Source organism: Pelecanus crispus, chromosome 1 (genome assembly GCF_030463565.1).
Source record: "Pelecanus crispus isolate bPelCri1 chromosome 1, bPelCri1.pri, whole genome shotgun sequence".
Classification (NCBI taxonomy): Eukaryota; Metazoa; Chordata; class Aves; order Pelecaniformes; family Pelecanidae; genus Pelecanus; species Pelecanus crispus.
In genome coordinates, this window is record NC_134643.1 from 59303103 (window position 1) to 59372708 (window position 69606).

General features: G+C 52.3%; 2 protein-coding genes across 2 annotated transcripts; both read left to right on the plus strand.

Moving 5' to 3' along the window:
- Nucleotides 1-5101: 5101 nt before the first annotated feature.
- Nucleotides 5102-19219, plus strand: CARD10 (caspase recruitment domain family member 10; the record flags this gene model as incomplete). The annotated part of the gene is given in 21 exon segments (XM_075714948.1): nucleotides 5102-5121; nucleotides 5123-5370; nucleotides 5742-5879; nucleotides 6201-6526; nucleotides 8468-8650; nucleotides 8995-9150; nucleotides 9279-9404; nucleotides 9577-9771; nucleotides 9869-10015; nucleotides 10775-10890; nucleotides 11144-11184; nucleotides 11862-11982; nucleotides 12474-12654; nucleotides 13482-13605; nucleotides 13959-14199; nucleotides 14505-14574; nucleotides 14927-15026; nucleotides 15520-15678; nucleotides 17883-18004; nucleotides 18651-18766; nucleotides 19012-19219. Coding segments are annotated over 21 exon segments (3138 nt in total), but the record flags the coding sequence as incomplete, so codon positions are not given.
- Nucleotides 19220-24935: 5716 nt separating this feature from the next.
- On the plus strand, nucleotides 24936-35191 carry MFNG (MFNG O-fucosylpeptide 3-beta-N-acetylglucosaminyltransferase). Its single transcript, XM_009493020.2, has 8 exons — nucleotides 24936-25293; nucleotides 30703-30751; nucleotides 31225-31327; nucleotides 31420-31573; nucleotides 32042-32127; nucleotides 33485-33650; nucleotides 34188-34273; nucleotides 35125-35191. The coding sequence occupies exons 1-8, from the start codon at nucleotides 24946-24948 to the stop codon at nucleotides 35189-35191; spliced, it is 1059 nt and encodes a 352-aa protein (XP_009491295.1). The 5' UTR covers nucleotides 24936-24945.
- Nucleotides 35192-69606: the final 34415 nt, after the last annotated feature.

A 69606-nucleotide genomic window follows, 5' to 3' on the forward strand; every position in this document is an offset into this window, starting at 1 on the left:
ATTTAATGAATTACTTCCCTGCCTCAGACCTTCCTAAAGCTGTTTCCAGAAGGGGGCAAATAATGCAGTGCTGTGGCATACCCAGCCCTGCTCCCTGCAGCACAGGCTCGCTCGCCTCCGAGGGATCTCACCGACCTCTTAGCGCTGTTGGTTGGTCCCACACCGCAAGGTCCTACAGAAGACCCAGCTGCCTGTCACGCTCTGTGGGCTATGTGTGCTAAGCCCTTCTTCTGGCAGTGGAAACAACACGTGGCTCACCATTTGCTGGCCTGTCATAGATTTCCTGTGCAAGCCAGTGTGGCTTGGAAAGTTTTACCAGTGCGACTATTTTGGTTAGGATTTGGAAAAAAAAAACCCAAGCCAACAACCCAACAGAAAAAAAAACCCACCCAAACACCCCAATGTCATTCCTAGGTGTGAAGTGAAGTGTGCCAGCACAAAAGTAGCTGCTAGCAGTAAAGCTATTTTGGAGATGTAATACCTGGCCATGAGCACGTGCAGTCCAGTGGGACCGTGCATCTCAGACGAACTGGGGGTGTCTTGTACAACCGCAGCTTCCCTCCAAAGGGCGAGCTCTTCATCTCTGTGCCTCCATACCCTAGCCAAAAAACGGACAGACCATCTCCTTCCTCTCAGGACTTGTCTGTCTGATCTGTTGGGATCATCTGCCCAGCCCAGAGCCTTCAGGGGTGGTCTGCCTGCTCCTGGGGTTCCTGCTGAGCTCAGAGGAGACCCTCCATGAAAGAGAACGACTGATCGTCCTTGATGTGGGACCTGCTCTGTCTGATGTCTGCATGCTCTGAGTCACAAAGCACCACAGACATTGCCCATGGGGTCAGGGCGGGTGGAGGGAGAGGTTTCCTTGATAGCAGCCTTGAGTTCATCTCTCTCTGGGTGAATGAGAGAAACCAACCCTTGTTTTGGGGCTTTTATCGTGACTGTCAAAATCTTATCTTTTATCACCACATAATATCCTGCTCAGGAAATCTTTTCACTAGAGAGAAACCTGGGTTGTTTGCGAGAGAGTAACTAGCAGGCAAAAATTGACGTGGCTTGGGTCAGAACACTGCCCTGCAGGCAGCCTTGCTTGTACTTGCTTTTGATCACTCAGCTGGATGCCTCTGGCTGGAGGTGAGGGCTGGAGACAGGAGCTGCGCCCTGCTGCTGGTGGTCCTGGGTCAGGACATACCCTTTGGGAGGGACCTGTGCAGCGCTGGGCTTGCAAGGGAGGGCAAGGCAGCACTTGGGACCCCTTGCAGGTAGGATGAGTCAGCAGCAAATTCATACGCTCGGGTTGTCAACCGGTGCCTGTTGGGATGGATGCCATGTGAGAAGAGGTGGTGTTTGCTGAAAGCCCTGCATGCGCATGTGTGCCTGAAGTTTGCTCAATACCTGTGTATATTTTGCAACAAAAAGGCTATGTATCTGCGTGATGCTCTGTGCACGACAAGGATACGGTCTCAGTTCCCAGATGGTGGTTGTGCTTGATCTTGAAAAGAACATAGCAGCACGGGGAAAGGGTCTTGCTAAAGCCTCCCTTCCCTCAAACCACCTTGCTGAAGCTGGTGCAGGAGCCCTGTGGGGACCAGAGGGGATGGATCTGCCATTGGCCCTGCAGGAGAAACAAATGAAGGTGTTCATTTTGGGTGCGGCGGGAATTCTTTAGGGCAGGGGGCCCAGTTCATACCTCAAGATTGTTTCATACTCCCCCCACTTCGGTTTCTTCACTTATCTGAGGCAGGAGAGAAAGGTTTCCATGCAGAGGTGGGGTCTAGAAGCTGCAGTGGTGGGATGCTGAGGGCATCTCCCTTTCAGGAACATGTTGGCAAGGGCAGGAGCAATGTAGGGCTCCTTCATGTTGTGTCCAGAGCCCTGGAGGGATGCACAGCACTACTCTGGGCTACCCTGTGGGCTGACCCGGAGGCTGGAGGGAATCAGGTGAACTCCCATTTCTTACGAGCTTGATATTGCATTGGAAGTCTCTTGCACAGAGCCTGTGCTGTCTACCCTGGCCACTGAGGTCTGGGGTTTGACATGGTTCAGAGTGATGAAATGAGAGTGAAATGGGGTTGCTAGAGAAAATGAAAAACACCTTAGCCTTGGACGGGGAGGCATATGATGTTGGGACTGAACCATGGTGTCCAATTCCATCTCTTCCAGACGCCTCCTAATTCCAGTGGCATGCACAGATTTGGGCAACTGGGTACATGGCAGGGGTGGAGGTTACCCTATGCGGGCTCTTTGGGATGCTGTGTGGAGACACAGATCCACTTCTGGGATTGCTGTGGCCACTCGAACCAGCGGAGGAGGAAGGCTTCCCGGCATCTGCCCCTGGCCTGGGGGGACTCAGTGCTTGGGTCAGGCCGGCTAGTGCAAGCCCCTGCATGCCCTGGGGTAGGGCTCAGTCACGGTGCCCCGGGGGTGCCTCCACGCCCAGCTCCACCCACAGACACTACTGAAGACTGGGGCCCAAAATTAAGCCTGTGGGACCTCTCCTCGGCCTGGATCAGGCTTCTTTCCACCACCCTCATTTTCTCCCCTTGCTTGAACCCCCCCCCTCCATCCAGAACCTACACCTGGGGTGCCCAGGCCACAAATTCTGGAGCCCTTGAACCAAAAAAGCTCCTCCTTATGCACCTCTTCTCTGCAGGCAGAGCTGGGGACGCTGTGCCCTGCCAGGAGAGACACCCCCCTCCCCAACCCCGCCGGGGAGGCCAAGCCGGGCACCCCCTTCCCCCGCCGGTCTGTCGGGAGGTGAAGCCGGGTGCGTTTCGCAAGGGAAGCTGCTGGCGAGCCACATCCTTCCGGAGAGCAGCTCCATCCCGGGGCTGGAGAGCGGGGGGAGAAGGACGGGGCACACGCAGAGAAAAACCCTTCCCCGGCTCGCCCAGGTGAGGAGCAGCCGGAGGGGCTCAGCAACCGGGAGCAGCCGGGGAGGGGGGGCGACCCCCACCCCGCCGGTGAGTGCCACCGCGACCCCCGGGGGCGGGCAGGGCTGGGCTCTCCATTGCCCAGGGGGTTGCCGGTTCCCTCCCAGCCGGCTGGAGGAGGGAGGGAAGGAGGGAGGGAAGGAGGGAGGGAGGGAAGGAAGGTGCAGCGGGGTGGGGAGAGCGCTTCAGACACACCTGCCGGGGCGGCGAGACGGCGGCGCGGAGCGGGGCGCGGAGCGGGGCGCAGCCCGCCCGGCGGCGGGGATGGCGGGTAAGGGGCGAGCCCCCCGGGCGGCAGCGGGGGACCGGCGCTTCTCCCCGGGCCTTGCGGAGCCCTCGGGGGCAGCGCAGCCCCCGCTGTGCCCCGTCTCCCGCGGAGGCTGCCGCCGGGCCTGTCGGCATCCCCCCGGGGCGGCCGGGGGCGTGGGTTTCGCACGGGCGCTGGGGGGTGGTGGTGGGGTGTTTGCTCCCCTTCTCCTCCTCTTGCCCAGCCACCTCCTCAGGGCTGGCCTCCCGCTCGCCATTCCTCGAAGAGCGCCTTCGGGTTGGCCGAAAAGGGAAGCGCTGCCTCTTCCCTGGCCCCCCGGCCTGGAGGGGCCGCGGCGGGCGGGAGGAGGGGTACCCCGGGCGGGAGGGGGGTGGGTACCGGCTCCCAGACCCCTTCGCCCTCTCTGTCTCTCTCTCTCTGCCGAGCCTGCCTGCCGAGAAGCTGGTCGCTGCTTGCACAGCCGGCTTGCGTTTCTTGGAGAAACGATTTGATTTAAAGGCAAAAAACTGCTGCAGAGGAGCGGAGCTCAAAACAGTACAACTTCTGTGGTCTGCTGTTGCGTCCTCCTTCTGCATACTTGTGTCCCTGTGGCAAGCGAGCCTGTCCTAAATGAGAGAGATCAGTTCCTGCAAGAAATGCAGTTTGTTGTCTTTATTCAGCCTAGGACAATCCAGATCTGTATTGGTATTTAGGCTCCTAAGCCCTTTGGTTCTAGAAACCAGACACTTGAGTATCTTCTAGTGAATTCAGCAATTCTCTTTACCTGTTACTCTTCATCCAGCAGACCCTGAGCCTCCCATATTTCTACTTGGAGGATTAACTTCTGCACAGCCCTCTCGGCCATCCTCCTTGCTGTGCTAGTTGGCTGTCTGAAATCGCATGATATCATTCTCACCACAAGAAAGAAAAAAACCAAAACAAAACCCAAAGAAAAGAAAAAAGAGTGGGAGATTTCCTTCCCTCTGCCTTCATGCAATGTGAACCTCTACACTGCCCCTGGGGATGTTTGTATGGCTGGGTAGGAAAGCTGGACTTGACGCTGGCACCACAGCGGCAGGTTAATGGTGCATACTGGGGAGGAGAAATGGCTTCTAGGTCTTGGAAGATCTTTGCTGTGCTTTGCCTTGCCAGCCAAAAGATATGTGCTGGCCTGTGAAGCAGATTTTATTTCTCAAGTGAAAATAGATAATGCTAGTTGAGTTGATACACAGCTGGGAAGAGAGCTCCTTGCACATACCTGTGCCATCGTGGCTTGTAGGGCTTAATGGAACAGGTTCACCTCTGCTCTAAGGGTTTTTGCTCCATTGACTTCAGGGGGTCCCTCTTGCTTCATTTGGTTGACAGAGGGATTGCCTTGTTTCTACGTATTTCCATGGCTCCGCACAGATGTGTGGAAGAGACTGGAAGATATGCTTCTGCGATTCCTCTTTGGCTCCAGTACCTGTAGCCAAGGTGCTCCATGGGATGGTGCCCTTCAATTTGGTCACTGATGCTTGGGACATGCACAGGGCAAATGGATACCCAGGGAAACCCTCCCCTCCAACCTCAGTATGAGAAAGCATGTTCCAAGCTGTGAAAACTCTTGATTCTGAGAGTTGCCTGTTCTCAGGGATGGGGAAAAAGGGAAGATGTGTGATGGTCAGTGGGATTTAAGAGTACTTCAGGGATGAAGATGACATCTTCCCTAGAATTCCTACTGTATATGCTCCTAACTCCTTTATGCACCACTGCCTTCTGCCTCCTGCATATCTAAGGCCCTGGGTGGACACTCAAGATCCTCCTGGACCGACTTGTATGTAAAATGGCTTCTGATGTATCTGAGTCCCATTTGTAAGACTACCAAATCATTTGCAGGAGCATACCTTGACTCACGTTCTCCCATGCGTACTCATGCCTTTTACCCTGTGCTCCTCCATCATTCCTCAGACCTTCTCTTTCCTTTTATCCTCCCAGCCCTGGAGAATGCCCCTCTCCAAGCCTGCAGCCTCTCAGAGCAGGAGGAGGAAGAAGACACCATCTGGGAGAAGATTGAGAGTGCACGGCACCAGCTGACCCGCTCCCTAAACCCCGCGAAGCTCACCCCATACCTGCGCCAATGCCGCGTAATAGACGAGCAGGATGAGGAGGAGGTGCTGAATTCATGTCGATTCCCTTGCAAAAGCAACCAGACAGGTGGGAGAAAGCAAAAACTTGCACTTAGATGGGCCTGGTTTGTGGGGGACAACCTGATTTTGACACGCAGTGGGTGCTACCCAGCACGTGGTGTTGTGGCCTCCTGGTTCCTCCCACTGCAGTGCTACTCTGGCTTTGTTTTTTCTCTGAGATGCTCTGCAGCCAGACCTCCCTCTCATCCTCCATGGGCCCCCTGTGGGCGCACACAGACGAGGGCAGTGCTCCCACCCCATTCCATCCTCCAGCTATTCCTGTTCTTGTGGATGAAAGCAGAACTGGTGGAGATGCTATTTCATAACACAAAGCTGGTCTGTGCTCTTTTCTCTCTGGTTTGCAGGGAATTCATCCTAGCTCTTTATCCCTTCTTCCAGGTTACCTGATAGACATCCTCCGGCGCCGTGGGAAGCGAGGCTATGAAGCCTTCCTGGAGTCTTTAGAATTTTACTACCCAGAGCACTACACCCGGCTAACAGGGAGGGAGCCAGCCCAGCGCTGCTCTATGATCCTGGGTAGGGGCAGGTGCTCTGTCCCCCCTTCAGCAGCTGCTTGCATGGGAAGGGCCAGAAATCTGTGCATGTGCATGTATAAAGGCCTGGTTCATGCTACCTGTGTGTGAGGAACCCCGACAGCTCTGTGCTCTGGATCTGGAAGGGAGGGGACCATACATACATGTGTGATGGACTGTGGTGCCATAAGCCTGGGACAAGAAGGGCTGCAAACTCACAGGAGAGCTTGGCACCTGTTGATGGAAAACAGAGCGTTGGGTTGCTTTTTTTGGGGTTACTCCTGTCTCAGCAGCCAGGACCTGATTCTCCTGTGTCTCCCCCCAGATGAGGAAGGCCCTGAGGGACTAACTCAGTTCCTGATGATGGAGGTGAAGAAGGTGAGGGCTCAGCGGAAGGAGCACCTGCTGAAGGAACACCAGCTCCAGGTGAAAAACCAGGCATTGGAGCAAGAGCAGGCCCGGCTGGAGCAGCAGCTGCAGGAGCTCCGGAAGGTGCAGGAGCGTTGCCAGCGGCTGAGAGAGGAGTGGGACACCAACAGCGTGGAGCTGCTCAGGCTGAAGGACGAGAACTACATGATGGCCATGCGCTACGCACAGCTCTGCGAGGAGAAGAACATGGCCGTGCTGCGGAGCCGGGACCTGCAGCTGGTGGTATGGCCCCAGGGAGTGCGGGGGTTGGTGGCAGGAGGTGGTGGGGGTCTGATGGCCGAGAGGAATGCATGTGGATGTCCGTGCATGGTGGCCCGTGAGCATGAAGGAGCTGATGGGAGGCAGGATGTATGTGGGGGTGCGTACCCTTGCTCTTGATGGGGAGCATGCCCTCTGAGCAGGGCAGAGCGTCCAAGTCATGGGCATGGCATGGGAGACTTGTTGCTGCCCTGGGGCAGCTGGGGATACATCACCAGCTCCTGCTGCAGCTGGAGATAACATCACCTAGAGGAGCCAGAACCAACTCCTCAGAGGAGCTGCCAGGGCAATGCCTTCCCTGGCATCTCTCTGCTCTCTCAGCCTGGCCATTGGTACCATGAGATGCCCTGTCAGCTCCTTAACATGCTTGCTTGCCCTGCGCTGCCTGCTCTGCTGATGGGCACCTGTGCTATGTCCAGGTAGCACAGGCGTGCAGCAGGCAGCTGATTCTGTCAAGCTGTGTGTTTGTATTTACTCCTTCCCTGGGAGAGGGCTTGCATTTTACTCTTCCTAGTGAGGATGGTGGGTGCTCAGCCACCCGCACATGGGGCGCTGGGTACGTGCACGCTGCCTGGAGCTGCCCAGCCTTCCTTGCCACTCATAGGAGTGTTTTGGCCCAGACTCCATCCTCCCCACCACCGCCGCTCCCCACCGCCTCCTCGTCTCTCTCATGACGTTTGGGAGACTCATGCCGCATACCTGAAGGAATTCATGACACTGCACTCCAGCTGCCAAGCTCTCACCTCCAGCAAACACACACCCATTTCCTGCCTGGGCAAGGGCAGCACTACACTGAACCTATTAATAACCCAGTTTCTTTGGTGCTCTGCTGCCTGCTGGCATTCCCCTCACCAGTCTGGGCCTGGACCTCTCACGCAGCCCCGCGACTGCCTTTCATTCCTCATCCAGCTCTGCCAGCCCTGGCATCCTCCCCTACCTTTTTTCCAGTATTCCTGCCAATGCCAGCTCCCCTGGGCCTCCTCTGAGCAGGGAGGCGAATCGCTTGCAGGTGACTGTGGGGTGGAGAAATCCCCCTGGAAGCAGGGTGGGCCACCAGGTCCCAGCCTGCCTTCCCCTCTTGGCTCCAGGGTCCAGAAGTGACCAGTCCATGAAAGTCATTCTAGGTCTTTTGGGCAGATTTAGAGAAGTAATCCCGTTCCCGACATCCTCCTTGGCAATTTTGGCAGTGCTGCTTAGTGCTCAGTGGCTTTCATAGGTTTCCCCTGCCCCATTTGCTCTGAAAGCCTTACCTAGCTGTGAAACTCTGGTTTTCTGATCAACCTCATCAGTCCTTACAGGTCTATGAGGACCTCCCTTACTCCTAAAAGTAATTGACCTCCCTGGTCTCCAGTGACATGTTGGTGGAGGAGTGTGAGAGCAGGCCAGGGTGTGATGATGCATCTGTGGTACCCCACAGCCTCCATCAGCTTGAGCTTCAAACACTTCCCAGGCCAGAGGTGACCTCCCTGCACTGGATAGCTTCCAGTGGATCTTTCTGCTGAAAATTTGTTTCTCAGCTCTTCTAGGAGCCAGGAGGCCTTTGAGATACTCACAGCTGCTGGCCCTGGCAGCGCACCAGAGGTCCCTGGTCCACCCAGGGTCAAGGCCAGCTGCACTGAGGATGCCTCAAGGTAGCAAGAAAGTCGTTGCACCAAGAGAGGATCCTGAGACTGAATGCACTTATGCAAGTGCATCTTCCTCCTTTGCCCTGCAGGGAAAAGCTTTTGTGTGCAGCTGTGCTAACCTTGGCTCAACAGTAGGATAGTTCTTCTCATGGTTGCCCAGCCCTCGCTTTCCTCGCCTCCAGATCCTTTTTCTGCCCAGTGTCCTCTCTGCTTCACTCTCCTGCTAAGGCAGAGGTGCAGGGCTGTGTGTGTCAGGCTATGTTTCTTTCCTGGGTTGCAGGTGGACCAGCTGAAATGCAAAGTGACCAGCCTAGAGGAGGAGTGCAGCCTGTTGCGGAAACAGGCATCTGCACCACCCCAGCGAGAGGCAGAGGAGCGGGGCCACCCTGACGCCGTGTCCGAGCTGTGGGCTGAGAACCAGCGGCTCACGGCATCGCTGCAGGAGCTGCAGGGCATGTTGCAGGTACCTGACGGGCCAGGGCAGGCTCCAAGTCACCTTCTGTCCTCGTGCACCCCCAGTGCTGGTGATATGGGCACTGGGAAGATGGGGGAAATCATTGTCCCTTGCTCAGAGCATATTGCTTGGCTGTGGTGGCTGCCATTGCTTCTGGGTCCAAACAGTGATGGGTCCTTGTTTCCAGCTCTGTGACTCTTGGATGTGCTCACAAGTGTGACTTTGTGCCTTGGAGCGCACAGTAGATTAATGCAGGAGTGATGATGGCAGTCATGCCAGTCTGCTTGTCGCTGCCCTGGTCTGGTGCTCCCTCGGTGCTTGTGGTGCAGTGACGGTACCCTCTCACCTCCTAGACACCCAGCGAAGGCCCAGTGCCAGGCTCTGAGCAGATCCTGCTGGACATCCTGGAGCACGACTGGAAGGAAGCCCAAGATGACCGGCAGGATCTCTGCCAGAAACTCAACTCCCTGCAGAATGAGCTGCAGTGGGCCGAAGAACTGAGGGATAAGGTAGAGCATCCATCACCACCCCTGTCCCTGCACACTGAGCAGGGCCTGGAAGAGAGGGGAGGGAGGGGGCTGGGAAGCCACAGCAGTGTCTTCCAGGAGGGCTAATGCTTGCTGCTTGCTGTTGCCAGTACCTTCAGGAGGTGGAAGATCTGCAGCTGAAATACCGGACGCTGCAGAAAGACTGTGATCTCTACAAGCATCGTATGAACACAGTGCTGCTGCAGCTGGAGGAGATCGAAAAAGAGCGGGACCAGGTGAATTGCTCTGCCCCCAAGTTCTCCATCTCCCAGCAGGACCGGGGCTTTTGTCTGTTCTGGATACCCCCTCCTTCCCCAGTGGATCTTCTCCATCCATGCCAGGGTGGGAGGTAGGGATTAAGTAGTGCAGCTCTCTGCCTTTTCTCACTCTCAGCTGGGCTCCTTGCAGGCAATCCAGAGCCGCGATGGGGTGCAGCTACAATACTCCCAGAGCCTGATTGAGAAGGACCAGTACCGCAAACGTGTGCGGGCTCTGGAGGAGGAGAGGGATGAGCTCCTAAGCAAGCTGAGCCAGGCAGAAGGGCTGAACAGCACACTGGAGGCACAGCTGCAGCGGCGCCAAGGCAGCCGCAGCCTGGGCAAGGTGAGGGTGGCTAGAAAGAAGGGGGAACAGAGAAGGGAGAGGGGTCAGGACTGATTTCTGGGGGACGCAGTGGGATGATGGGTCCCTTCTCTCCCAGATGTGCAGCTCTTCCTACTCCCTCTGCTCCAACCTCAGCAGCACCTGGAGCCTCGTAGACAACCCTTCCAGCTTTACGAGTGGACTTGTGGATGCACTTGGGGTTTCTGCTATCCCATTCCCAGGGGACTCGGCCATTCAGAGCATGGTGAGCGCTTGATCATGAGAGGCTGACCCTCAGCTGAGGGCACTGGGGACCCATGCTGCTCAAGAGTGGCACAGAGACATTGGGCTGGGTTCATTGTGGGGCTGTGACTTGGTGGAAGACTGGGCATGGGGCAGTGTGTAAGGTGGGAGCAGATCCCAGGTGCAAAGCTTTGTTCTCTTGGCCAATGCTGCACCAAAGTGTGCAGCACTCAGCTGGGTGGGAGAGAGGGGTAAGCAAAACTCTCTTCATCCCATATGACACCCTAGAAATCAACAGCCTCATGTAAGATGTTATCCTCCCCCAAAAGCTGTTTTAATCTACGTATGCTGGGGAAGAAATCCTAGCTCTTTTGAATCCTATAGCAGCATCATATTGTTTTTAAGGGAGTCAGGTTCTTTCCTTTGATTCTTTGAACTCTCATCCTAGAGCACCCTAAAATGTGCAGTCCCACAGGTTACTCACACCTCTGGGTGTGCAGTGGCTAGAAGTGAGATATAATGACAAGGTCAGATATTCCTTTCGTCTGCTACTACTGCTGTAGCTTGTACATTGCAAAAAGTTGGGCATGCAGTATCATACATCTCCATCCATGCCCTCTCCTTGGGAAAACAAGGTGCCCCTGAGTGTTTGGAGGTATGTGGGTGATCCCCCTAGAGGCATGTGATACCCTAGGAGCTGTTTGCAACCTAGCCCAAAGGGAGGGGAGAGGTGGTGCTGGGTGTTGGTGTTAGCAGGCATCTCTCTCTTACTCTGCCCAAGGAGGTGACTCCCGACAGTGAGAAGGATATCAACCGCCTTTCCACCTTCCCTTTCCCCCCTTGCATCGGCTCCATCCTCCGGCGGCAGCGGGAAGATAGGTGCATGCCCCACAAAAGGTGATTGCCAGGGGCTGCTTGAGGCTGTGTCTCCTCTGTGGGGGCTGTGGGGGCCACGGAGAGCAGGCTGGCAGGGGAGGGGGGAGCCTAGAGTGGGGTCTGAGAGTGGGAAGGCTGGCTGGGAGCTGCGTGCTGGCTGGGGGCATGCTTCTGGGGAGTGGGGGAAGGCTGTGGGGATGGGGTTGAGAACGGGATGCAGACAGGCTTTGGAAAAGCTGCCGCCTCACAGCTCACCTTTGTGTCTCCTTTGTAGCTTGTCCTGTGGCTCGTTTAGCAGCATTGAAGATGCAACAGGTACCAGGGTGGGGGCTTTTCCCAAAGGGCTTAGCTAAAAAAAAGTGGTGGCTGTGGGGAGAGGGGTTGCACAACTTACCCTCCCTCATGCCTTTGGTTTGTGCAGCTCACTATGAGGGCTCTGCACCTGTACTAGGGTGCTACGGACCCACACATACCCCCGCTGCTATGCCAGGTACATGAGCTGGAAAAGCTGGCTTTTCCTCTGCAGAGCAGGTAGCTATTCACATCAGCTCTGTTTAATTCATGGAGAGCTGCGTTGATGGAGAACTTGATGTGGAGTTGAGGGAGTAAGTAACAGAAGCCTTTGCCCTGGGGTGTTATTGGTTCTGGGTGATGGGTTGTAAATCTTCTGGAGTGGAGCTCCTGGTGCTGGCAGGTCCTTGGTGGGTGCTGGTGGCTGATCTCTGGGCACATCCAGGCAGCCCTGACTGCTGCTGCCTTCTGACCGAAACACTGATGAAAGGAGAAAAAGTCAGCTTGTTCTCGGGAGACATGGGAAACCCTTTCCAGGAAGGTGACTGTTCAAAGCCTCCCTGCAGCCTCAATTTCCCAGTCAGATGCTAGAAAATGTCCAGGAGGGGGGTGACAGACCCTTGCCACCCCAAGAACTTGAGCTCCCTGCAGCGCTCGGAGAGGTGATGTGCCCCCTCTCTCCCTCTTGCTCTCTTTCCTAGGCAGTGGTTTTGCTAGTGCCTCGCTTGGGGCCTTCTCCTCTTCTTCCAGCAGCACCTACGCCAGGGTGAAGTCGGAGATCTGCTTGTCCACGCTTCCCAGCCGCGAGGAGGTCACCAGGAGGTGACTGCTGCTCTCTGAGCTAGGCACTCTGAGCCAGCTGCTTGGGGGGATGTTTCGTGGTGCTGGGGGACCACACTTGGGATACCCTTCCTTTCTGCCTCCCCCCTTGCAGGCTCGTTCTGGCTAGTGGGAGAGGAGAGAAATGAAGATCCTATAGTCCTTGCTTCCTAGCAGGGCTCCAATTTTTTGTGTTGTCCCATTTATTATGGCAGGAGTGGGGATGTTGCCCTGGGCTGGACACACATCTGTCTAGGTAGGGACAGGACTGTGGGAGCCCAGCTTGGCTTTGGTGTTGCGGCTAGTGGGATGGAAGGGGCTGCGGGGGTTTGTAAGCTCTGTGTGCGTGCCCTGGTGATGGCTGTGAATCACGAGTTCTGTACCATGGTGCTCAGTACAATAAACACCCTGTAGCTGGACACAAGGCATGGGGGACAGGTTCTTAGAAAAGGCAGTACACTTCAGTTGCTGGACTTGGCGTTTCTCGTTGCCAGGTCACTGGTGGTACAGCTCACTAGCATGGGTCACCCCAGCAACCCCTCACCCCAGGAGAAGAGGCTCGGAGCAGACATCTCCATCCTTGGAGGGAACAGGACAGGGATTTATGTCCAGTGGGTCAAGCCAGGCTCACGGGTCGAGGATGCAGGACTCAGGGAGGGGTGCCGTCTCATTAAGGTGAGTCCGGGAATGGGCTCACTTTGTGGGTTTACAAGACACCTAGGATGATGCAAGGAGTATGGAGTGATCCCCAGTGCAAGCTGACCTCTACGTAGCTTGAAGTCCACCTCCATTTCTCGTTTCCCAGGACTACTCCCTGCCTAGAGCTTTATGCAGCACAAACACCCATCCAGGTCTCATGGCACTCACGTGTACCTGTGCATGTAAAAATGCTGAGACCTTCTGAAACACGTCCTTCAGCTGTGGGAGGGGAGAAACAAAAAGGAGTCACACAATTAAGACGGCAGTATGGCTATATGTCCCTGGAGTCGTCTGTCACCTTGTAGTATTTCAGAGCAGTTCGCATCCTGCATCTCGCACATGCCCGTTGCAAAGCAATCAATTCTGGAGCAAGATTTCTCAGGCCTTCATGACCCTCCTGAGCTATAGAGAATAATTGCTCTGAAGAAAGCTCCTGGAGGGAGGGAAGGTCATTTGTTTTGGCAAGAATGACACACTTGAAATACAGCTACACTACTTGAATTAATATCCCACCTGTAACTGAAAATAAACCAGCTCTCCCGCCCCCACTCCCACATGCGTTCATGCACGCACATTTGCTTTCATAGCAGCCCGGCATCCGGAATGGGTGGTGGCTGGCAGCAGGTGTTCCAGAGGCAGAGGAGGGAACCAGAGGCAGACTGAGGATGCCTTGTCCTCAGGTAGAGCTTTCCCTGGGCCTGCCTCGCTCTGTAACATCTCTTGTGTAACCCTGATGGGTGAGGGAGCTGGGGGGGAGCCTGCTCTTCCAGCCCTTAGGTCTAACGGCATCGGGTCCTTGCTAGCTGAGGGTGCCATCCTTGAAGGAAGAGGTGCTTTCCCTGGAGAACTGCACGCGGGAGGTCGCCTACCTGAGCCTGCTGCATTGGGATGAGCCCTCTAGTCTCGTCTTTCAGCTGGACCTGGAAGGTAAGGCCCTGGCAGCTGGGTCTCCTTTGAGCCTGAGCTCTCTGCCTCCCTTTCCAGACCCTCCACCCAGCCCTGGAGGTAAATCTCAGTTATTCTCTCTCCTCTCCTGTTTGGTCCTAGGCCACCATGTCTGACACAGGGGTTGGCCGTAGCTCCGGTAGCTTTCCCTGTCTGGTGTGACTTGTGCATCCTCTGAGTTACAGGATGGAGGTACAGACCTTCTGTCTGTTTGCCTCCTCTGCACCCCCCACCCCAATCAGTAGCATCACAGCTGTGCTGGGGACTTGGCTATCTTATCAGTGATGGTTGACTCCTGTGTCCCCACCTGCGGTGATCTATATCTCCTGTTCCAGGATACCAGCCTCTGCGGGAAGCCCTGGAAAAAGGGAAGAAGTTTTCTGGAGACTCGTTCTATGTACGCACCAATCTGTCCCTCCTGGAGCCATCAGATCCTTACGCGCTCTGTGTCAAGTGTCGGGAGATCCTCCATGTCACGGACACCATGCACAAAGGGCGGCTGGAGTGGTATTGCTCCCGTGTTGATCCCTTGACCATGCGGGACCTGGACAAGGGGACAGTGCCCAACTACAACAGGTAACCAGGGTGAGGAGGAAGGCAGGGGGTACCTGGGGTACCTGCCCTATTTATCTGTGGTGAGCAGATGCTAGGAGTCCTGAGGGGTGCAGACTGGCCTCTTGATAGTGTGGGCTGTCCAAGCCTTGTATGGGGGACCATTGTGATAGTGTTTGGGTGCCCTCGAGAGACTGGGAGGTTGAGTGAGGGCTTTGATATGCCTATGCTTCAGCAGGTCTCTGTGGGCTTTGGCAAAGAGGGTCACAGCAGGCTATGGTCCATGGGGGCTCTAGAGTTGCTTGAGTACAACCTCTCTGTCTTTTCAGGGCTCATCAGCTTTTGAAGATCCAGGAGAAGGGCCAGATGCCTGGGCAGCAGAGGGGCCACAGAAATAATGTAAGCCAAAGAAACCAGCAATCAGAGCTCTGTGTGTGTGCCTATGGCCACCCCACTGCCTCAGCATGCAATGTGCCCCATTCTGCTGGGAAACCAACTTGTATAGAGGTGGCAGCTGGGTTAGCAAGCAGAGCAAGCGCTTATAGGCCAGGCAGTGTTACAGCTCTGTGGCTGCTTTCTTACCCCCTCCCCACTTCCCAGACTGAATCTGGTGGGTGGCAGTCCCGGTCCCATGCTTTTTGTACATGCGCTCCGTCCCCTTTGCCAGTGGGTGTTCTGCAGCCAGCTCTGTGTGTGTGTGTGTGTGAAATGGTCTATGCTCTCAGCCTTATTGCCCTCATTTTCTCCTCAGCTAAAGAAACGAGCCTTAGACCAACTGCGCCTGGTGAAATCCAAACCACAGAGGAGCCCAGAACAGCCCCCTCAGCAGCTGTGGCTGGACCCCTGCTCAGGTGACCTGTTACCCCTGTGCCTGCCCCATCACACTTGGAGACCCAGTTGTCCCCTGCGGACACTGAAGGGACATTGGCATCTGGGTTGCTTCAGTCTCTCTGCCCAGGATCCCTCTTACAACTCTGCTAATGGGATTTTGGGGAGCCTGTGCATATTTAAAGCCCCTGCTCCTTTTCCCTGGTTGTCTGGGGCTTTCCTTTGCTTCTGTGGTTGTTGGGGTCATCTAACTTTTTGTGGAGAATAAACTGGTGTGTAACTCAAGGGAGTTCCAGGAAATGGGCAAGCAGGGCTACAGCTAGGGTATCTGCCCGTCAGTGCATGTTGTAACCAGGGTAGGATCTCTCCTGGGACATAGGATGGTTGGTAGGTGCCTCCATGAGTCAGGATGAGGGGAGGATGGTACAGGAAGAATGAGGTGGTCTGTGGGCTGGTCACAGGCTGGTCTCCCATCTTCTCACCTTTGCCTTTCCCTTCTTCATTTGTGTCTTCCAGACCCAGACATGAACCTAAAGCCCTACAGCCTGGTGCGCCCTGTGGTGGTCAAGACACCCCGTCCTGTGGTGCTGTCACCTAACTGCATTGCACCGCGGCTCATCAGGAACCTGCTGGACTTGCCGACCTCTCGCCTGGACTTCCACGTGTGCCCAGCAGGTAGGCAACAATGAGTGGTTGACAGGTCTAGGGCAGTTTTAGGAGCCTGTGGCTGAGTGAGGTAAAGTACGCAAGTCTCTTACTTCTGAGGGCTTCTTTCCCCTTTTACCTCCTGCCACTTCTTAGCCATGCAGCGGGAAGCTAAGTTATTGCTCAAAGAGGTCACTTCTGTGGAGGCCTTGGTCAGCCCCATTCAGGGAAGAGGTGCTCGTAGCCTTGGAAGCATGAGATGTGGTCTCACGGGACTCTTGGAAAGCACATGAGGAGTCTCTTCAGTGGCTAAGGGTGGGGTGTCTCAGTCTTCCCAGACAATACCTGTTGACAGGTCGCCTTTTTGGGTTGAGTGTCTGCAAGGTGTTCGCTCCTATTTTTAACTGTGTCCTATCCTTTGGCCCACAGGGAAGCCATCCCTCCCTTCTGGTCTCCTGGGGCATGGGGATCTTTTCTCTTCCCTTGAGTGGGTGGCGGTGGCATTGCCTTGCTGCCGTGGGTGGTTCTTCCCAGAGATGAAACTCCTGGCTCAGGTGGGATCTGCAGGTTGACTTAATACCAGCTCTTCCTCCACAGGAATGAGAGGATCCAGCCTTAGTGCTGTTGTCCTCTTCCTTGTGCCAGCAGTGTGAGGCTGACACACTGCTGCGGAGACTGCTGGGGACAGGGCTTTTTCCCCATAGGGAATTTTTGCAGAGGACAACTCCTTCTTTCCCCCTTCTTCCTCCCTTCTCCATCTCTCTCCTTTCCCCATGTTTAGAGTTCTCCCTTTGCCAACAGCAGGACTGAAAAATGAGTCGGTGTATTTTTTTGGGGGGGTGGTGATGGAGGTAGTGAAAAATCTCTGGTTTGCTGAAGGACGGCTCTGCGATTTTGGTCGCTGGGCTCCATGTCTGAGTGACTTGGCCATATATCTTGTCCTACTGAGCCCTCTGCAGGGTCCTCCTTACATTGCACGGGGACACGCTTCAAAGCCATTACTACAACTGGGGACTTTACACCGAGGGCAAAAACTCCATTCTCCCCTGCCAGTTTTGCCTGTTGCGAGAGAAGAAAGGTGATCCGTGAGCCCCGAGCCATTTCTCTTTTCTTTGCTGCCTATATTTTCCCTTGGAGAACTCCCCAGTCAGTGCAGAGTTTAGTATAAGCCAGCCCAGCTTCTGCAGGAGCCTGCTGCCCCCAAAGGCAACAGATGCTTTTTTGGGATCCAGCTCTACCTAGGAAGTACCTGTGCCACCAGGCAGAGGTAGCAGAGGATGCCCAGCCAGCCAGGGGCTTGGGAGAGCTGGAACATGCTGTGAGCCCAATTCCAAACGTGCCTTCTCCTAAATATATTCCTTTATTTCTATCTTAGGGGTGAGCAGCTCCTAAAAGCCTTGTTAAGTTCCCTGCTTGTGTTTCAGTGGCAGTGTGGGCAGCTGCCTAGGGCAGCACGGTCAGCAGGGAGAGCCTGGCGCCTGCTTCAGCCACGCCGGGCTGCAAAGCCTGTGGCTCCCAAGTGAGGTGTCTGTGTGTGCGTTGTCTCGTCTTCTGGTGGGAGTTACCAGGGGCACCTGGCAGTCATTGCTTCGACCACGCTGGACCTCTCTGTCCTGCCAGCTCTGCCCGCAGTTCTCTGTCTCAGCATCTCCTCTGCTGCTCTCCTGCCTGGCGTTGGCTTGGCTGCCGGGTGCTGTCCTTCTACCTCCAAGCAGGGGGAGGTGGCTCAGGCTGCCACCAACAAAAGGAGGTTCAACTTGCCCCCCACCTTCCTCCCACTCTCCCACATCAAGTTGCACACTCCTCTTGCTTCCCCAGCCCTGCCGCTCACTGGAGCCATCTATGAGCCCATGCAGCTCACAAACTGTGCAGAAAACCTACCTGGCAAAATAAAGTGATTATTTTTCTGCCATACTCTGTTATGGAGCGGGTGGGGAAGGGGCATAATGGCTGTGAACTGGCTTAGGCTGCTATGGAACTGCAACACAAATGCTGCTCTTGCCGTGTAAGGTGTCTTCAGCTGTGATATCTTGCTTGTTCTGTACACAGAAAGCTGCAGGAGATCCATGCCAACATGTAATGTTGTATAATTAGACTCACTCTCCAGAATCCATAAACAGTGAACTCGATAAGCATCAGCGTGGCAGCAGACGCACGGGATCTGAGGTAGAAAGTGCATGCAAAAGGGAGAAGGGGCTGACGTTTCCCTTTTTATATCTCCTCTTGGCTCGCAGAGAAGCTGGCAGAAGGGGATCCCAGTGCTATCCACACTCAGGAGCACCCTGTATATAGAACTGCCCGCCAGGACCGGAGGGAGAGTGGGCGAATCTGCATGATCCGGGAGGCAATGGAGAAGGTGCTGAGCTGTTTGGTGTGGGGAGAGAGGGCCAGGATGGGGCACCCCCTTCAGATTGGAGGAGAGGAGGGCAGAGCTGAGCCAGGGAAGAGGGATGGCAGTGTGTTGACAGAGAAGGAGCTGCTTGCTTGGAGACTGTGTAATTTGGAGGGTGTTTTAAGTCCAGGTGCTATGAGTTTGTGGAGCAGCAGTTATGGACTTTTCCCTGAGTCTCTGTTGAGCTTGAGTGAAAGAAATGGCAACTGGGGATTCATGGGGGAGGCGGTGAGAAATGCCATATGCAGAAGTGACCTCCCTGCTCTCACATTCCTCATCTTCGCCAAAGCGGCAACGATTCTGCTGAGGGCAGACTGAGAAATGTGGGGCTGTGGTGACAATGGTGAAAAAGGGGTTGTGAAGATGGGCTGTGGCTGAGCGAGGGGTCCGGTGGGCTCCTGGGTTGGATTGGTGGTGATGGAGTGGGTGACCCTGCCCTTTAATTCTCCCCTTCCCTCTTGGCCCTGCCCATAAATCCCACGTTTAATGGAATTACTATTGGAAAAGCAATGATATTTCACAGTATGGGGTTTGATTTAATGTATCTGTCAGGAGCTGGGGTTATTTTTTCTCCATTTAAATCAGTAAATCTATTCAATTTCCCTTCCAGAATAAACACTGCCTGCTAGAGCTGGGAGTTCAGAGTGTGAGGGATCTAATTAAAACTGAAATATACCCCATCATTATCCATGTCGAGGTCACCGAGAAGAACGTTAGAGGACTCAGGTAAGAAAAGACGGAGTGGCATGGATGAACGGTGTCGTGGGAGGAGAGAGAAACCCTTGTCTCTGTTCAGAGGGAGAATCAAGGATCGGGGTGGGAACACTAGCTGTGTGTGCTGGGGTTGGCTGCTGTGAGGGGAAAAAGGGCAGGAAAACTGGCTTTGCGTGCATGTGAGTGAGTTCCTGGTTTTTTTTGCCACCCTGTCTCTCTACGCCAAGAGTAACGCTTGTCCCTGTGTTTTCCCCAAGGAGCTTGCTGGGGAAGGCAGGCCAGCGGGACTCGGAGGTGCTGAAGGTGTGCCGCAGTGCGGAGCAGGCTCTCCACACTCTGCCGTGCTCCTGGGCCTGCGTGGAGTCCCACGCCTGGAGCCACGCCGAGGAGCTGCCCAAGGTGGTTCGGGGATGCATCTTCCAGGAGCAAACCCGCCCGCTGTGGATCGAGGAGGGTGATGACTGAGCTGGGGGTGGCAGAACGGGCACTGCCAGCTACCATCCCCAAGGGATGTTCTCGGAGGTCCCTGCCTCCCCAGGCTCCTCCAGGTAGTGTGTCCTTCCTCCCCAAGGAGATGCCGGCAGCAAAGGCCCCAGGGGTAGCCTTTCTGGTCCCCCTGAGGCTATGAAAAGCTGGGGAGTAACACGTGCTACATCCCCAGTCTGAGCTCTCTGTATTTTATTGGAGAGACGTCTTCCACCATCATGGTGGAAACCATCCTTGTGGGCTGTTCCCCATCACCTTGGGCTGCTCTTGTCTCTGGTAGGTGGTCAGATTGCCAGATGGGGAACGTGAGGAAACTGTGTAAGATCAGGCTGTGTAGGAGCGTATCTCACACACGTTTGAAGCCCTTCTCCCATCACCTCCGTCTCTCTTGCCCTGCGGCACTGTGTGCTCTGGGTCCCCTCTTCCCCTTTCTACCTCGCCTCTGGCCCCATGGCGCAGGGAGCACGGCTTGTGTGCCAATACCCCGCCACGGCTGGAGTGACACTAAGCTTGCAACAGACCCTCGTTTTATAGGAGCTGTACTCTTTATTGCTTGTAAATTATTAATGGAGCCTTTTATTGGCAAACTGCATATAAAGGAGAATTAAATACCATTCATAATGGGAATGGGTGGCAGGCTATGGGCTTGTGTGTTACTGGGGAGGTTCGGGTAATGCACAATGGGGTATTTTTCTCCTGCTCTAGCTGAGGCCCAACTGCCCAGCCCTGCAGGGGAAGGAGGGAGCACTGCTCTTGCTGTTGTAGGGCAGCAAGAGTTGTGGGGAGAGGACAGGTTGAGCGTGCCACAGACCTAGCTCCTCCCATTTCTACTTGCCCCCTGCTTTTCAGTCCCTTGCCTCTCCCTAGTGCTGATTTTGGCCATGTTGCTCTGGGAAAGCCAGGGAAAAGCTCACTTGATATGTCTGGCTGCCTAGAGCTTCACATCCCTCCATGCCCTGGTTATTGTGAAGTGACAAGCCAGCTACCTTGTCCTCCTGGGGGACAATAGCGAGACTGAGCCCAGCTACACTGCCAGGAGAGTGGGGATCTTCTTTGCCCTCCAATGGGGGCTGTTCTCACCCTGACATGGGGCCGAGTACAGGTTCAGACTCTGGCAGAGGGGAGATGGAGGGTTTGGGTAGCAGCAGCCATGCTCACCCACCCTAGCACCTTCCTGACTCCTAACCAATCGCCATTATTAGCCCTGCTATGGGAAAGGGGTGCCAGGATACCCGTGCCATGGAGAGGTGGTGGTTGTGGTGGTAGATGGTCTGTCCTGGGGCATGGAGGAGGAGGAAGGGAGTCTGTGGCTCTGGGAGGCTCTGTGGGGCATGAGGCCAGGCAGAGGGCTGAGCCCACTGCTGCTGGGGTCAATGGGAGAAGATGGGCAATCAGCCTCAGAGAGTCAGGTCCTCTCTGTGTCCTTCTCGCCCCTGCGATTAGGGCACTGCTAGTGCCATGCACTTTCGAAGCTCTGAGCAAAGATTAACTTGCTGATCTTCACGGGTCCCCTGTGAGGTGTTATTTCAGGCTCTAAACCAGTTGCCTGTGTCTTTTATGAGGACGAGAGTGAACAGGGGGAGGAAAGAAAACGAAAAGATTTTAACCTGCAGTCACTCAAATGTAGAGCAAAGTCCCAGCTCTGCCCTCGAGCAATGCAGTTCTGCTCCCGGGATGGGGGAACTGGTGTAACACATGGCTCCAGATGAAAGTTCCCAAATGACATCCACTCCAGGGGATGCAGCCTGAGCATCCCGGTACAGCCAGCCCCCTGGGAGGGTGTTTGCCCTGCAGGCAGGCAAAGTGGGACTCTTGTTGAGCTGATGAGAAGACAAGTCCCAAAGCAAGCTCCCATCCACCCTGGCATGGATTTGGAGATTAGAGCCTACATCTTTGTAGGGAAAAAAGTAGTGCTTGAGTACCCAGGGAAAATATTGCATGTGAGGCAGCCTGATTCAGGGCTTGACAACTCCTCCTGCCCCTGCTGGCACTGGGAACCATCCCCAGCCTTATGGCCTAGGCTGAGTATGGTTAAGAGCAAGCCCCCCCCCCCCCCCCCCCCCATTCTGGGTAGTCAGGTTGTGCTCCCAGCTTGGCACCTGCTAACCCTAACCCCCCAAAATAAACAGACATCCCCAGCACCTCCCTGGGCCATCAGTGTTGTCAGGAGGGAAAGGGACACAAAGGAAGGTTGCTGGGAGGCAGGTTGGCAGTACCCAGCTCTCCGAGCAGCAGGCGGCACTGCCTTGCCTGCTCCCAGGCTTCTTCCAGGCCCTCTCTTTATCCGTCTTGTCTCCCCTGAGGCTTTCAAAATCCAGCTTCAACTCGTTCTGGACACGGGTGAGAAGCAGGGCAGAGGGCTCCAAGGCAAACATTAATGATCCCCCCACTGCCCTGCACACCCCAGCCCACCTTTTTTGTACCTCTGGGGGGGTGGCTGCCTGCTCCGAGGAATGAGTCACGGGTTAGGTAACAGGCAGAATGCAATTAGCAGCCCTGGGCACCAATTACCAGCTGTAACAGCCTTGTGCAAGCCCCTGTAATGAGTCACTGAGAGCAAGATCTCAAGATTTCTCCCTCCAGGGAGGGGATCGGCAAGGCGGCATGTGTGTGTCGCCCTGGGAAGTAGCCAACCCTTTCCACGCTGCCCCGGCAGAGCTGCAGCAGTCTGGGGTCTCTGTTCCATGCACACCCCCGAGGATGGGTCAGCCAGCCCGCCCCGGGGCAGGATTGGGCACCGAATGGCCGCCCCATACCTGGCAACCCAGCAGAAAAAGGTGTCTCAGTGCAAGAAGCAGGCTGTGCTCACCTCTAGCATCGGGCATGCTCTGGTTTGTACATGGTTGGGTCTGACCTGTTCCACTGCCTGGCACCATGCTCTCTACAAGGTAGCTTTCAATCATATTTGTTTGTCTTTTGGGAACATCACTAAGGCTCTTCCACCTGTGTCCCCCTTTCCCTCCCAGATGATCTCTTAGGCCAGGGCTAGGAGGTGCTGCAGGATGCCTGGGAGCCATGGAAGCTGCCTTCACAGCTGCCTGGGGCTGCCAACGTGTGGCTGAAGCACTCAGAGAGGTTAGTTTCTGGTTCAGGAGCAGTGGCTAGCCATGGGAGCAATCCCAGTATTTAGCACAGAGGCAGCAGATCAGTCATACCAGCTTCGCATCCTTGCAGTAATGTGAGGCCTGAAGGTGAATGACTCCCCCACTGCCCCAAATCAGTGTAAGAAAGCATCGCTATTCAAAGGGATCTAAAAATAAAACCTCCAAAGAGATATGGGAGACGCTCTGGAGATATTCTTGCTTCAGGGGAAGGCTAGGAGTCTTGGACACTTGGAGAAATACATGGGAGGAGGGAGGAGAAGTGGATTCAGTAGTTTTTTCCTTACAAAAGAAAAAAGTTGTAGCCAGGGTCAGGGTTGTGGTGAACGTGTGTGCATAAGCACATGGTTTTAGCCCTGCAGGGAGGTCTTCCCTGTGTACCTGGAAAGTGTCAGTGTCCACACAGTGACTCCCACACAGTGGGAATGTGGAACAGAAGGACCCTGATACCCACCCTGACCCCCTTTTCTAAGGTCCCATGATCTGACATGTGCATGGGGGGGCCCTTTGCCACATGGAGCCATGTCTCCCCCCCATTTCCCCCGGGTCCCCATCTTATTACTTTTTATTTTTATTTTTTTTTGGTATTCTGAGATTGGATGCCCACAGCTTGCAGCTCCCTGAGGAGGCGCTCTGATTTCGGCAGCTTATGTAGAACACCACCATGCTGCTGTCCCCACGTTCACTGCCACAGGGAAGCTGGGGTGGGGGTGTGGGTATCACCCCCTTCCTAGGCTGGTTGCCTCTCTGTACCCCCTGGCTGCTCTGTAAAGTGGCCTAGAGGTAGCAGGAAGGGGACCTTCATGGTCACCCACCCTATATCCAACTGAACCAGCAACAGCATGCAGCAGTCTGTGGTGCTGACCCCAAAATTTCCTGTCTGCAGTGGTCTTTGACTTGGGAGGGGCTCTCATGCCTTTTGAAGATCTGTGATATCCCTGTCCCTGAGAAAAGCCTTCTCCATGCAGGACTTGCTCAGCTACCCTCAGTATGCCCTGTGTCATGGCCCCAGACCGCCCTCCTGGCCTCGTTGGCCTTGTTGGGAGCTGGAAGAAGATGTACAGCCATGCCTGGAGGTGGGTGGTGGTGGTAGTAAGGAGCTGGAGGTGCCAGTTTCCTCCTCTGCCTGCAGGACTCTCTGGGAGAGGGGAGAGGACACCCTGCTCTCTTCCTTGCCTGGGAAAGGGGAAAAGGAAGCATCATCTTGGAGAGCACAAGAGCCACAAGGAACAAGTTGCTGAGCTCAGCCCCGCTGTGGGAGCAAGCACCTGGGTGGGATATAAACCCAGCGGTGATGCTGAGCCATGGGCATTGCAAGGGAGGCGGCAGGCTCTCCCTCGCATTCTCTGATGCCGGTGTACCTGTTCCTGTGAGTGTCACTGGCTCTGCACCCACCTGGGCAGGAGGCTGTCCTCAGGAATGCCTGGTAGGGATGTGAGATGGGGGGGTGGTGGTGGCTGGAGGCAGAGGGAAAGGGACCTTCAAGGGTGAGAGGGTCAGGGTCATGATTTGGGGAGATGGGTGTCAGACCCTAGTTTGAGACTCTGGGGCATATCAGGGGGGGCAGCAGGGGACACACAGCCCTGCTTTGGGGAGACAGGGAGGGGTTAAAGGGCAGGGGCAGCAATTCAGAGCAGCACCCACAGGGAAAGTCTGGGGCTGGGGGAATTCCTGGGGAAACATCGTTCTTCCCAAGAACAATATAGGACCCCGTGCCTTAACTTCACCTGAGCCCACACCCCTGCCACCTTCCCCTCCTCCCGCAAGAGTGCAGGGCTGCAGACATCGGGCTGGACTGTCACCGAGGAGAGGGAAAAACAGTCAAGCAACAGGTTTGTCCTCCCAGATCAGCTGCTTGTCACCTCGGAGATGTCCCAGCCTGACCATGCCCTGGTGAGGCAAACCCACCGTCAGACCCAGGGCTCCCCCCCTCCATCCTCTACCCTCCATCCTCTTCCTCCCCCGGGGCTGGCGCCCCGCCCCGTGCCCGGAGGCGGGACCGGGGCCGGGGCTGGCCAGGAGCAAGAGCGATCTGCACGGAGGGAGCAGGTGGAGAGGCAGCCCGGCCGCACGCATGGCACCCGGCCCCTTCCCTCCAGCCCTGCGCCAGCCGCTCGCCTTCGCCCCGCAGCCCCTGGCTTGGATGTGCGGGCTGATGTCTTCTGAGGAACTGATGCTTTCAGTCCAGACTCCCCACCGATGGCTCTGATCTCCTCTGCTGCCCCCTCGACCCCCAGCCTGGGACCCTCGGCCTCTCCGCCGGGAGTGGGGATGCTCGCTTTCCTCCTGGCAGGCTGTGCCAGCCACCTGCCAGTTGGCTCGGAGTATTTTCCCATCACATGTTCCTGCCTCGCTGAGTCGTCGAGCCCTCTTAGTCTGTGAAAATTCCCCCTGCTTTACCAGTATCCTCCGGGGCTGCTGCCTCTTCGGCTTTCTGGTCTTCACCTACCCTATTCCTTGGCCACATCCTATTCAGACCTCACCCTCAGCTTGTCCTGCCCCTTTGGAGGCTTTGAGAAGAGTGGACAGCTTCACGTGGAGGTACGGGCAGAGGTTGTCCTTGTTTGATAGGACACTGGCTGCAGGGGGAACGATTTGGGAGCCATGGGCTGTCGGCTCATCCGTGGTCTCTCTGGAGCTGCAGTCTTCCTTGTCAGTGTGGCTCTCCTCTCCGTGCGGCACCGTGGGGCTCAGGAAACAGCTCGGTATCCAGGGCTCAGGGAGGGGATGTCGGAGAAGCTGGAGCGACCGAGCAAAGTGAGCCCAGAGGATGCCACGGGAGGTGGTGGCAGGGGGCAGAAGGGCCTGCAAGTCCATCCTCCGGAGGGATACAGGACTGAGGGAAGCCTGACCCTTGGGGACATTTTCATAGCCGTGAAGACAACCAAGAGATTTCACCAGAGCAGAATGGAGCTGCTCCTGGACACATGGATATCCCGAACAAGAGAGCAGGTGAGCGTGTGGATTTGGGCTAGAGAGGGGGTGTTTGGTAATGGTGCCATGATGGGGTGTTGGAGGTGGGGGGATAAAGGCCAAAGGAAGGGGAGGCTGGGCACTGCATCCCACCCAGTACTTTGCCTCATTTTTCCCTAATTCTTGCTTCTGTTCATGTTGAAAGGGGAATGCTACCCAGCAAAATGTTGCACTGGTAGCTGGTTCATGGGGAAGGCTAGCAGAGAGGATGAAGAACTTGTATGGGCCCTTCCTATGAAGGCTGGGAGGATGAGTGCTCTTAGCAGGCATCACCTGCCCCTAACCTAAGCCTGACTCTTTCAGCTTGAAGTGGATGGGATTTAATTTCCCTTTTTATCCAGTAACACTGGAGGCTTCAGACTGCCTGGGCCGCACCAGACTGAGAGCACAGACTGTCCTGGGTCTGTACGAAATGGTGGTTTTCTACTTCCTAGTGCCACGAGTTTGCTAGGTTTTGAGCTGAGTGGCTCCCCCTGCCCCTCCATCAGGATGCGCACATGGTGCCCGGGCACCCTTCTCCCTGGGATGGTGTGGTGCAGCGGGCAGAAGAGCGAGACTGCAGGATGCGGGTGCAGGAGGGGTGTCTGCAGCCCTGTTCACTCCCCAGCACATCAGCACATTCCATGCTTTGTTTTCTTGGGCAGATCCCCTCACGTGGATGATCTTGATGTATATTTGACTTTTTTAATATTTTTTTTTTTAGCTGGGGGTCTGATGTTTCCATTCTTTGCTAAAGCAGAGTTTGGAGAGTTTTCTTCCTGCTAGGGAAACTGATGTGGGGCACCACGTTGGTGGTGCCGTGCAGACTGGCTTACTGGTGGGCAGGACTACTCCCGAGAGCCTGGGTACTTCTCTCCCTCCCTCGCAGAGCTCCTCCTCAAGAAAGAAGAAATCCTGTGGCTGCCCCCAAAGGGGCTTTTTTTTGCCTCTGCCCATGTGTGATGGGTGCCTAGAAGACAAATTCAGGGCTCAGCGAGGGAGGGAGATGGGGGCGCAGGTATTGGGTAGGAGAGCGCTTGAAGCAATGCAGTGTTTTCTGGGTAAGGGTGGTTTTCCACTTCATGGTGCTGCAACTGTCTGGTCTGCTGCGGTCGTCACAGGAAGCCGTGTCCTATTTTGAGCACGCTTCCTCTCCTGCCTGTGCGTCCCTCTCAGCATCTGAGATGCCCTGCTTCCTCCTCCAGATGCACTTCTCCTCTCTGCCCAGCCTCAGCCCAGCAGCTCTTTGGAGAAACCAAACCCAACCGCATGGCTGCACTGGCATTAAGACATTGTGACTGGGGCTTTTGGAGTGGGTTTTTAAGGAGCAGCTCACCTTTCCCACCTCATGTGTTTGAGAAACAGATGCCCGGCCATTCTGCTGATGACAGGAATTAGATCCCAGCTCCCCAGATTCATTTGACCCTCTCTGTTTGGCAGGCAAATGATGTGCAAACCTGGGAAGAAGTGTTGAATTTTCCATGCTGCTGCCAGCCTCTAGGAAAGCTTCACACACTGAGCAGGAGAATAGGAAGGAAGGGTAGACCAAGAGTGCCAGTCATTTTTAAACAGTGTTTTTTCATTGTTACCAAGTTTTTTTGCAAGCTCAGTGTTTTCCTTCCCCCCTCCTCAATTTTCCATGTTTTTCTTCTGCTTTTTTTACAAAACGGCTTTGAGGGCAGGGGAGTGGGGGCGAGGATGGAGGTGAAGAGAAGTACATGAAAGTCAAAAGCCTTTTTTTTTTTAAATATACTGGTGCTGGAAGGGTTTTTTGCAGGTAGGGGAAAGGTTAGTTTTGAAAAACTGACAATATAGAAACCTCGCTTAGCAAAAAAAAAAAAGAGCTCTCAATTTGCAAAGGACGTTGAATTGTTGTGTGGCCAGGGATAGGGCACCAGACCTCCTTTTAGTGAGTATTTATGGAGAGGCATAGGCTTTAAGGGCCAATCTTGGAGAGATCCAGGTCTCAGGAGCCTTGATGTGCAGAGACTGCCTCCTCCTAGGGCTGAGCCACCGTCTTGCTGTCTCACTCACCTTTACTCATGGCTGGAGACCAATTCAGTGGGTCCTTCTCTGCAGGTGGCCAGTGGGGAAATTTTAGCAGCTGGCCGTGCTGCTGATGCCAAGCCTGGTTTCAGAGCTGATTACCTGCATGGTGTCCTCCCAGAGGGAGCAAACCAGACCTCATAGGTCAGGCTTAGGTGACTGTAACAGGAGGCAGGAACAGCTGTGGTTTTTATGGCTAGGACAGACTGTACGGGAGCCAAATTAAAAGTACTCTATGCTGGACTCTGTCAGGATAGACAATAAGAGAGAGAGACATTTTCCCTGAAACTGCACTGTTTAAACAGAAGAGAAGATATGCAGCTGGTGTGAGATGAGGAAGGGGAAGTGCGGGGTGGGTGCTCTTCGCTGGAAGTTGGGCCGTGCCTCTTGAGAACTGATCCACGACAAACTTTCCACTGTAGCTTAATGTGGAAGTCATTTCAGTGAAAGGCCTTTTCCTCAGAAAAGGCTTCATCTAAACAGAAGTGTTGGTTTTGATGACTGTTTAGGCTGGACAGCATCTCAGAGTGGCTTACATTCCTGTCCCCGGTAGCTTTGATGGAGATAAGTCTAGGTTTCTGCTCTGAAATTTTGTTTGGTAATGTAAACTAATTCTAGCACCTCCCTTCCTTTCAGAAACCCAAACATCCAACTGATTGAAATGAAACCTTTAAATGACCCATCCTGAACTGGCTTTCACATTTTTTAATGTTGTGAGCACACTATAGATTTTGAATCTCTTCTCCGGGCAGGGGAACAGCTTCCTGCCCAGCCACACCAACAACCCATAACCAATTTTGGAGGCTGTTTCTTCCTGGAGGAGGGATACCCTGGGAAACTGGCAGATGAATATGGTCACGGCTTGTCAGATTCCACATCTTTATTCCCTTTTCCTAGTTTTGCCTTGCTAGGCTACTTTCCCAATTTGGAGTGAGGGGGACTCAAAGTCTAGTGTTTATCAATCGCATGGGCACTTATGCTCATGGAGAACTGCCAGGCAAAGCCATTGGACACCAGTGGCTCCATATCACTGCTGGCACTGCCATCCAGCAGACACCCTTTCCTATCCAGCCACATTCTCCACTCTAGAACAGAGGGATGCCTTCCATGCTGCATCCCTCCTCAAGCCCAGATTGGCTGCCCTGCAACAGCAGTGGCTGCCACCTTGAGCTGCTTTCTGTGCGGATGGGAGCTGGGCTCTGTGATTTCCCCCCACCCCTGGCAGGAGGAACCGTGCTGGGGGTGACGTGGTGCAGGAGGCGAGTGGGAAGCTGTGGTGGAACGGCTGCTCCACAGGCCCACAGGCTAGCTGCCAGAGTGGGCAGCCTGCGAGTGCTGAGGTAGCATGACAGGAGATCCTGCATGGCCCTATAGATGGTCTGGTGGAGAACAGGAGGGTGGATATAGTGGGGAGGCTGCTTCTGTCCACCCTATTTGCCTGCAGGGACACAAGTGACAATGGGTGTTCCTCTGCTTGCATATCCCCAATGGGGACAGTAGGTCTGGCATGGCCAGAGAGACCTTCTGAGTCTCTTCCAGGCTCCATTAGCATGGACAACAGCAACTGGTGTCTTCTTGAGAAAGACCTTTGTAACTGGGTCAAATGCTCTCCAGGCAGGTTTTTAGCTGGGGCCCTCCTCTCTCTCCCATCCCAGCCATCGTGTGAGGCTTTGCTGAGGGACACACAGCAGCAGTGGCTTGGATTCTGGCAGCAGCTGCTCTTCCAGATTTCCCACTCTTGGAGGCATGAGGGATGGAGAGATGAGGATGCAGGCAGTTGCCTGTGCTGTTGTGATCTCTTTCAGGACAGAGCCAGGGCACACACACCAACATCTCTGGGATACTGCAGCCAGGTGTACCATGGAGATCAGAATTTGGGAGAGCCAGAGAAATGAGACTTGCCTAACCCCGACACTCATAGGCCCTTTTTCCAGTTCTTTTGGAGAGTCTGGTGTTCCCTGTGGTGACAATGCTCCTTCATCCCTGGGTTCCCACAGAAACATGTTGGATATCTGCAAAAAAGCATTTCCCACCTTGCATCAAGAGGAAAGTGGGAACCTTAGAATATTTTCACAAGTAGAAAATCTGGGAAAAGATACAGATTCCCATTTTAAGTCAATCAGATATGATGTTTATTAGCTGACTTTATATGTGTAAGCAAGTAATTTCCAGCAACAACATTTCTGTGTTTTTGAAAATGTCAGAAAGTTTCGATGGCTTCAGAACTTTTTTCTTAAGATGAAATATTTGTTGTAGTGGAATTTTCTGGCTCTGACACGCTAGTGAGGGAAATCCCCTGCTGCTGACAAACCCTGCCTTGACTGAAGGTTGTGATACGGTCCCCTGACCCAGAGTGACTCCTTTACCTGAGACTTAGCTAATTGGTTCTTGTCCCGTGATCACCTTGAAAGTGGTTTTAACTAAGAGACTTTACCAGTGGGGTGCGGTAGGAATGTGTGTGTGGCCCGTTGTTGCAGCTCAGCTGTTGGAGGGTAATTCGCCAAGTTGCTGTAGCACATACATTTGAGATCATGAAACCATCCTGCCACCTCTGCTCAAGCCAGGTGGTCTCTGAGGGTCCTTCATTGCCTTCCTTTTGTGTGCAGAACATTTCTCTTGCCATGCATATTTCCCAAATGCTGGGTGGGTGTGGGGAGAAGTAGAGACTCGTCTCCTCATCAGAGCCTTTGGGAGCAATGACAGCTCCTGGAGCTGTTGTCTGCCTGCCTCGTCCCCTTTGTCCCTGCCCAGGTGCTGCGTTTAACCAGCCTGTGGGCAGCTGGTGGAGAGACTGTTTACGGCTCGCGACTCCTTTTTGATTTAATGAAAGCTCATTTTCTGCCTGAGGAAAGCTTTTCTCCAGCAGCCCTGATCCCCGCCTGGCCCTGAAGAGGGGGAGATGTGCCACATAATGGCATCGAGGGGGATTAGAGAGGCATGGGGGTGGAGGAAGAGGAGGAGGAGGCGGGAAGCAGCAGGGGGCTGTGCACACTTAACACACAAACAGATGTTCTCCTTTTAACCCAAGCATCATTCAACCACGGTGCTTTAGTTTTTCTAAAATTGACACCTAAGCCAGGGCTCCCTCACCCCCTCACTCGGGTCATGGGTCCCCTTCTCCCTGTTCACAAGGCGGCTGGGCAGGGGAAATGAAGCCCCACAAGTGCTGATGATGGTGCCATGTGGGAAGGGGGACCACAGCCATCCCTCTGCTCAGCTGGTGCCTGGGAGGGGGGCACGGCAGTAGGGGATGGAGTGGGGTGGCCCCAGCGAGTGAGTCTGGCTGCGGGGAGGAATGGGTGGGTGGCCAGGAGCAGCACCAGCTCCAGCCCTGAGAGTAATCTCCTCTTCTCATTTCCCCAGACCTATGTCTTCACCGATGAAGAAGACGATGCCCTGAAAAGGAGAATGGGTAATGACCTGTCCTGTAACACCACCTTCCCCTCCCTGTCTTCAGCCTCTGAACTGTCACAGCCTTGGGAGGGGATTTGGCACCCACAAAGCCCCCAAGTGATGATTTGTTATGGTTGGCTTACCCCAGGGCACGCAGCCGACTGGAGGCAGGGTGCTGTCTGCCTTAGAGCATCCATGGGTGGAAGCAGCCTGAGAGAGAGCCCTTCAGTCCCCACACCCTGGCTAGCAGTGGGCAGGGTGAAAGTGTGGTTGGCAGGTGTCCTAATCTTGGCCAAGATGTTTGGCTTTCTCCAGGTTTCATCTCCTGGTAGGGGGAAGGATGGAGCCCATGTCACCGTGGGCTCAGATGCTTGTTCGGGGGGCCGCGAGGAAGCTGGCTGTGAACAAACCCTTTCCCTCCCACCCAGAGGTCCTCCCCATGACCGTGTGAAGCAGGCCAGCCCCAAGCCACAGCCTTCTCTCTCCTGGCAGGTGACCATGTGGTCTTCACCAACTGCTCTGCTGAGCACAGCCACCCAGCTCTCTCCTGCAAGATGGCCGCTGAGTTTGACGCCTTCCTGGCCAGCGGCCGGAGGTGAGGCAGGGCAGATGTGGGGGGACCCCTGAGAGCAAGAGGCACCCTCCTTACCGCAAACCTCTTGTGTCTTTGTACCCATCTCCCCCCAGCTGGTTTTGCCATTTGGATGATGACAATTACCTGAACCCTCGGGCCCTCCTGAAGCTCTTGTCCTCCTACTCTGCGACGTGGGATGTTTACCTGGGGAAACCCAGCCTGAACCGACCCATCTGGGCCTCCGAAACGCTGCCAAACAACCAGACGGTACAGCCTGTGGTGGTGGTGGTGGGGCCAATGGGTTGTTTTTAGTGCTCTGGCTCATTGGCTGTAGATGTACCCCAAGGAGAGACAGGTCCAAAGAGCAACAGGCAACAGCTGAAAACTCGCCAGTCTTGTCTGAACATGGTTGTAGGTGTTGACTCAATCAGATCTACCTAGGGAGGGTCCCATGTTGCTGCTACGCCTTTGGGTATCTGTCTGCCAGGAGATAAGCCTGCCTTGGGCAGTCCACCTGCTGCTGTGAGCAGGAACTTGGTGGTTCCAAATATGAGGAGGTGAAAATCTATGCTGTATTGCTGGCAAGTCCTTCTTCTGGGCAGCAGTCAGGGATCTGGGGTGACAATAGGGCTGTGTTTGTCTTGGCATCAAAGCTGGGTTTCCAGCATTCCCATCTCAGGAAGTATGGCATCATCTGAGCCTCTGCCATTGATTTTCTCTGCTGTTTCTCTCCAGAAATCTGTGCGTTTCTGGTTTGCCACAGGAGGAGCTGGGTTCTGCATCAGCCGCAAGCTGGCAAGCAAAATGGTGCCTTGGGCCAGGTAAGCTGTGCAGCTGGTGGGTATGGGAGACTTTGGGGACGAGGAACATGGACGCACATTAATTCCTGGCAGTGTCAGATCTGGATTTGTGTATGTGGTGTTTGCAAGGATGTTTGCAAGGGTGCAGAGTACCATATGTTCCACATCTGCAATCACGTGGGACTGGAGGAAGGATGTAGTGGGTGAGTCTGCCACCTGATTAAAAAGAGGCTAGAGCAGGCACGTCAACACACATGATCATAGGATGACATACTCCCCCCTCCCCAACTCCTTTCAACTCTTGGTTATTCCCCTGCACTCCTTCTCATCCCTTTCAGCTTCCTCTGACTCTTTTCCTAAATCCTTTCCCTGTCTGCCTCTCCTCTCCTCTTAATCTGACTCTTTCCAACCTCCTGTACTTCCCTCCTGAGCTAATTTCCCATTCCCCCATCCCAAACTCTCTTCAGCTTCTTACAGCAGCCACTGTCATTTCCTCAGCTTGGTGCATGGAGGACCGAGGTAGGCCCTGGGGTCCTGTGTTAGCCCAGCCTACAACAAAACGATGTTTTCCAGGATGTCCTAGGTTATATCACAGGCTATATGCACATACACCAATCAGCAATGGCTGTGCCAGCCTTAACCAGATCTGTGTGTACCCAGAAAGACAGATCTGATCCATACCAGGTGGCTGATTTAGCTGAAGCCCGTAATATGTATTTTATGGTAGACCCAGACAGGAGGATGATCTGTGATCTAGGGTAAAATGAAAGTGGCATGGATAGATAACACCTAACTTGACATAAAGTCTGCCACTACTGTGTTAAAATGCTTAAAACACATTTGAACTAGCTGAGGGGTGTTAGAGTAGACAGTGCTTCATGCTGTGTAACTGCTTCCAGTTACAGGAGCCTTAAAATTGGGCCTGTTGTCAAAGGATGGCCAAGTGTGTGGTGTTACATTGCAGTGGAGCCATTGATAGCTTATTCAAGCTGCAAGAGACTGTCCTGTTTCTTCTTCCTCCTGGTCCTGGCCATGCAGTCTCACTGTTTGTCTTATGCTGGCTTGTCTGACCCCTCAGGGGCTCAGTGCATCTCACCTAACAGGTGGAAAAGCGGCTTGGCAAAGTTTGCCAGCTCTCTGCATCAGCCCACTGAGGAGCTGGATAGGTATCAGGGACAGCACTGGACAATTGGTGGGACAGCCTGGCTGGCAGTGGTCAAAGAGCCCAAAACCTTTGCAGGTGGAACTCAGGGATTTCTTGCTTAGTTCCAAGATTTACTCTGGTTTTCAGTTAAGTACTTCATTTATCTCCCACCCAAGTGGATGCCTATATCCCCCCTACCCTTGTCCTAACCTACACAGCCCTACTCTCTTTCAGTGGCAGGAACTTCCTGAGCACTTCAGAGCTCATCCGCCTGCCGGATGACTGCACTGTGGGTTACATCATTGAGTGCAAAGTTGGCGGGCAGCTGCTGCCCAATGCGCTCTTCCACTCCCACCTGGAGAACCTGCAGCTCATCCCCCCCTCTCGGCTCATACAGCAGGTGAGAAGGGGAAATGGAGCAAGAGGGATGTGTGTGAGGAAGGAGAGGTGGAGGAGGGAAGCTGACAGGCACATTGCCCCATTGGTGGCACTGATGTGGGTTGAATCAATTGTCTGCTCTTTTGGAGAGACTTCTTTGAAATAAGGAGCAGAAGTTGTTGGCAGCATGGATGCCAGTCACAGTGCCCCTGGGGTCAGTGGTAGGGAGCCCATGTGTAGTGGGTGATGTGAGGATTGAGGGCATCCTTGCGGGCACGTGGCACAAGGGCAAGCAGAAATGATGATTGATTGGAGAAGGGGCTTTGACAAGGCACCATGTCTGCCTTGCGTGGGGGGACAACAAGGGGCGTAGGGGGCTTGGAGAGGCAAAGGACTAGCGTGGTGGACCAGCATGGGAAGGAAGAGAGGAGAGGTGGAAGGCAGAGGCCAAGCCAGCAGAAAAGGAACCAGAATGGCAGCTTCTGTCGTGCAAACCGAGTTCCTTGCTCCTGAACTCACCTCACCCTCCCTGCTCCTTTCTCACCACCCCTCTTTGCAGGTCACCCTCAGCTACGGTGTCTTTGAGAACAAGCTCAACGTTATTGAACTCAGAGGCCCCTTCTCACCCCAGGAGGATCCCTCAAGGTATGGGGCATGAGTGCTCTGGGTGTTGCTGTGTTGTGAACCCTTAGACAATAGGCTGGGAGGGGGAGACAGCCAAATGGGGTGCAGGAGGTCTAGAGTGAGGGACAGAAGCCTTGCAGTCACAATGGCTTATTGGGTGAGGAGCACACCAGCATTAAGTTGCTTGTGAACACTTACAAACTTTGCAAACCTTTTTGGATGAGTGGGAAGAAAAGAAGTATCAAAACGTTTTATTTGGACAATTCCTGAGCCAAAAGTATTGCCATTTGTTTCACATTTTGAGACTGAACAAGCTAACCTTTTACCTCTGGGACAGAAACAGAAGTGTTCTTTTAAACTCAGGAAAGGAAATTCTGCTTGCTTCTTCATTTTTTGTTTTGCTGAGAAAACTGAAGGGAAAAAAGAAAAAGGTTCACTTCAGGCTGACTGCAAACAAAAATGTTCTTTGATTTACCTTCTCTGCTTTGAGTGAACAAACCTAAAGTTGTTATTTGCAGAGCATGAGTAGGAAGCTCCTGGCTGGAGATAGCAGGGGTGGGAAGCATATAGGTGACGAAAAGAGCATCAACAGAACCATGTAGCTGGTGCAGTGCCCATCTCCCTGCCTGTGATCAGGGTGAGCCATGGGCTTGGGCTGTGTGGGCAGAGCCAGATTCAGGTGTTGGGGGGAGGCTTGGCTGCTTAGCTTTGCTGAGAAAAGGCATCTTGAGGTGAACAACCAGTCCTGGAGCTCTGTAGTGCAGGGTGGGTGCCTGATGTAGCATGGGGCACGAGGGAGAGGTCTGCCATTCTCCAGCTGTGAGCTGGTGTAAAAACTGTCATCTGGTCTTCCTTTGCTCTCTCCCCAGCAGGTTTCGATCACTCCACTGCCATCTCTATCCCGACACCTCCTGGTGCTTGCAGGCTGTTGGCTGGTGATGCCTGAGCCTCAGCTACAGCGGGTCCTGCTGACATCCATTCACCTTATGCCTGTAGGGGATGGGACACTGAAGAAGCTTGGTGCTCCCAACTTTCCCTTTTCTATGGTGGTCTTGGGGCTGTGTGATGGCTTTTTTGGCCTTGCTGAATACCGGTGACACAGGACAAGAGACAAGATCTTTGCCAAAGATGGATAACATGGGCTGGACACATGGATGGGCTTCCCGTCTGTGCTGGGATACATGCAAGGGATGGGAGCAGTATGCCTCCCTGAGCAGATCAAGGACTGGGTGGTGACTGCTGGGCATCTGGGTAGAGATGGGGACCTGCTGCTGGTTCTTGCTGTGGATTCATCTTTCTGGACTAGAAAGGCCCTGGGTATGGGTAACCAGTGCCCAACTGAGGATGGCTGATAGCGTGTTGTGGCTCCAGCCTCTCTGAGCAGGCCTTCTTCCTCCGTATCTGCCTGTGCTTTCCCCACCACCCACTCTTCCCTGCCACAGCCCCTTGGCTGAGTCGCTGCTTAGTCAAGGTCTATAGATATGGAAAATGTGACCATTTCTGTGGTGAATGAATGCTGGAAAAGCATAGTCTTTGCCTGGCAGAGGGAAGATGGGCAGGAAGTACAAAACATTGGGAATCCCCCCATCTGCTGGGGCAAAGGAGAGGGTGTGGGGTGGGGGAGCCAGGAGGAGACACACTGAGATGAGGATGGTTCTCGCACTGAACATTGAAGGCTTGATCTTGTATGGCCCTGCATTATTCCTCTCTTTTTACCTTCTTGATATGGGGTCAGGATAATCTCTTGCTCTAATTACCAACCTGTCGTCTGAGATTAGACTCCAACTCCTACCTGTGAGAGAGGAAACATAAAGGATTAGGACTGGCTGAAAGAGAGGAGAAAGGAAGAGATGGACAAGGAGCGCTCAGGAGCGGATTAGAGGTTACAGCTTTATAATCTTCTCTGTGCCCCCACCAAAAAAATTAAGTCATGAAGGAATGGAAACAGCAAGGCAAAGAGCTTTCTATCTCTGCGTTTCTTTCCTCCAGATGCTAAGAGCAGCTTTCTGCCTTCCTGCTGTCCCTGCTGAGCGCAATGGGGGAAGGAGCAGGCCCAAATAGGTTACAAGCTTTCTGGCACGTTTGTGAAGAGTCCTTTTCTCCGTACAGAGCCTGGCATGAAAGCTGGGCAATTCTGCTTGCTGGGAAATGAACCTTGGCACCATTTTGTCCATGTACACATGGTTAAATGGCTGGGGGAGAGCGTTGCAGGGAAAGCTGGAAGGCAAAGACGCTGTTTTAAATGGCAGGTGGTGCCACAAACAGGTATTTCTCTTTAAAGAGCCTTTCAAAACACACTGCTGGGATCTGTGAAAGATTCCTGTAATCTCCAGATGAAAGGACAAATGCCCTTTCTCCGAAGAGCTGCTTAGCTTTGATGCTGCTGATGTGACTAAGCCTGCTGCTGGTGGGCTGGAAGAGCCAAGGGCAACTATCACTGTGCCTCTACCATTTTGAAAACTGGCCACCCTGTTGTCTCCTCCTCCCCCCTGACCCCCCCCAAAGCACCAGCATCTCCTACACAGCACACACAAAGTTTAAAGGAAAGGCATCAGAAAGACCTTCCACCTCTGCAAAGGGGAATCTAGAAATGAACGAGCACTTTAATTTCTGGAGAAGCAGAAAGCAGGAGCCTGTAGGGCTGTTTTCCAGCCTGGTCATTCTTACCGGCATTTAACCAGCTTGTGAAGCAGCAGAGCACCCTGCTTTCTTCTCTTGCACAACATGCCTTTGTACTGGAAATTCATCCTGAGCAGGGACAGGGACTAGCTAATGCCAATGACCATTGCTTGAGCTGCGCAAAGCACTTGGCTCACAAAGCTATGAGAACCTAGGAACCATGCGGCTCAAAACAGAGACACCCAACTATTGGAAGGCAGGTGCAGCATAAAGAAGTCCTGCCCCACAGGGTGAATGACTTGGTTTGAACTTAACCAGAAGATGAAAAATGCTTCCATGAGAAGTGAGAGTCTTCAAGAAAAATCTATACTGCCTGGACATCATCTTTTTTCCCCATTCAAACACTCAGCTATTGTAGTTAATTGACTCTTTGAGTTAAAAAGCCAGTCCTATCTGTAGATGTCCTGGTGACAGTCAAATCAAAATGTGATTTGTGTGCCTGGAGAAGGAGAAGAAACTGGTAGAGCAGACTCCCTTCCCTGGGGAAAAGCAAGGCACAGAAACTGGAAGCCCGCTTTGGATCCTGGCCTTAGCTGGTCTGACCTGGCCTGGTGCCTTTTGCATGGCTGAAGATCAGATGTTAAATGGGTTGAGTCCTTGAGTGGCTGCATGGGGACCAGTTTAAGACTGAGCTTCGTTGCTGGATCAGTGAAGTGCCGCTTCTGTGGAAAATGTCTCAAAAGGAAACCAAGAACAGATGAGAAGATGTCTGGGGCAGGGCATCTCTTGGGCTGTAGAGAAATGAATGACAGAAAAGTCCTGTTATGCCTGTGACGACAATGAGCTGGAAAGAAAATAGCTTCTCGGAGTCGACAAAAGAAACCAGGCTTTCTCTAAGAACACAGAGACAGCTTAAGGGGACATTCACCACATGAAATCTGATCAATGTTAAAACCTGAGTTAAAATTAGTTTCAGGAATGGTTCCTGCCCCTGGGGCTTGCTGTCAGATGTTGTGGTTTTACAGTCTCATTTTCCTAGTTTATTAAAATGTTTAGCTGCTTGAGAAAATAAGAAACAATCTCATGTGAAACTTTTCAGGGGACTGCCTTTTTTTATTCTCCTTCATGATTTTCTGATGTAACTGTTAAAGTTTTTTGGAAAGGTTCCACTGGGTCTATTAATTTTTTTTTTCTCTTTTTTTCTTTTTTTGTACCACTCTCTTTCACACTCCCTTTTCCCATTGCAGGAAAGAAAAAAACCCTATCCCAAGAATGAAAAGGGATGGAGACATGGTCTTTTTATTTTACAGGGAAAAATGGGGTCAAAGTCAAAGGTGTTGGCATGACCCTGCTGTTGTACAACATTAAGTGTAGTTCAAGGTTTCAAGTACAGAGACCTCCGCCTGCCCAACACCATAGCAACCAACACTATTAATGATGTTTAAGCTGTATACTGTAAGATTCAGAAAAAGGAGAAGGAGGGGAAAAAAAGCAGTTACAGTATTTGAAATGTAAAGTATTAAGTGAGGCTTTCATGTTAACAATGTCCTTTCTCCACTTTCCCCTTAGCTGTGAAGAATTTTTATAAGGAAACCCCTATTTGACAGTGCAAAAAAATGCTAATGACTATCCTTTCTTTAGGGGGAAAAGAGAAGTTAGCTGAAATAGGTGGGAAACTGCAGTTGTTACTAAAGGCTTGAAGGGGAGAGAGAATAGTAACACTAGACAATGCTTCAGTCCCTGGTGCCAACTCCTCTTAACAACTCTGCTACCGAAGAAAAACAGATTTCTAAGCCACTGTGGGATTTACCCAACTCGTACTCAGATTGCAGCCTTCAGCTCTCTCCCCAGGCCTCTTGCTAAATATGCAGCCTTCAAAAGACAAGCAGTTTATTAAACAGAAGCCAAAAGGTGAGAAATAGGAACAAGAAGAAAGGAGATTGGAAGGAAAGAAAGCACCAAGCGGGGCCTTGGAGGAGAACAGGGGAATTTAAGCTATGCATTGGAAGTGCTGTTTGGGAGCTGCCCAGAAATAGTGGGAAAGGGATTGTTTCCTGCACCCCCAGCTCTGAGTGTTTTTGTGATCAGGACAACTGTAGCCCGCCGGTGCCAGAGAGGATGCCAGTCTGTGAGTCAGAGTTCACCTTGGAAGAGATGAGATCAGGTTGATTGGCCCCAAAACTCTTCTTTTTCTTTTTTTTTTTTTTTTTTTTATTTTTTAACAACACTCCAGAGAAGTTGATGGGTTTTCATCTGACACCAGATTTGACCTCTTAATTTCAAGGCTTCCTCTGCCCTTGCTTACAATGCAGGCTCTTCAGACAGTCCAGGGGTGGGATATCAGCTCTTGTCATTCATTTATTTCATTTCTTTTGTCTTCATTCCCTGAAAAACCCTACAAGAAAGCTGGCTTGCCCTTTTGCACCACTGGCTACCAGGGCTGTACAGACCTGAGCACACTTCTGGGGTGGATGCAAAGGTGAAGGAGGGTGACTGACTCCTCCGTTTGGTAACTGCATAGACAGAGAGAAGCATGGACCATTCTTATGTTCTTCCTCAAGGCGCCTGCTAGCAGCTGGTGCCAGAGATGGGATCTCATACTAACTGGGACTTTCTTCTGTCCCAAATACCGCTGGGCTTATGGCTTCACTGAAGAGGATGTGTTACCATAGGCATAAGCAAGGCCAAGAAGAAGGGCAGCATCACATATGTACCAAATAACTGTCTGTTTTCACCAGCTGATGCAGCAATTTTTCCTGTAGACTTTCTGCCCCAATTTACCTGGGAGGTTAAAGGAGTGCAAGGCTGAGCTGTTGTTGCTCAGCTGACATTGCCTCTTTAAGGCTGTTCCTTGACAGCCTGAGATTTTTGTTGTGCCCTGTTTGATCCAGCTTGGACTCCAAGAAAGCTGGGAACTCATCTCTCTCCCTGTTTGAACTGTATGTGATTAATTACAGACCCTGAGAATGGGCTCCTTGCCTATCTCTCATGTTTAAATTGCCTTCCAGGATTTTGCAAGGCTAAGGAGCCTCTTCAGATGTTACATCTTACTGTGCCTCGGTCAAGCCTCCCTTGGTTTTGCTGGGAGCTGCATCTGATTCATAGTGAACTTGAGAACAAATTAAACTGAGTGCTTTGTACACGGATTTGATGGCCCTGACCCTTCTGCCGCTGCTTGAGAAGAAGACAGTGTTGATTTTAGCAACATAAGAAAAAGTGCAACTAAACAGGGCAATTGGATGGGGAGAGATGCTGCTACTCTGAACCCCTGCTTTCCCCCTGGAAGTGGGGCATAAGAGAGAATCTGCAGCTGGTGCCTTTGGCCACAGTGTATCAGGTGGAGGATATGCCATGAAATATCCAGCATTTGCACTGGCAGAGAATCCAGCAGCCCCAGCTGTGAGCCAAGGCCGGCTTGTACTTGTTGCTGGACAGAGAGAAAAATGGCACCTACCCTGAAGCACTTACAAGCAGAGACAGGTTGGGGAAGAAGGGGAGGGCTTACAGGAGCAATGGGACAGTATTGTCACATCTAAGGAGGGGGAACAAGATGGTCTTTGGGACAGTGAGGAGAAGAGTTCAGGAGCAAAGGTCCCTCTCCACCCAGAAATACCATGAAGCAACAGATCTGAAGGATGGTTGATATAAGCACATGGGAACAGACAGGTGAGGGATGAAGAAAGTGGTTTGGATAAGAGAAAGAACCAGAACAAAATCTACATCCTCTTCATGGCTGTGTTGGCAACTGATGAATGCTGGCCTGAGGACTGGTACCTTGGGGCTTAGGGGTTCAACAAAAAGAGGGGAAAGCTGGAAAGAAGGCAGCAAAGACTGTCTTCCCCTACCTACACACTCAACACTGGCCTATGGCTTCTCACTTATGGCTACCCCAGTAGCATAGGAGGAGATGTGGGGCTTGGAAAGAGCATCAACCTCTACTCTGTGCTGTGTGTCTTCTGCCTGGGGAGACCACGCCTAACTCGGCTTTCATGAACACTCGGAGAAGCAGCAGACTGGGGCGATGAGCAGGATGGACGTGCTGAAAAGACTCTGCCCCTTCCTCACCTCCCCACCTTCCCCACATTACCATCAGCTTTGGCTGGAGCGAGGCTGACTGCAAAATCTGGCCAAGCTCTCTCTGCTTGTGATGGTGTTTCTTCTAGTGTGCAGGGGAGAAAGCTTCTCTCCAGGCTCTCAGACAGGCCTGTTTCCCAAAGGCATGGTGTGTGGGTGCAGACAGACGAGGTCTCAGTGCAGCTGTAGAGAGAGCAGGGCCCCCCCATACCCCCTCTCCCTTTCCCCCAGCATTCAGCTAGCATTGGACGGTGCCTGTTTTTAGAAAAAGTCACAGAATCAACAGCTGAGCTGATTTTCCAAAGGGACGTATAAAACAAACAGCCTGCCATCTGCTCTGTTGTCCTGGAATAGCGGCTTGGAGGGTGGGGAAGAGGGAAGGAGGAGAATGAGGGGAATGGGAAATGGAGGTGGGGGGGAGGGTGGGAAGGAGGGCAACCAGAAGAGAGGAAAAGGCAGAAAGGGGAGGCAGAGAGGTCATGGCAGGGGAGAGGAAGGTGAAGGTGGAGGCTGAGGGGAGAGAGAGAGAAGGGGGTAAAGAAAAAGGGAGCTGTGTGAAAGCGGGGATGTGGTGAGGGGAGAAGACCAGGAGACAGGCATGGGGGCAAGCAGGGATTACTTGGGATCACCCTGGCTGGATCCCCGTCAGCGATGCCAGCCACAGGGGCAGGCAATTCCAGCTCCCCTGTCCTTGCTGAGCCAGGGCCTGACTGCAAAAGAAACGAACTGGACTTAGTGGCCTGGATAATCACTCCCCTTCCACCCACACAGCCCTGCCTGCTTGCCTGCCATACCCCCTCCTCCCCTCCGCGCTGGCTTTTATTGAGTGCCGCAGGGCAGGGATTGAACTCCAGGTTTGGCAGCAGAATAAATAACAGCAACACTGGCCTCGCCAGCCCGGGAGGGAGGAGGGCTGGTTTTAATCAAAGGTAAATAACAGTCGGTATTCTCTGACCCTTAATCCAATTTCCTAGAACTGGAGAAAAATGTTCCAACTTAGACACATGGTGCTGGCCCACAGGAGAGGGATGGCTTCTCAGCCAGCCAGCTGCTGGGCACAGCACGACCAAGGAGAGCAGAAATGGGGGAGATGCCACAAGGCAGGTAGTTAATCCTGGCTGGCCTGGGACTATGCTGTTCTCTTCTAACTCTTCTTTGTGCATTTTCCTTGCCTCAGTCATCCCAAAAGATGGGGCTGATGTGCTGGAATGCAGCACATCCCCATGGAATGTAGACCCAGTTGATTGGAGGCTCCCTGATTCACTCTGTTGACAGGAGAGTTGGGGCCCAGCTGCTGCACCGCATCTGCATCCCTGAAGAGCATTTTGCCTTCCATGGTGACCTGGAAAATGGTGATTATGAAGTTGTGCTTGCTGTTAGATAGTTGTGGCAGGAATCACTATGGGTTCCTGCTACATGTCAAGTGTGAGCAAGATTTCAGTGTTGGAAAGAAATGTTTGTGTTGTTACTTGTCTGGTAACACAAGGGTCTGTGCGATTGGAGAGTCTACCCTCTGACTTGGTCACATATTAGAATCACAGAGAGTTAAGGACGTGGTGTTATTGAGCTATCAGGAGGTTATCTAGTCCTGCAGCAGGGCCAGCCACCTTACACCCCTTCTGTCAGATGTTTTTCCAACCAGCTCTTAAAATACGTTGTTCTGGTCCAGACTATTGGCATCAGATTGGAAAAACAGGTTGCTGGTAACAAAGCACTGGTACCAGGTCGATCTTTGAAAGACAGGTTTGTCCTGCAACTCTGTGCTAACACCGATTTGTAGCTGCCCATGGAGCAGCTCTGTCAGGCTCTTGGACACTTTTTTCTCCTCTGCGAGGCAGATGATTTGCAATTCTCTGGAACAAAAGTGGCCTGGTGAGGCCAGGCTGTGTTTGGAAAGAAGCAGAGACACATACTAGAGCTGAGGACAGAGGAGGCCGGCTCCTTTTCAGCCCTTTCATCTTGCAAAATGACCTGGCAGTCCACAGCAGGGGCTTGAGCTGCTGTGGAGACAGAGCACCTGTCCACACTGTGGGTAGACTATGATTTTAAGACCACTTTTCAGACTAAGCCTTTTGTAAGCCTCAAGCCCATGGAAAGAAATCTCCTCACCAAAAGTTCCCTGATGGTGAATAGGACCCAGCACACACAGCACTTGTGTGGCTGCCAATTCCTGGTCATACAATCTGCACAGATCCAGTGCAGGTGGGACAGCTGAGCGCATCCTCGCGTCTCAATCTCTGCTCTTCCAGTGTGGATGCTGGGAGCCTGGGATCCAGCAACAATGGGGACAGAGAACACCCAGACACATCCAGGGCAACACAGGCTAGGAGTACCGAGAGCCTAGCTCAAGGAGGAGAGAGGTCTGTCCCGCACAGAGAGGTTAAGAGGATGGCTGATCCTTACAGTGGCCTATCCAGACAGGTCAGAAATGCAGCTCTGGAGATGCCTCATGTTCATTCGGCTCCCCAGCCACGGGCACACACTTCACTACCAGTCCTCCAGTCCTGCCCTGAGGGAGGCAGGCCCTGCTGCTGAAATTATTGGTGGGAGAGAAGAGGGAAAATATCCTTTACATCTAGTTGACTGTGTGTTTCTTTTTCCCTTGCTCACTCCGGGAAGCGCACTGCTTTTGTGTGAAGTCCCCGGAATGGCCCCTGCCCTCTCTGCCGGGAGGGGGGCAGGAGAAGGAGAGGGGCTGCGGTGCTGGGAGGTGGCCGGCTCCGGTCAGCACCCTGGACAGGGACGAACCCGCCGCGCCCCTGCCTTGCCTGGCCTTGCCTGGCCTTGCCTTGCCTTTCTTTGCCTTCCCCTGCCTTTCTTTGCCTTCCCCTGCCTTTCTTTGCCTTCCCCTGCCTTTCTTTGCCTTCCCCTGCCTTTCTTTGCCTTCCCCTGCCTTTCTTTGCCATCTTCTACCTTGCCTTGCCTTCCCCTGCCTTTCTTTCCCTTCCCCTGCCTTTCTTTCCCTTCCCCTGCCTTTCTTTGCCATCTTCTACCTTGCCTTGCCTTCCCCTTGCCTCGTCTTGCCTTCCTCTGCCTTGCCTTGTATTTCCTTCCCTTTCCTTCTTTTTCGCCTTGGTGCAGGCTGGCGGACAGCCTCTTGGTATGGCACAGCCCTGCTTTGGCTTGCAACCTGCACCAGCCCTTTTTTGCTCTTGCTTAAGAACAAATACACAGTGCTGTGGCTCTGTATGCAGCTGCTCTGAAGCAGTGGCTTAGATCTGGGTTATTTTTTGCAGATAAATCCTCTTTTCTATCAGATTTGACATCAGGCAATCCCACCAGATCCCTCCCTTTCTCCCTGTCTGTTTCTCTCCTTCTCTTCCCTGCCCTGTGTTCTCTTTCCTTGCATCTGTGCCCTTCCCTCTATATGCCTCCCTCCCCTTTTATTTCCCTATTGCCAGCTCTCTGTGAATATAATTTCACCTGCTCACTTTCTGCTGCTCTGCATCTCCACATTACTCTTCATGTCTCCGCTGCCCTCAAATGTATGTATTTTACTGTTTTCCTTTCTGTATCTCTTTTTTTCCACTCCCTCTCCTGTTTGTTTTTCTGTGGTCATTTCCACAGTGCTGTGTGTTTATCAGAGAGCCCTCTCTGCCCCGGAGTTCTGCATGTCAAGATCAGGTGCAAAATTCCTGGTAGGTGCTTATTTTTTGGGACCCTGCTACAGCTGATGGAGCTTGGCATCCTCTTAAGTACTTAAGGGGACTTAACTGTTTCACACACTGCCCCTTCTGTTCCAGCCGATCTGAGGAGGAACTTCCAGGGTGGTGGAGGCAGAAAGCAATCACAGAGAAGTAATTAAAGCTATGGACAGTCTGGGAGAGAGTTGGAGTCACTGGCTAATGGATGGGTGGATTTGGTATGGCTCTGATAAAAAACATTTCCCATATCTCAGAAGAACTCTGGTCTTTGTTTCCCTCATGGTCTGTGCCCACACAAAACAATCAGCCTAGGAATGGGGCAGAAGGCCATAGAGATCTGAAGGGAAGGAAGAAACTTGCAGAGAGTTGTAGCCAGGGCTCATTCCAGGAGTCCAGTGCGTATTTTTATCTCTCCACTCTTCTCCTCAGATTCCAGCCTGGGTGGCACAGGAATCATCCCTGGCTTCCCCCTGGGAACTTTGCAAACCCTGAGATGTCCCTGAAGCAGGTCTCCAACACTGCTGCAAGACACCAGTAATGTGCATTGACTTATTTGGTAGGAGCTGGTACCTAGCGGGCAAGAAAACAGGCCGAGGGCTTCACTGCTACTTGGAAGTGATCCATCTTGGGATAATGGGATTTCAGTTTCAGTTGCAGAGAATCATTTTCATTTACAGGAGCCCAGGGAACTCCCAGCCTGACACCACTTTGGTTGGGATTTAGCCAAGGGAGCGCAGAGAATGGGATCCATGCCAACACCTTAGGCATCTGGATTTGAGTAGTAAGGAGAAAGGAAGGACGTCTTGGCTACCTTTCAATTTTTTTTGGTGCCTTTTAAAACAGAAACCCCTGTGGCATTGACAGGCCCATCCACAGGTAAATGGACTGCAGCAGCTGGGGATTGAGTAGATGAATATGGAAAAACAGCAGTTGTCTTCCACCTTGCTTGCTCAAGTATGGCAGTATGGCATCCAGAAGAGCTCACAAACTGTTTGGAAGAGGAAATGGATTTTCTGTCAAGCTGGAGTTGTCCTCTGTAAAGTGACATTTACATTTTTGCCAGACAAAGTTTTTCTGGCCTGCGATTCTTCCAGCACTTTGGGTTTATAGAGGCTGGCTCCACATTGTCTGTGGCTTGACATTTAGGGGACTGTCAGAGGGGGAGACAGGGCAGTGGCTTCAGCAGTGTTTAATGAAAAGCTGAGGGAAAGTGGAGTAAAGTTTTTTCTCCATCTTGGATGCTATCAGTTTACTTTTTGCATTACTTTAACCAAGGCCAGGGAAGAATGATATCTACTCATAGCTCCCTCCCTGGCAGAGAGCTGCCATGCATGGCATTTGAAGACCACAAGCAATCCCAGTGAGGGTGGCTACACTACATTTTAGTCCCATGCTGAAATCTTTTGATGGACTGCATGTCTAAGCAATTCAATGTCTTCTTCCAGTGCAGGACACAGCATTGTTCCACTTACTGAGGCTGCAGGACACCTTTGTTTGTTCCTTTAAAATCAAACTGCTTCCCCCGTATACGGTTTTTGTTTTGTTTTGTTTTGTTTTGTTGTCACTGTTTTGTAATATTTACAAAAGGCAGTTCCTGATGGAAGTGGTCACAGGGCTCAGCTGCCTACCCATGACATATGGGAGGAAGTTTCTCCTCAGGAACTCTCCTCCAGGACTTGTCTGGGACTCCCCTCTGCTCCATCAGCCCCCCTGGTACTGGCATGTCCAACACCTCGCTGCATCTCTCCCTCATAGGCCCCCAAATACCTCAACACAGAACCCCAGTCTCAAACCTAAGCCATCTTCCTGGATAACCCACTTTTCATTACCTCTTTCCAACTAAAAATTGCCCTGAACAGTAACCAGACCTGGTACTGAGCATTTCTGCAGCACTTGAGCCTGGAAGGAGCCCGAAGAGAGCACTGCTAATTAGCTCACATCTTATCTGTCAGGTCAGTGTTATCCCTGCTTGAATGACTTAGATACCAAAGCACAAAGTGACCAGCTCCACAGAGGGACCTGAACCCCTCAGATTGTAATCTCACTCTCTCCTTCTCTCCTCTGTTGATAGCAATAGAAGGTCACCTCTGTAGTTCTGGAGCCCAGAGATAGTGTGTCAGGTTTTCTGCTGGTGTAAATCAGCATAGATCCACAGGGACTTCAAACACCGACTCTGTGTGCATAGTGTTGGGAGATTTCTTAGCACAACCTGGGAATCGTGCAGCAGCTCCAAACCTGGGTGTCCTGGATCCAGACAGAATGATCCCAGCCTTCCCTGCTGGTTTCACCATGGCAGACTGGGATAGTCAAAACACAGGGAGCTCTGGAGGAAAATTCAGGATGAAGACTGAAGGCATGCACATCCCAGTGTGATGGAGGCTCCCAGCCACCCAGAGCAGGTGAATGGCCAGGATGTTTTGCCCCAGCTCTGTGGAATCATAGAATTACAGAATAACTTAGGTTGGAAAGGGCCTTTAAGATCATTGAGTCCAACCATTAACCTAACACTGCCAGGTCCACCACTAAACCATGTCCCTAAGCGCCACTCATTCAAAGTGGGCAGACCGCCCTTTCCCATCACAGGGTCAGCCATCTGAATGGCACTAAGCCTCAAGGGAGAGACAGTGCTTCTCCTTGGCCCCTTTCACCACACCTCTGATTTGCTTGCCTCTTGGAGCAAAGGAGCAGGGGATAGACTTTTCCTCCCACGGAACTAGGAACATATCCAAAAAGCCCCTGGGAGTCCCTGCCACATCTCCGCGGCAACACTCAGTAAGCGTGGGAGCAGTGCCTGCACCTCACACCCATCCACCCACATATGCAGAGCTGAATGCTGACTTACAATTGTTTCTGCCCCAGCTTCCCCATCACACGGTCTCCTCTGGGGCTGTGACCCAGCACTGACAGGACTCCATGCTGCTTGTGGGCTGGCTTGTATTGCTGCTGGAGTGGTGCCCACCATGGTGGGGGTGTCAGGGCCTGGTGGGGGCACACTGAGACCCAACTTTCCAGGGGTACTGGAGGTGTGCAAGGCTTGGACAGTCCAAATAGTCCAGAAATGGGGCCAGCAGAGGGCACTCCGATACCACCGCTCACCCACCCGACCGAGCCCTCAGATGGGGAACAGGGCCACCCCCAAAGCCCTTCTTGGCTTTGCCCTGTGTGTAGGAGGCAACAGGGATCAAGGGCAGCAGCTTGAAAGAAAGCTTTCTTTCCATCATTACCATGCGATCAACAGAAAACTTCCCTGCTTTCTTCACTGCGGGAAAGGGAAGGAGAAAATGAGGACGCTGCAAGGGAGAGGTGTCCGAGGAATCTCCCTGCTACCCATGTCTGCCTCCATCAGCTCACAGCAGTCCCACCGCTCAGACATGGTTGGTGGATGAAGTGCATATAGACCCGTGTTTTCCCCTCTGAGGCAATGGGCGCAGTGTGGCCCCAGCACAGGGCAGCGGAGGGAAGTCATTGCCTTTCACTCCTTGGAAGGACTGCTGAGCCTCCTGCTCAATAGCTGCATTCCCATCGGTCCCCTGTGCCTAGTGCTAACACTGTCTCTCCTTCCCCATCTGCCTATCCTGGTGGTGTCCCTGTCACTTGAATAGACCAGCTCTGGGCATATCCCAGCCCATCCCCATCTTGCAGACAGCCTGCATGAGTGTAACCAGGACTGACTTGAAGGTGGAAGATGGTCGAGGCTGGTCCCTTGGCAGATGAGAGGATTTCCCTTAACGGAGAGGACAGCAGCCATTTCAGCACAGCTGCTCATGGCATGAGGTGGCCATGGCAATGGGGAGGGGCCTGGTGAAACCGTGATGGGTTGAGACATCCTTGTGAGAGGTGCCTGGCAGCAGACTCTTCTGAAGAAGAGTTTCGTGCAGGCCACAGTGCAGCAAAACCTTTCAGGAGACCTGCTGGCAAACCTTGCGGGAAGCTGAGGATCACTGCGGCAAGCCCTCTCCTGTCTCCTTAACACCTGGAAGCTCTTTGTGAACAGCTCAGAGAGTGCTGCACGTCGGTGCAGGAGGGATCGCTAGTGCTGCGCTCACAGCAAAAAGGAGCACCATGATGTCTCACAGACATCTCTGGGCTGCAGTCACAAAATCAAAGTTGCCTGAACTGCTCTGCCTGAGCTCTGGACACCTTCCCCATCATAAAGTAGTATGACAGCTACATGGGAAACTGGGGTTCTGTGGAGCTCTTGGGGAGGGGGTTGTGTGTCCTGGCTCTTCTGCAGAGAGGGCAGGAGCAGAGCACCTTCCTACGTGCTCTGACAGCCTGAGCGCCTTGCGGTTTTGCTGCAATAAATCTGGAGCAGTTATAAATCTGCAGCAGCTGGCTTAAGTTCCTCCAGGGTTCAGAAGAAAACACATCCAGCCTGATGTGTTTTGTTTGCCCACTCACTGTGTTTCTAATTGGAATGTTTGTAGCTTGGGAAATTGCTTCTCAGACTACAGTACCCACAGTGCTTCGCTGGCAGCTCAGCGTAGCCTGTTAGGGCAACCGGGCAAAGCAAAGCCCAGACCTCTGAACTGGGTCCTTCCTTATCTGGCCCATGCAGGCAGCTGGAGGTCTTCAGTCAAGCCTGGCCTGTCAGCAGGTGCACTTACTCAGTTCATTGGGAAAAGACTGGTGAGATCAGTGAGTGAGAAATATGGCTGTTGTTCCATACCTTCTCCCAGAGGCCATTTCCAGACCCTGGTCCCAGCAAGCAGGGTCTCCTGAGTCTATTTCTCCTCCATTTCTGCAAAGCCCTGTCCAGAACTTTTTCTAAATGAATCCTGAAGTCCAGTTTGGGAGAGATCACAAGGCAGAAACAACAAGCATAATGAACCATATTTAAAATGATATTTTTTCTGCCTTTGGAGTTTGGTTAATTTATAATCTATAAAAGTCTCTGCATAATTGTGTCTTGATTAAAATGGTATAATTAGGCGCTCTGGATCTCTCTCCCCTTTCCCTAAGATTATTTCTGTCTAATTGCTTTAATCTGTGTTTTCATGCACCCACTAGAAAATCAAAGCATGCTCCCATGAGGACGCGGGTGAAAGTGAATAAAGCTGACGACTCATTAAGTGCAGCAGAGAGAGGAAACTGCATCTAAATCACCACTACATTAATGAGGTAAAATAAAAAATCGAAACGAATAAATAACAAAGAGATAGAGGATTTAAAAAAAAAAAAAAAACAACACAACAAAACAACCTGACATAGATTTTAATATTAATTAACAACATATTGAATAGCAAATTGTCTGCTGTTAAAGCCAACTTCCTCCATTGTTGATGGAGAACAAAAGGTCTGGCAATTTTAATTCTCCAAATCTGCAAATGTTCTGTGGAGTGGGCAACTTGTGTGGAATACAGCTCTGCTAGGGATAGAATAAAGTTCACTAAACAGGGACTGAAGGAGCTGGGCAAGAAGAGTATCAGTCCAATCCAGCAGTTTAAGAGCAGTGCCACAATTAGGCTGGATATAAGCGAGAACTGGATCAGACTCCAGGGACACCAGCACTTGCAGTGCTCTTGGCCCTCAAGAGTTGACCAAGTCTGTCCCCTGCCCCAAGACGAGAACAACTTAATCTCTCCCTCCTTGGTGACTCTCTGTCTTATTACCAATGATGTTCAGGCTACAGACTCTGCCAGCTAGCCCCAGTAACCTACAAACAGGTCACTTATTTCCCCCCAAGTGAGAAATCAAGAAAACAAGATCTTTTTAAAAAAGCTTCCGGCTATGTGTATGGTTTGTTAACATCTGCTCTAGTCTCCTGAGGAGAAGTACAAGTCAATGCTGTCCTCTGGTCTCTCATTTCAGGGAAGACTAACTGTGCTGTTTGCTATTTGCCTGGCTCAAGTGCAAATTCCCCCACATTGCAGTGTACAGCAGCTGATTTTTACCCCAGATGTGATTGAAAAACTTTGTCACCAAGCTGTGCACAGCACTGTTTACATTCAGCAGTGCTAAGCAGCCCAGGCAGGGCACTGTATGGGTGCAGCTACTCTGCTCTGGGATCTGGAGCTCTAAGCTGTGTGGCACAGATACGGTCCATGGCAGGGTTGGTGATCCAACTGCCCAGAGCATGGATGAGGACCATGATTTCATCTCCAGCCATCAGTGACCACATGATTTGCCCTTAACCTATCCATTCCCTCTTTACTAGTATGGGATGTCATGGAAATGTGCATTCACATGTGGTTCTGTAAAGGTGCTCAGCCAGTCACCTTGGCCAAAAATTGGTTGGTCTCTGTCTGCTTGTGACCTTCATACTCATTGCTATACCCCAGTTCACATTTTTTCTTGCCATAAATAAACAGGTTTCAGAAAGTGAAGGCGAAACGCATGTGAACATGGCAAGGAAAGCCAGGAAGAGCATTGCTTGACCATTGAGTAAGAGCTGTTGTCTCAGCAGAAAGCTCATTCCAGCTGCATCCCCTGGACCCCAGCTGTAGGGCAGGGACCAAAGCTTCTTCCTGACTGAGGGAACAGTTTGCCCCTGCTCCATCAAGTGGGCACTTCAATGCGGGGTTAGGGACACATACTTAAATGCTCTGCTGGGTCACTACCTGACAACAACTTTTGATCCCCCAGGGTTTCCCTACCAACTTCCCTTGAGGACCAAGCATGGAGAGAGGCTTGATGGTTGCATCAGAATGGCAGCTGATGGGATAATATAGAAAAAGAAAGGAGGATCAGCTGCTTGCAGCCCTTGAGTTCAAGAAGAGCCTAATCTAATTAAGTGGAGACCACTATCAAATTACCAGCTCTTTTAACGTAGCCATTTTAAGTGGTTTGGTGTATTTATAGTAGGTGATTTAGGGAGGGCTTTTCTCTCTTGAGGTTATGCTTGTGTGTAAGGGAGAGATGTATAATGTTAAGACTCCTGCTTTGAATTAGTTCCCATCCCCAGCCTGGAAAACATTTTGCACAAGATCTAAGACACCAAAATCTGATCCCAGCTAGCCTCTTTCTATGCCTGTGAAGGGAGTATCTGTCTGGGTTGTTTCTGAATCTTGCCCCAAGCCAGCAACACAGAAGTTTCCTTTTGGGATTAAGCCTTCCTTAAAGCAAATGTATCTATCTCGTGCAACTATCTCAGGACAGTCTACAGCCTTGAAAGGGCAAGAGGAGGGGCTGGCTTGCCGTAGTCAGAAATCAGTGGCCTGTTTTCTGCTGAACTTTGATGGGAGTGGGATGGACCTGTCGCTGTTGGTTAGACAGTGAGTGGAGAGGCTCTTGGCCCCAGAGCCCAGTGTGGGTTGCTGGTTGGTGGAGTGTCCCCAATTTGTCTTCCCCTGATTAGTGTCTCTGGCAGCCTGCAGCCCTCTCCGTTACTGTCCCTGTAATTCCATCTCTGGGGGAGTTCCTGTGCGGCAGGATCTGTGTCAGATGATCCCCCAGGCTTGCAGGCGGGAGGAGGTGGGAAATGCTCGTTAGGAGCTGTTTCCATGCATAACAACAGTAATAATCCTTAGCCCTTTATCTAAAGCTTTTATGAATGTTAATTCATTAACCTCTCACTATCACCCTCCGAGGTGAGGATTATTATCCACAGGATTGGACAGATGGGGGAAGCTGAGACACAGAGCGCCCAGCCTGAGGCTGTGGGACGAGGCAGTCAGATGCCACCAGGTCCTCCCTTGCCCTCCAAAAACTTGTCTCTCCTCTCTCGGTAAGGGGTGGACTGGCTTCTTCAGGTCACCCTGACTAACAAGAAGAGACCTTGCTGGCAATGTTTGCTGTTCATCTCTGGCTCTGAAAGAGCCTTTCAATATGACTTGGGGCACTGAGCCTTTTGCCTCTGTGCCACCATAGACTGTGACTATGGGAGGGTTTGACCTGCATCGCACAGAGGCCATGGCACTGACCTTTCTCCTGGTGCCAAGGTCCCCAGTGTGTTTCTGTGTCTGTCAGGTCACCTGTCTGTCACCTATATTATTGCTTGTAAGGAGAGAGGAAAAAGGAAAGAGGGGCAGGAAGAGACACTTAGAGAAAGAGAACAAAGCAGAAGGCCTAGAAATAAGAGACCTTTTTGTCCCCTTCAGCATCTCCATCTCCCTTCCAGCTGGTATTTCTTCTACTTTTAATGATGTCTCTCATTCCTGATGTGAAAGATTAAAACCCACAAGATTAAAAGACTACACAAAGTGGATGAGATTAATTTTGCTGCCTCCTTCCCTCTTGTTGGGACAGACCTCTGGGAAACCTCTCTCCTGCTTTTCCCTTCTCCCTTCCCTTCCTCTCCTTTTCCCCTCCCACCCCTTGATCTTTGCAGATCAAAAGGCCCTTGCCTTCTGACAGTTTGAGCCATTCTGGCCACCTTCAAGGCCACTCTGTGATCCTTACTCAAGGGCAGGTGGAGAGAGAAAGGATATGTGTGAGCTTGGGGGAGCCACTGACATAATGTCCTAGCTGTTTGTCTTCAGTAAATCTAGAATTTCTTCTCTGAGGAGCCCTCCTTCCCCAGGCAGTCTGTATTGTTGGAGAGCTCTGTGACAAGGCAGGAAAAAGCTCCAAGGCATCCTGAACCCATTGCGATGGACGTACCACCCATGGTGATGTGAAGCCCCTCTTGGGAGGTGAGCGCATGGGAAGAAGGCTGGAGCAGACCAAACTGGCAGTGGGTTCCCTTGGCTATTCCTCCTCTTGCAGGGCAGGTGCCAGCACAGGTGAGGGACCCCTGGAGTAGATCTTCACCTCTGACAAAGGGATTTTTCAGCAGCAAGTCTGATAGAGCAGAGATTTGTCTTCAGGGGAAGCCAAATTGTGGACACTCCACCAACCAGCAACCCACACTGGGCTGTGGGACCAAGAGCCTCTCCACTCACTGTCTAACCAACAGCGACAGGTCCATCCCACTCCCATCAAAGTTCAGCAGAAAACGGGCCGCTGATTTCTGATCACAGCAAGCCAGCCCCTCCTCTTGCCCTTTCAAGGCTGTAGACTGTCCTGAGATAGTTGCACGAGATATATTTGCTTTAAGGAAGGCTTAATCCCAAAAGGAAACTTCTGCGTTGCTGGGTTGGGGCAAGAATCACTCCCAAAGTGTTGGAGGTGTGGAGAGGAACATGTCTGTTGCACTTTGGGTTGATCTCTCCATTCTCTGCTCTTCCTCGGGACACCAAATACTCCAGACTGCCTTCTGCTAATGGGATCTTTGAGGGCTTGAACTGTGGGTCCTGCTGTGGTTCCAAACCTGGGCTGGAAAACCCGATGCCTTTCTGCCCTTTAATTTCACTGCTCCCTCCTTGGTTGAGTCCACTGTTGTTCTTCTTTGTGGCACAATAACCAACAGTTAGGACTCAGCCTGGCTCCCCCTGGGCAATGTCTACAATATCCACTGCCAGGAGAGGGAAGAAGGTCGACCCCATGCCTGGAGGAGCTACCTTATCCCAGGAGAACCTCCTAGCTGTGGCATGCTCAGAGAGCTCTCAGCCTAATGGAGATAGCAGTGTACAGCCCTTGCCCCCTCCTCTCGGCCCACAGCTATTAGGGGAGAACCTGGAAGCGGTTCCACCCTGGAGGCTGTAAGCAGGTTAATGTCCAATGCACTCATGGGATGTTATTTCCAAATGTACTTGTAATGAAAAATGCCCCCCCCTCCATTCGGCAAAGAATGAGGCATCGGCATAACAGTGCAGGAACCATTCATGCTATGTAGCGCTTACGCTGTCTCCCACAGCCATTGCAATGTGCAGCTGCCCATGTAGAAGGAGCCTCACGTCTTTATTCCTGACAGCTATCAGTCCCTGGAAAACAATCCCTTCCCTCCCTCCTCCTGGAGTCCCAAAGCCAAGCCAGGAGGCTGGGAGCACACGAGCAGGGAAGGAAATCTGCCAACTTCGTCTTTCTCCCTCTCGCTCTCTCTTTAGCTGCCTATGAGGGAAGTTGCAGGAAAATAATGAAATAAAAGCCAAGGCCCAGAGAAAGCTGATTCATCCACAGCCCAGGGCCAGCGGCCGGCTCCAAGCAGAGCTGTAAAATCAATCTGTCACTGCTCACCGCAGTATAGATCAGCGGAGAGATTCTGACTGCAGCGAGGGCAGAGCCCAGCCTCCTCCTGGGGCCCGCTTTTCCCTGCCATGGGACCTGGTTTTACCCCTGGGGGAGAAGGGCAGATGGGCAGGGGAAGAGGCAGAGAGGGAGAAGGGCTGATCCACTGGCTCTGCGAGCTGGAAACCCTCCCAGTGAGACTCCCTTCCCTGGCAGCACACAGTGAAGGCAGCGCAGGCAGACCGCGTGGCTGCCTTCCCTGCCTGACTCTTCCCTCCTCGTGCGGGCACATGGCACAAGGGCCAGGTGATGGGGGAGGCGGGGGGAATGGCTGGCTGCACTCCCAGCCCCTACTCCCTAGAGGTACCATCCATGCTGAACATTACCTCCAGTATTCCCCAGTCTGAGCACAAAGGGTTAAAACCCAGTTTTATCATCACCTTGTGACTCCCAGATTCTGGGCTATTCCTGGACCTAACAGCTCCCTGGCATATGTTGGAGTAACACTAGGGAATTGCTCTAATAAGGTCAGCTCCCTTGTTCACCCCTAAGAGCATCTCCAGTCTTAAAGGATGTAGCAGCCCAACAGAACATCAGCTGAGCAGAAAGGTGTAAACCAAGGTGGTTCTCGGTGCTGTTTCCATCCCTGTTAAGGGGGCAGAAAGGTCAGGCCTGGCTGGAGGGTGGTTGTCTCAGAGACATGGGCACAAAAGAATTAGAAGGTGGTTCTTCTTCTGTAGTGCTGGACATAGAGAACGAGGCGCCTCTGCAGCTGACTTAAAGTATCTATGACGTCCTTCGGAGGTTTTTTTTCTTGGTGAATTTTTTTTTTTTAACTTGTGAAGTAACAAATAACATAGTCTTTCCAGGGCTCTTGACAAGGTCAGAGCCTCTGCAAAATAAACATGGGGGTGAGCATCTGTACCCCCTGGATGATCATCTGCAATGGGACAAATCAACATTGGGGGCCTGGCTTTGAATCAGATCGAGAATCCAAATGTCCCACACCATTAGGGATGTGGTGCTTGCTTCTGCTTGTCTCTCAGGGCAGTTCTGTTCCGCTGGATTTAAGTATTGTTCCTGGGTCAGTGGGAGTATGAGCAAGTACCATTTGCTTGCTTCCCCACGGGTCCTGGCAGCACAAGGATCCTGCCCCAGCACTTCTGAGTCCAGAATGGATCTGTGCCAGCAGGAGACCCTCTGGGAGGCTCATCCTGAACAGGCTGCAAGATGATCCTGGAGAAACTCAAGCAGGAGCAAATCCTACATTAATTTGGAGTTGGAAACCTTTTCTCCTACTTCAACACCCTCCAAGATTAGATAGTGTCTGTCCTTGGAGGAGGTAGAGAAAGATGGAAGCAAGTCTCTGTTCTTTTAGCTTTTAGCTCCAAAAGAGCTTGCAGGAAAAACCCCATGGTCATAAACCCCAAAGTGATAAAGGCAAAGAAACTAAACTCTGTAGCTGCCAAGACAAGCGTCTTTCTCCTCTCATCCCAGGTGGAGTGAGTAGCTTTGGCATTTAATCCACTGGGAACAGACTTCTACAGATGGTCCAGGGAACACCCAGAAGTGTCCTGTGAGTGGCTCACTCTCTTGTATCTCTGATGAGTGTGTGCATGTGTGTGTGTGTGTGTGTGTGTTTTTCCCACTTGGGTTTGCAGGTTTGGAGTAAAAGAGAACACAACAAGCTTCCTATGTGTTGTTTTCAACAGGGCTGACGACCTTGTGTGTTTGTACCTGGTGGACCAACTTGTTACTTCCTGCCATCTAGGTGGTATGTGTGGGGGCTAGTTTTGTAGATGGGTTCTTTGCCCTTGTTGCCTGTGTTTTGAGGGAGGCAACTCATTCCTGTAGGGCTACTGATTGTTCCACCCCCCCTTCTGCTGTGCACAGTATTTGTGGGTTTGGTGTCCTGTACCTGAGGCTGTTGTATGCACCTGAGAAGGCTAGGGACAGTCCTGTACTTGCTGGTTTGGATTTGCATGAGGTTATTTCCCAATAGAGAGAAAAATGTGCAGAGGGGTCAAAGGAGCTCACCACCCCCCTATAGATCTGCAGATGTGAGATAGATGGGGTAATTACATTGTTCTGTACTCGTACAATAACTAGCAGGATGGGGAGGTGGGCCACAGGCGAGCTTCTTTAGATGCAACAGGACATCACAATATAACACATTTAATAATAGTGCTGCTTGCAGTGGGGTGTGTGTGGCAGAGTAATTTCTCTACAGTTCTTGGACCGCATGAAGAAAGTCATTAGTTTCCCATCAGAATTTACATGTGTTCGTATGTCTGTACTCATATGCATGTGAGTGCTGCTGGTGGCAGGGTTGGGTGTCTATTTTCCTAGAAGCTGTTGCAAGCATATTGATATTTATGCTGAGGGAAATGTCTTCACCCAGCTGTTGCGTGTGTGTATGTTTGTGTGAGGCAGGGGTACAGATGGTGTCTGTTCAGCTGCAAGTGGAGGTTTCAGAGCATTTCCATTTGTTCTTGCAATCTCTATACATGCCCCTGTGAAGGACACAGTCAACTGGCACAGGAACATGTGGGTGTGAATTGGTCATGAGTAAGTGTAGGTGTTGGGGCAGGTTTCTAACATCAGAGCAGCCAGGGGCGAGAACAGGCTCTGAGCAGGGAGCAAATAGTCTCACAGCACTAGGATGGACCTTGAGAAATTTCTGAGCAAGATTATATGATGTGGTTGCCTGGAATAGCAGGAGACTGGATTGCACATCCCAGGAAGCCAGCTCCCATCCAATGTCCTATGTTCCTAAGTTTCTTTGCAGCTGTTGCATGTCTGCGTGTGTCCGAGTGAGACAAGCAGTCCATCCACAGCTGCGGTGAGTGTGAGGGATGCGTCGTGTCCCTTCAGTTGTGGTCTGTGTGTCTGCATGTCTGTGCAGGGATTATTTATGTCTAGCAGTCATGTATGTTTGTGCTTTCTGTGAAGGGGCTGGCAAGTAATTTCTTAAGAGTCACCCTGTGTTTGGTAAGGTGGTTTCCTAGCAGCTGTTGCCTGTGTGTAATATTTGGGGGCTGTGCTGTGGCTGGCTCCCCAGCATCTGGTGCACATGGATGTTTGTTTCTGACTGTAGGCAAGATCTCCATCAGTGATGGCATGTGTGGCTTTTAGGCATAGGGAGGTGGAAGTTCTTCCAGTAAGCTGTTGCATGTATGGGAGGGTATGTGGTTACGGGTGATTCATGAGGAGCTGTTGCATTTCTCTGTGTGGTGATTTGAGGAGGTGTATGGAAGACAGTCTCCCCAGAGCAGTCGCATTCGTGTGTTTGTGTGTGGATGAAAGGTTTCCTCCACCTCCTGTTGCATTTTTATGTGTTGGTTTTCTCAGCAAGTACTGCAGGAGCATGTATCAAGGTGTAGTTTCCCATGGCTGTTGCACATACCTGTGTCAGTGGGTGTATAGCTGTTGCATGCATACGTGTGTGTATGTAGCTCCTCAGGAGCTGTTGCTTGTACCTGTGTCATTCCTAGAAGCTGTTGTATTTTCATGTGCATGACTTGATTCTGAGAAGCTGTAGCCTCTGTATGTGTGTGTGTGATTCCACAGCAGCTGGTGCTTGTGTGTGTTCCTGGGAAGCTGTTGCATGTTGTGGGTAGCTCTTCAGCAGCTGTTGTAAAAGGAAATTTTGTGTGTGTGTGTGTGTGTAGTTCTCCAGCAGCTGTTGCTCGTGTGCATGTGTGTTTTTGGAGGTGTGCAGCTCCCCAGCAGCTGTTGCATGTGTGCTCATGTCTCCAGTGGAGGCCCACCCCTTTCCGCCTGCACCGGAGCGGTGGCTGTGCAGGCGAGGAGAGCTCGGAGACGGCTCCATGGGAGAGGAACCTTCGCCTGTCACAGCCTTCCCAGCTGGGAGAAGCAGTGCCGGCTCTGGTCCCAGAGCCCTATCAGCCGAGCCTGTGGCGAATTAATCACTCGCATTTTAAATGCCAATACAGCCCTTTCTGCCTTGTTCCCCCAGTGATGCGGATGCGGCGAAGGCAGCAAATCCTCCGGCTGTGTGTGCCCTCCCTGGACTGCTGCTCCGTCCCCGCCTGTCGTGCTCGTCTGTGTGCATGGCTGGGAGTGCTGCCTAGGTGCAGCTGGGAATGAGACAGCCGTGGGGCAGGGGACAGCACAGCTCCAAGGGGTGACACAAGGTGGGGGATACCCCCCCACACACACATCTGCAGGGCTGCAAGTTGCTTGAAGACAGGGGTCTTTTGTGCCTCCACTTCATCTCTGTCATGCTCTGTATGGAAACTGGGAGCAATCACCCCTCCAGAAGCAGGTATGTGTGTCTGTGCATGTGTGTGTGTGACACGTTTTTGTGTGCAGTCCTTGTGCAGCTGCCTTGCGTGTTCTCGGCTCCCTGTTGTTGTCCGTGTCGCCTCTTGGAGAAGCGGCTGAGATTGGAGGGGGAGGACCGAAGCAGGGAGAAGGGCAGGATGGATGGATTGCCTTTCTCCTCCAGCCCGTGCACCCGCTCCCTGGGGGGTGGATGTCACTGATCTGAGGATGAAGGCAAGGGGTGAGTGCAAGGGAGATGGGGAAGTGGCCAGGGCTGGGGGGGGGGAGATAATGCCCACACAGGGTGATGGGAGGGGGAGAGGCTTGGAGACAGGTCTCCGTTTCAGTGTGTGTGTGTGTGTGTGTGTGCACTCGCTTTGGATTGGGATGCTGAATAGGTCCAGGGCTTGCTGCACGCAGCTGGGTTTGACTGGTCTGCTTCTATTCAGACCTTGCAAGAGGAGGGCATACATGTATATGTATGTGTATATATATGTGTGTCTTTGTGTGTGTATACATATATATGTATAGGTATAGCTATAGGTATATGTATATACGCCCACACATACATGCATGCGCCTATACAGCTATAGATACATGGACATACATGTATATTGCCTGCAGTTATGGGAGGGAGAAGGAGACAGCCTCATCCCACAGCCCCCTGCTCCCTGCCTCTTTGCAAACTTTGTCGGGGAGCCTTTGCAAACAGTGCTCTGTGTGTCTGTGTGTGTGTGTGTGTGTCTGTGTCTGTGTGTGTGTGAGGTCTGTGAACATTTGCCTGCTTTGGATGCAGGGGAGTGAGTAAATCTCTGCTCTGCTTTTACACGGCTCTGCTGGGAGGCTGACTGGCTGCAGAAAAGTCATTGCGTGGTGTCTGTCGGGTGTGTGAGTGTGCGTGTGATGGTGGTGGGAGCTGGATATTTGTGTAGGGGCCCAGGACAGCTGCTTGAATGCATACATATATATATATATATATATATGCATTGCTTGCAGGGTGTCTGTGTGCCCATTTATTCCACCAGAGAAAGCATGCCCACATTTTTATGCATAAGGATCCTCCTGCTTTGGGGCATGGGATGGGGGGAGGAGAAGCTGAATGAATGAATGGGAGCAAGAGGAGGGGGAAGGAGGAGGCGTGGGGGTGGGGGAGAGAGACGAACAGACGCATCCTATTCTCATCCCAGGACAGGCAGGAGTGCACAGCTGCTGCTGTTCCCATTCCAGAGCTTGGATCTGGCTGGGGAAAGGCAGCATAAATCTGCTAATGCTGCAGCAGGCAGCATATTCGGGAGCTGCTGTGCGTAATGCCCTCTTGTGTGTGTACTGATGTGGCTCCCCCCTACCTCTGTGTGCATCCATGCGAGCACACGTGTGTGTATTGCATGTGTGTACGTGTGCAGAGGCGGGGGTGGCTGTGCACAAACAATATGCTTGCAAACATCCTTGCAAGCACCCAGCGAAGGAGGTGTTGGTGATGGGGAGGAGAGCATCGCTCGTGCGCTGCAGGCGCGTGCATCTTGCAGCCGTGCAAAGCCCGCGGTCCATTGGCACCCACTCCGGGCTCACGCAAGCGTCTGCTGCTGGGGGCCGGTGTGTGCACACAAAGTGGGTGCACATGTGCAGGCCAGACTTAGGAGCTGCTCCCCCTCCTTTTCCTCTAAAGGCTGGAGAGCACAACCCTTCTGCCCACCCTGGAGGTAGGGAACTATAAACCAAGCTATGGAGCAGGGAAAGGATTGCTGAAATTGGAGTGTGGGGGGGTAAAGATTATGTAGGGAGTGGGGAGGAGGGGGGGTCCATGTCCCTGGAGGGGTCCCAGGGGACTGGGGAGCCTGGCTGCATTGCATGCTGTGAGCCAAAGAATTTGTCATGCAGCGGGAGGTGGGAGGGAGCAGGATTGTGTTCAGTGTCGGGGATGCTGGGGTGGAGGGGCAGAAAAAGGGCTGTGCTGGGGTATGAGGGGATTTCTGGTAACCTGAACACCCACCCCCACCCCCGTCCCCACATACACCGTCACTCCTGGGTCCCGGGAAGCGCAGCCTGACAGCATCACTAATGTAATATTCAAAGGAAGCTTCATTTGCATGGAGCATGCATTATTAATATATTTAAATACAGCCCCCCTCTCGCCTCCCCGCTCTGTGCAGACCGTACCAGCAGCAGTGAAGAAGCTGCAGGGAGTGGAGGGGTGCCGATGCAGTGCTGGGGGTGAGAAACTGCCACTTTAATCCCACTGATTTCCCCAGCCTAAAAACCTTCCCCTGCACCCAGCCCCTTCCCCACCTGCCACCCTCCTCACCCCATTATTTTCCTTTGGGAGGTGGCTGGCTTTCAGGGCATCCAACCCACAAGCATGCAGATTTGTCGGTATGAAGCAAGCTGCCTTCATTGCTCTTACCCGTCAAAAACTACGACACCAAGGGATGAACCGTGGATGCATGGCCTTTCCCTCTCTTCACTCAGCTCCAGGCAAAGTGGATATTTGGGAATATGCTGTCTGAACTGCTGCGCCGGTGCAAAGCTAAGCTGTGGAGCAGAAGCCGCTTGGAGGGTAGAGAGGGCATTTGGGAAAAGGGGGCATACCGAGGTGTAGTTTTTGCTGGGGGGCAGCTTGCAGTTAAAATTGGAAAGGTAAAAATCACGGGCAGGGGGGAAGGCAGGAGGGAGGGAAGCATAGCTATGATGATGTCCGCGATGTTTGTTCCTACCTGGGTCATGTCAGAAGCCAGATGCAGCTCCAGGCAGAGTGCAGCTGCCTCATCTGCCCTGTTGAAAAGTGGTGGAGAGCACTGCTCACCTGGGAGAAAAGCTAGTGGTCACATCAGGGCCTGTTGAAACCTCCCAGTGCTGTCAGCATCTGTGTCAGAAAATATCAGCACATTTGCTGAGAGAGAGAGAGACCCGGCTCCTCTCTCCCTCATCCCAAATACTGTATTTTTTCCCCTCAGTCCCCTGTAAGTGTGGGCCTGGGCTAAGTTGTTTCTTTTATTAGTGTGAGGGAGGGCAGAGGACATGCAGGGAACATGTCTGTCCTCATACTCTTGTGAGGTGATGAGAGGCGCCCTGGGAAAGGGATGTGATGCCCTCCAAACTCACTTGCAGCCCTCACCCGTGCCTGGGTGCCAGGGTAGGACAGGACCAGCTTAGGTGCAGAGCAAATGTGCTCCAGGAAAATATCCCCTTTTCTGGGAATAGAGGAGCTTTTGCTTTTCTCCTCCATGGAGGAGCAGAGCTGTTCTGGACAGTGAGGGATCCCAGGCTGCTGGCAGGTATGGGGAAAGCTGAAGCTTCCCCGGTAGCACTGTGGGTTCTGCTGGTGGGGATTGTCCAGGCTGGTCCTGATGCTGTGTTACAGCGGGTGCTTGAGCTCTCTTTGGGGTTCTGCAGGGGCAGAGCTCAGTGTCTCCTGATGCCTCTCCATGTGGGAAGAGGGGTGAAGGAGGACATGGAGTTGAGCTGCTGAAGGGAGGTAGGCTGAATGCATGGGAGCCACCTCCTGCGCCGGGGTAGGGGTGAAATCCTCTTTTTGGACTGGAAGGGTAGAGTGCAAAGCTCAGGGAACAGATCAAAGGGCTGTGACCCACCTCCAGCCCTTTCTCTCTGCTGGGTCAGGATGGGTTTCCTGCAGCTGTGAACTAGATGAAGGCTGTATTTAAAGCCCCAGATAAGTCAAACTTGGCACTTTGGAGGTGACAATGACTGTAGGACTGCTGTTGTGTTTGCTTCAGTAGCGAGATGGTCTGGCAGCAGTTACAGCTTCACTTTAGCAGAGCTGCATTTGTGTCCTGGCTTTCCTGTGCTCCCCAGACAGTGTTAGTTTTGTGGCTTGCTTTGCTGTTCCCTGACCTCCTCTTTAAGGGATTATAGCAGTTCTTTGGGTCTCCTGAGAGCTCAGGGGTACCTAGCCTTTGCCTGAGATGAACCGCTTTCCTCACGGACAGGACTGACCAAATCATTTTCTGTCACTGAGGAGAAATGACCTCATTTGCTCAACACTCATAAGCCAAGAGGAAACCCAGTTCCAGCTGACCAGCTGAGGTACAGAAGGAGGGAAGGGCAGTTGTCACTCTTTCCACGGCATAAAAAGGGGTGGAAAACAAGCTGTTAGGAATCAGGTTGAGGTGAATGACTTGATGGATTTTGTCCCTAGATGTTGCCTCTTGCAGGGAGTCTTTAAGGTTCCCAAGCAGCCCTGGTTTGGGTAGACACAGTGGCTACTTGGTGCCTTATAGCATAGCACCAGATGCCATGGAGATAGGCACAGGATCAAAACCCTGTAAGAGAATCTGTCCTGCTGTTGAAGGTGAGGTCCATCCATCCTCCTGTGCTGACCAACTCATATACTGGGGCTGTTCTTTCCCATCTGCAGTCACCCCGGGGAGTGCCTCTCCAGCTTTTCAGCCCTTTGGCGCAGAATTTTTTTTCCAGGAGATGCTTTGGGGAGCTGATGGTGCAACATGAATTTCACAGAGATGAGAAGATGTGTCTGGGGGCCAAGAACCCATGTTCTTCCCCTCACAGGGACACCCACACACGAGGTTAACACCCATCTGGTTTTGGTAAGCTGTAGGGGAAGGACTGTTTGCAAGAAACTGCGTGCTTTTGACTCCTGTGGGTGTCAGTCTGACAGCAGAGAGATGGAGCAAATACTGTTGTGAGGAAGGATCATCAGTAACACGGCTTGGGAAGGGGGTCACAAAGTAGCAGGAGGGATCCCTAGCTCTGCCACAACTGGCCTGTGGGGAAGTCCCTTCCTTCCCCTCTATACTCCTCAGCACTCACCTCACTTCTGAATGGCTTGGGTGATAAGCTAATCACCATGGAAGGTGCCATAGATGTGCAGACTGTGTCTCAGGATGGTGTACAGGCTACCAGTTGCCTTAAGGCAAGGTGTCATATGTTTGTATTCATTCTTCCCATGGCTCATGCACTCAATCTTTAGACCAGATTGGTCAGAGCTGCCTGTGTATTTTTAGGTTACTATGAGGACTCCATGAGCTATCCTTCCTCTGGGAACATTGGTTTATGCATGAGGACATATATGTTTGTGAACAGGGAGAGAACCATTTTCTGCTAGGCTTTGTCTGTCCTATCCTCTTGTATGCACAGGTTACATCTGTGCGTGCACAAAGTCTGTGTGTGTATGTATGTCATTTCCTCCTCTGCTTCATTTGTATTATCCATGTATATGTGTTCCTGTGTGCATTTGTGCATGTGCCTGTGTGTGATGCAGGTAACTGTATGTGGGTTTCTTTGTGAAGTGAGCACATGTGTATGTGTGTGTATATGCACCTTTTCCATCTCTTGGACTTGATGTCTCCTCTCGAGGTGTGTAAGTATGTAAGTGTTTGTAGTTGTGTCCCATGTTCAGCTGGAGGACATCCATCCTACCTGTTGATGTATCTTCTTCTCCCCACCTCTCATGAATCTGCTTCCTCTCCCTGGGGAGAGGTCCTGTGCTTTAAGAGATAGTCTTGAGTTGTATTACCTGGTGCCACATGTGAAGTGAGTTAGCTTTCCTGACATCTGTGTACTCAAGTACATCCAGAAACATCAAGCCTTGAAGCACAAGGGAAGCCTGATTCATGTTATTTCCAAGGCTTTAGTGAGGCCAGTCTGGAAAACCTGGCAATCAAACCTGGGTGCTACGCTAGCTGAAGGAGGGTGATAAATTGGAGGGAATTCAGAGAAGAGCAACAAAAATGATGAAAGGGCTGGAGGGACTTATTTACGAGGAGAGATTAAAAGAACTAAATATGTTCAGCTTGGCTAAATGATGATATGATAACAGTTTACAAGTGTTTGAGGACTGTAAACACCAAGGAAAGGAAGACATTATTTAAGGTGGCAAATGATGGGCAAAGTCAGAGGTATGGGATGAGGCTGAGCAAAGAGGAGAGTATTTGGCTGGCTCTGAAGATACATGCAAGCTTCCTGGTGTGACTATGAAATAGTCTGGCAGGTTTATGGAGATGCTACTGCTTGCAGCAAGGAAACACATGGTGGTGAAAAGGGGTGAAGGGAACAAGCTAGGCTTGGCCAGTGGTGGAGGTGGGGTGATCTGCAAGGTCTCTTCTTCATCTGCAGCATTGCCAGGAAAATTTTGAGAAATGTTTGATTGTCTTTCACCTTTTATTGATTCCCTGTCTTACAGCTGGGGAGAACCTGCAGACACTGTTATTGAGGTAGCAGAGAGGTGGTACAGGAGGAGTAAGTAAATGGAGTCTGATGGAGGTGGAGGACATTATTTCCTCCATCTCTCCATCCTCTCTGGCTGGAGAGGTAGTCTAGGAAGCAATCCTGTAGGAAGTGCCTGTAGATGAAAAGAGGCTTTGCCACAACAACTTTCTAGGAGGGTACAGGCTGAACCTAGCAAAGCAAGCGGTTCTGTCTTTCCAAAGAAAGATGGCTTGGCACGGGGGCAGTGGGGTCAGGAGGATCGGACTTCCCTCCTCTGAATTCCTAGTCACAGATGGTCCAGAATTGGGACAACAAGGTCAGAAGGATTAACACCCCTCCTTTTTTTCCCCATTGCAGTCACAGACCAGGAAAATTGAGTCAGATCATAATAAAAGGATTAGTGTGGAGAGGCTGCTGTGAATAGTGTGATAGACAGGTCAGGGAAACGGAAGGGAATTCAAGGGGGTTGGCCCTGTTACAGATGATCTGCTGAAAGGGCTCTGTGTTTATCAACAAGGAAAGGGGATTTGGTCTTAAAAAGTCTGGAACAAGGCATTGACGGGGCTAGCACTTAAGCATAGACGTTTTTCCCAGCAACGATCTGTACTGGGATGACTGGTTTAACTGACCTCAGACCTCCTCCCAGCTTTAGGGCAGAGGGAAAAAATCCTTCTTGGAATGGGCTCTGGTGTTTGCTCCCTTGTCCATCCATCTCCAATATGATCTAATGCACCAAAATGATATTGTTACTCATAGGTACTATTTGCCCATGACTTCTGGGTCAGCCTGGCTATGGAAAGCCATAGGAATATAAGAAGGACCCTACTGAGCCAGGTCTGAGATCCTTCCAGTCCAGTATCTCCAACAGTGGTTGAAAGAGGGAAGAGCATAAAGACAGGACAACTGCGTAGGAGCGCTTCCTCTGAACACTCTTTTAGCCTCCAGTGGTGTGTAGCTGAGGGACCCTGTGCTAGAAGATCTGTTGTCTATGGACTGTTTTCTTCCCTGAATTTGTCCAGCCAATTTTTGAAGTCAGGTGAAATTTTAGCATCCACAAAATCTCATGGTAGGAAGTTCTGCAGCCAAAACATGCAGTGTCTGATTCAAGACCTCCTGTAATTTGTCTTGAACCAGTTATAGGTTCAATTTCCTGACCCTGGATTCTTGGGTGGGGAGAGACAGTTAACACCTGTCCCCTCTACCCTTCCTGTGTCATCTGTGGTTTTATAGACCTGTCTCATTTTATGGTCTCTACTGTCTCTTTTCCAGTAGCCCTTCACCTTTCATCTTTCTGCATCTATCAGCAGCCTCTTTCTTGGCTACAGCAGTGCAGCTTTGTAGTGACAGAAGGACTTGGGGCATTGCTAGGTGGGAAGTGACATCGCAGAGGTGAGCTGTGCCAGGTCCCACACAAGTAAAGATTTTTGTGTCAGTTGCAGTGCCAGGTGAAGGAGCTGGGCAAAAACTCTGAAACCAGTTGAGGGTGCCTGTCGTGGTTTAGCCCCAGCCAGCAACTAAGCACCACGCAGCCGCTCGCTCACTCCCCCTGCCCCGATGGGATGGGGGAGAGAATTGGAGGAGTAAGAGTGAGAAGCAGTCCTGGATTGAGATAAGAACAGTTTAATAATTGAAACAAAATAAACTAAAATAATAATAATAACAATATAATAATAATAGTAATAATACTATACAAAGCAAGTGATGCACAATGCAATTGCTCACCACCCGCCAACTGATACCCAGACAGTTCCCAAGCAGCAATCGCTGCTCCCCGGCCAACCCCCCACAGTTTATATACTGAGCATGACATCATATGGTATGGAATAGCCCTTTGGTCAGTTTGGATCAACTATTCTGGCTGTGCCCCCTCCCAGTTTCTTGTGTACCTGGCAGAGCATGGGAAGCTGAAAAGTCCTTGACTAGCATAAGCAGTACTTAGCAACAACTAAAAACATCAGCGTGTTATCAACATTATTCTCATTCTAAATCCAAAACACAGCACTATGCCTGCTACTAGGAAGAAAATTAACTCTATCCCAGCCGAAACCAGGACAGTGCCCTTGGCCATCAAGACAGGACTGGACAGGATCCTAGGAGGCTAGAAAAATAGGAAGTGGAATTTTGAAGTGGACCTCGGGATGTGAGGATAGCTTCTCTGAGTGTGGGTGGTGGTTGTCAGCACAGGCAGGAGTTGGGACTGGTCAACACAGAACGAGTGAGGGAATGGAAAGGCCAGAGGTGATGGAAGTCTGATTGGGGCTCTGACTGAAGGATGTTTGGATAAGCAGGTTGATGGTGGGACAGTCTATAGACATGAAGGTCTTGGGAAAATATGGCTTGGATATTCTGCTGGTGTGATGGGCAGTGGAGGAGAGTGGGAGAGAAGCTAAGAGGATATGGGCTGTCTATGAGAAGGCTCTCAGGCCTAAGCACAGCAGAAGGACATCTTGACCCACTTGAAAGAGATACGCAAGAGTCAGATACGAGGTCAGGACTAGGCTCTTCTAGGGCAGATTGAGAGATTTATTGACAAAACCCTTGCTGAAATTAAGATTTTCTCCTATTTCCTGGCTAGCTGAGACCCTCAGCCAGGTAATGGAGAAAAGATGAATGAAAATGAAACATCAGCCATCTTGTGAGTGGTCTTCAAACAGAATAGGTTCAGAGGGAGGAAACAGGCTCATGCCAGGAAGAAAAGGGCCCTGGTGGGGTGTAACAACCTTGCGGTGTTGGAGGGTACAGGGAAAGAAGAAGGTGCCCTCAGTAGCCCTCATGACATTTCCTACAGAGGAGAACTGTTCAGAGTAACCTTTGAATTAAGGACTGTAGAGGACTGAGGTGAGTGGTGGAAAGACTGCTCAGATGCTGTCAAATGTGGGAGAGTGAGCGACAGTACTGTCAGCAAGGGAAAGAGACGAGGGGAGGGGTTTGGTGTGAAGGAAGGGGCAAGGGATGAAGGCAGAAAGGCCTGAACAGCATCAGGAGAGACAGTGGTGGTGAGATCTCTGTAGCAGCCATTTATGTCTTGAGACTTCAGTCTGTGCTCCCTACTGGGTGCCTCTCACAGGGCAAGGAGCTCTTCTCCAGTCCCAGCAGCCTGTTTCCAGCCTGGTCACACCACGGGACAGTGCAGCTGCCTCGTTCTTCCTTACAGACCAAGGAAGGTGGTGGGACATGTTGTCTCATACCATGTGTGTAAAAAGCTTTTCTGCCAGTAGTGAAGTGTGGAGATGGTGAGGCAGAAGGTATTTTTTTCTGCCTCCCCTCTCACTTTCTGTCCTTTCTTCTGTCTCCTCCCCCATGCTGGTTGCAACCTTTCTTCACTTCCCTGTCTGCTCACCTAACACCAGCTGCGTCCTGTGTCTCTTTGTTTTCCTTTAATCCATGCGATGGATCAGTGACAGACCCCCACTGTAATTTCTTAAATCAAAGCCCTGTATCTTGAATTGAGCAAGGTCAGGGGAAGCTTCTTAAGGCATCGGTTGTATTTTCTATCTCTGCCTCAGAGCAACTTAAAGGATGGCTCAACAGGATTAGTAGAAAGCACAAGACTGGACAAATGGATTTGGCAGGGGCTGGCTGGTGGGCCTGGGGGAGTGGGAGCTCGCTGTGCTGGAAAGTGGGAGAGCTGGACTCCGTTGTTGCCTGCTGCCCACTGAGCCTCTGGGCACGTGAAAGCAGCTGGGCTGATGCTGAGCACAGTCCTGACGCTGCCCTGGCAGAGAGCAGCCTCAGCCTGCAGCACTGCTCTTTGCTAAGCAAGGCTACTTAGCGCCGGCCAGGTGCTTTAGGGCCAAGGCACAGGGGATATTGCTCTGTGCTTCAGGGATCACTGCCTCCAGCACAAGCCTCTCTGCGAAGCCTAGAGGGACACGCTGATCACAGCAGGGCTATGTACAGCTGGAATAGCGTGGCTCAGGCCTCAGGAACAAGCCAGGATGCTATTCCCTGTGGTCGCAGGTCCCTGTGGCACGCTTCCCACTCCCTCCCCAGCCCGCTGGGTGCTGCTGGAGGTGTGAATTAGCAGTCCAGAGGCGCTGTCATTAGACTCTGCTTCCTTGGCTTGGCTTCTGCTTCCCTCCTCCCCTGTTTTGTCTTATGGGTTTGCAAGCGCATATTTTAGAAGAAAGCGTCAGGCTTGCGGGGTGACAGAAGGGCAGCAGGCCGTACGTGAGCTCTCCTTGCACAGCCTGGCTGGCACACAGTGCAGCCCCGACCAGTTTGTGGCCCTTTCTCCCCCAGCGCCTCGCTGCTGCTGGCAGCACTGCTTCTCCCCTCCTCTCCCCCGGGGAGCAGTTGGCTCTGCCTGGGGTGGGAGGGGGTCTGCACCAGGCTGCCTGTTCACTTCTGATGACCAAGCTGATTTGACCGGCCACCTGTGCGCCCAGCCACCAGCCTGTCCCAAATAGGGCCTGTCCCTTCCCCACTGCACAGTGCATCTGCGCAGAGCAGGAGCCCCAGTCCATTTGTTCTCTGATCTCGCCAGTGACTGCTTCCCTCCTTCACCTGAACCCCCTCTGTCCTGTACTGTGTTCTCAAGCATACTGGGGCTCTGTGGTC

What these genes read in the sequence shown, in the direction of transcription:
- MFNG (XM_009493020.2), top strand. Translation starts at nt 24,946, where the DNA reads ATGGGCTGTCGGCTCATCCGTGGTCTCTCTGGAGCTGCAGTCTTCCTT. An exon ending in TTCCTGGCCAGCGGCCGGAG is followed by an intron (nt 31,328 to 31,419) that starts GTGAGGCAGGGC and finishes ATCTCCCCCCAG; the next exon opens with CTGGTTTTGCCATTTGGATG. An exon ending in CGCTGCCAAACAACCAGACG is followed by an intron (nt 31,574 to 32,041) that starts GTACAGCCTGTG and finishes GTTTCTCTCCAG; the next exon opens with AAATCTGTGCGTTTCTGGTT.